The sequence below is a fragment of the Zalophus californianus genome, chromosome X (assembly GCF_009762305.2).
Source record: "Zalophus californianus isolate mZalCal1 chromosome X, mZalCal1.pri.v2, whole genome shotgun sequence".
NCBI classification, from domain to species: Eukaryota; Metazoa; Chordata; class Mammalia; order Carnivora; family Otariidae; genus Zalophus; species Zalophus californianus.
In genome coordinates, this window is record NC_045612.1 from 80,565,073 (window position 1) to 80,637,161 (window position 72,089).

General features: G+C 37.9%; 1 protein-coding gene across 1 annotated transcript; it reads right to left on the reverse strand.

The window, feature by feature from the left end:
- Window positions 1-34,602: 34,602 nt before the first annotated feature.
- UBQLN2 (ubiquilin 2) lies at window positions 34,603-37,963 on the reverse strand. The gene has a single exon (XM_027608153.2). It carries the CDS (start codon window positions 37,670-37,672, stop codon window positions 35,801-35,803), a length of 1,872 nt encoding a protein of 623 aa, XP_027463954.1. The 5' UTR covers window positions 37,673-37,963; the 3' UTR covers window positions 34,603-35,800.
- Between the last annotated feature and the right edge of the window lie 34,126 nt (window positions 37,964-72,089).

Consider the following 72,089-nt stretch of genomic DNA (forward strand, 5'->3'; position numbering starts at 1 on the left):
CTAAAAGAGCAGAATACACATTCTATTCAATTGCACATGGTACATTCTCCAGAATAGATTACATACTGGGTCACAAATCAGGACTCAACTGGTACAAAAAGACTGAGATCATACCATGCATATATTCAGGCCTGAACCCTATGACTGGAAGTCAATCACAAGAAAAAAATAGGAAAGACCAAAGAATGAATGGTTTAACCAACAAATTAAAGTATCTAACTATCTATCTATCTATCATCTATTTATCTATCTATCATCTATTTATCTGGAAGCATATATATCTATATCTAATCTATATCTATATATATGGAAGCAAATGAAAATGAAAAGGCAACAGCCTAAATCTTTGGGATTCAGCAAAGGTGCTCCTAAGAGGGAAGAATATAGAAATACAGTCCTACCTCAAGAACTGAGAAATCTCAAATACACAAATTAACCTTACATCTAATGGAGCTAGAACAGGAACAGCAAATAAAGCAAAATGTCAGGAGAAGAAGGGAGATAATAAAGACTAGATCAGAAGTAAACAATATAGAAAGAAAAAAATCCAGTAGAACAGATCAATGAAACTAAGAGCTGGTTCTTTCAATTACTAAAATTGATAAATCCCTAGCCAGACTTCTCAAAAAGAAAAGAGAAAGGACCAAAATAAATAAATCACAAATGAGAGGGGAGATATAACAACCAACATCACAAAAATACAAACAATTATAAGTGAGTATTATGAAAAACTAAATGCCATCAAACAGGGCAATTTGGAAGAAATGGACAAATTCCTAGAAGCATACAAATCACAAATATGAAAGAGGAAGAAATAGAAAATTGGAACAGAACCATAATAAGGAAAGATATTCAATCAGTAATCAAAAATCTCCCAACAAATAAAACTCCAGGGCCAAATGATTTCCCAGGGGAATTTTCCCAGACATTTAAAGAAGAGTTAATACCTATTCTTCCTAAAGTGTTCAAAAAGATAGAAATGGAAGGAAAACTTCCAAACTTGTTCTGTGAGGTCAGCCAGCATTACTTTAATTCTGAAACCAAAGACCCCACTAAAAGCAGAACTGTAGGCCAATATCCCCGATGAACATACATGCAAAAATTCTCAACAAGATTTTAGCAAATCAAATCCAACAGTACATTAAAGGAATTATTCACCACTATCAAGTGGGATTTCTACCTGGGCTGCAGGGTTGGTTCAATATTCACAAGTCAATCAAGTGGAGACACCACATTAGTGAAAGAAAGGATAAGAACAGCATGATCCTCACAACAGTTGCAGAAAAAGCATCTGACAAAGTGTAGCATCCATTCTTGATAAAAATCCTCAACAAAGTAGGGATAGAGGAAATATACCTAAACATCATTAAAGCCATATATGAAAGACCCACAGCTAATATCATCCTAAATGGGGAAAAACTGAAAACTATTCCTCTGTAGTCAGGAATAAGATACAGATACCTACTCTCACAGTTGTTACTTCACATAGTACCGGAAGTCCTAGCCTCAGCAATCAGAGAACAAAAAGAAATAAAAGGCATCCAAATTGGCAAGGAAGAAGTCAAACTTTCAGTATTTGCAGATGACATAATACTATATGTAGGAGGCGCAGCCTTAGGAGCAAAGTGCCGGCTAAAGCAGGTGTTGGATTGCAGCGCGCTCGCGGAGGCTCAGGGATTGTGTGCAGCCCGGAAGCCTCTCAGAGAGTCTGGCTACTATTCCTCCGCCTCCCTCTCGGACAGCTTCCGAACCCAGCGGGGACGCAAAGAGTGAAAATGGTCCACAATTCAGGCTCGATTCAGTCCTTTAAACAGCAAAAAGTGTGATGCAGGAGATCAAAGAGGAGAGTAGCAACAACTCTCTGAACAGAGAAGCGACCACTTACTGGAAGGTAGGACGTGCGGAGAAGTGAATCCGAGGTGATATTCGGGAGGATAGACGGTGGGGGAGGGGCCTCCACCGGCCGCTTCTGGCAATTGATAGAGCCGCGGAGCACAAAATCGGACCTTTTAGAAGTTGGCTCTGCTGAGGGACGTCACTGCAGTGGCTAAGTGGGGGGTGGAATCCTCCCGGGACAGTGTGGTCTCAGGACCCTCGGGGTCACAGAAAGACCGGGGGTGCCTGAGTGCGCCAGAGCTCCCAGGTATCGGAGCGGGGAAGCCGGCTGCAGAGACGGAGCCGAGGCGTGGGCTCTCAGCTCCGGGTTGCCACAAACTGTGATCCGCGGTCCAGTCGGGTCACTGCTCCTCCAGCAGGGACCCAACAAGCGGCAGAGCTGGGGAGACTCCCCTTTCTCCCGGGGGAGGAGTGGCGCGGGAACGCACCGCAGGGATCTGCTCGGTTTGGAGACTCCACATGGGAACGGGTGCCAGAGATAGCAACGCTCGGTCACAGGCCGGGTGAGCACGGAGTGTGCCGGAGACCAGGGAGACGAGAGTGACTGCTTTTCTCTGGGGGCGCACTGAGGGGGCCCCGAGTTCTCAGCTCCTCCGGGTGGAGATTGGGAGGCCACCATTTTCGCCCCGGTCCTCCAAAGCTGTACCGAGAACTTGCAGGGAACAAAAGCTCCTGAGAGCAAACCCCAGCAGCTTGCTTAGCCCGGACCGACAAGGGCGGGGCAATTCAGCCTCTGGCAAAGAAATTTGGAAACCACAGCAACAGGCCCCTCCCCCAGAAGATCAGCACGAACAGCCAGCAAGCCAAGACCAAGTTTACCGATCAAGGAGAACGGGAGAACTTCAGGGCTAGGGGAATACTGCACATAGAATTCATGGCTTTTTTTTTTTTTACCATGATTCATTAGTTCATCAAAGTTAATTTTTGTTAACTGTTTTTTTTTTATTTTTCTTTTTCCCTTTTTCAACCAACATCTTATCAATCCCTTTTTAAAAATTTTTTTTTATTTTTCATTTTTAGAGTCATATTTTATCCCTTCATAGTAGTTACCCTTATTTTTGGCATATATATATAAGTTGTTCTCTCTTTAAAATTTTGAGATACAGTTTCTTCTAACAGATCAAAATATACCTAAATCACTAGTGTATGGCTTTGTTCTAGTCTCCTGCCTGATCACATTCTCTCCCTTTTTTCTTTTTTTTTGTCTTAAATCTTCTTCTTTCTTTTTTCAAACAACTTATCTTATCAATTCCTTTTATAAAATCTTTTATAATTTTCATCTTTACAGTCATCTTCGATCCCTTCATTGTATCAACCCTTATTCTGTACATATATGTCTTTCTTCCTTTAAAATTTTAGGAGGCACTTTTTTCTAACAGACCAAAATACACCCAAAATCTAGTGTGTGGCACTGATCTATGCACTAGCCTGATCATATTTGATCATATTCTGCTTTTTTTGTATTGTTCTGTTTTTGTTTTTATTTTTTTTTCCTCTTTCTTTTTTCTTTCTTTCCCTTTCTTTTCCCCTGGTTTCAGGTCTTTTCTGATTTGTATACAGTATATTTGCTGGGGACGTTGTAAACCTCTTAGCATTTTGTTCTCTCATTCATCTATTCTCCCATGGACAAAATGACAAGACGAAAAAAATCACCTCAGCAAAAAGAACAAGAGGTAGTACCGTCAGCCAGGGACCTACTCAATTCGGACAATAGTACGATGTCAGACCTAGAGTTCAGAATCATGACTTTAAAGATACTAGCTGGGCTTGAAAAAAGCATGGAAGTTATTAGAGAAACCCTTTCTGGAGAAATAAAAGAACTAAAATCTAACCAAGTCGAAATCAAAAGGCTATTGATGAGGTGCAATCAAAAATGGGGGCACTAACTGCTAGGATAAATGAGGCAGAAGAGAGAATCAGTGATATAGAAGACCAAATGATGGAAAATAGAGGCTGAGAAAAAGAGAGATAAACAACTACAGGATCACGAGGACAGAATTCGAGAGATAAGTGATACGATAAGACAAAACAACATTAGAATAATTGGGATCCCAGAAGAAGAAAGAGAGAGAGGGGTAGAAGGTATATTGGAGCAAATAATAGCAGAGAACTTCCCTAATGTGAGGAAGAAAACAGGCATCAAAATCCAGGAGGCACAGAGAACCCCTCTCAAAATCAATAATAATAGGTCAACACCCCAACATCTAATAGTAAAACTTACGAGTCTCAGAGACAAAGAGAAAATCCTGAAAGCAGCTTGGGAGAAGAGATATGTAACCTACAATGGTAAAAATATTAGATTGGCAACAGACCTATCCACAGAGACCTGGCAGTCCAGAAAGGACTGGCAAGATATCTTCAGAGCACTGAACGAGAAAAATATGCAGCCAAGAATACTATATCCAGCTAGGCTGTCACTGAAAATAGAAGGAGAGATAAAAAGCTTCCAGAAGAAACAAAAACAAAAGGAATTTGCAAACACGAAACCAGCCCTCCAAGAAATATTGAAAGGGGTCCTCTAAGCAAAGAGAGAGCATAAAAGCAGCATAGATTAGAAAGAAACACAGACAATATACAGTAACAATCACCTTACAGGCAATACAATGGCACTAAATTCATACCTTTCAATAGTTACCCTGAATGTAAATGGGCTAAATGCCCCAATCAAAAGACACAGGCTATCAGATTGGATTAAAAAACAAGACCCATCAATATACTGTCTGCAAGAGACTCATTTTAGACCCCAAAACACCCCCAGATTGAAAGTGAGGGGGTGGAAAACCATTTACAATGCTAATGGACACCAAAAGAAAGCTGGGGTGGCAATCCTTATATCAGACAAACTAGATTTTAAAACAAAGACTGTAATAAGAGATGAGGAAGGACAGTATATCCTACTTAAAGGGTCTATCCAACAAGAAGATCTAACAATTGTAAATATCTATGCCCCGAACATGGGAGCAGCCAATTATATAAGGCAATTAATAACAAAAGTGAAGAAACACATTAACAACAATACAATAATAGTGGGGGACTTTAACACCCCCTGACTGAAATGGACAGATCATCTAAGCAAAAGATCAACAAGGAAATAAACACTTTAAATGACACACTGGACCAAATGGACTTCACAGACATATTCAGAAAATTCCAACCCAAAGCAACGGAATACACATTCTTCTCTAGTGCCCATGGAACATTCTCCAGAATAGATCACATCCTAGGTCACAAATCAGGTCTCAACCAGTACCAAAAGATTGGGATCATTCCCTGCATATTTTCAGACCACAATGCTTTGAAATTAAACTCAACCACAAGAGGAAAGTTGGAAAGAACTCAAATACATGGAGGCTAACGAGCATCCTACTAAAGAATGAATGGGTCAACCAAGAAATTAAAGAAGAATTAAAAAAATTCATGGAAACCAATGAAAATGAAAACACAACTGTTCAAAATCTTTGGGATACGGCAAAGGAAGTCCTGAGAGGAAAGTATATAGCATTACAAGCCTTTCTCAAGAAACAAGAAAGGTCTCAAATACACAACCTAACCCTACACCTGTAGCAAATAAAGCCTAAACCCAGCAGGAGAAGAGAAATAATAAAGATCAGAGCAGAAATCAATGAACTAGAAACCAAAAGAATGGTAGAACAGATCAACGAAACTAGGAGCTGGTTCTTTGAAAGAATTAACAAGATTGATAAACCCCTGGCCAGACTGATCAAAAAGAAAAGAAAAATGACCTAAATCAACAAAATCATGAATGAAAGAGGAGAGATCACAACGAACACCAAAGAAATACAATTACAAGAACATATTATGAGCAACTCTAAGCCAGCAAATTAGATAACCTGGAAGAAATGGGTGCATTCCTAGAGATGTATCAACTACCAAAATTGAACCAGGAAGAAATACAAAACCTGAACAGACCTATAACGACTAAGGAAATTGAAGCAGTCATCAAAAATCTCCCAACAAACAAAAGCCCAGGGCCAGATGGCTTCCCAGGGGAATTCTATCAGACATTTAAAGAAGAATTAATACCTATTCTCCTGAAACTGTTCCAAAAAATAGAAATGGAAGGAAAACTTCCAAACTCATTTTATGAGGCCACCATTACCTTGATCTCCAAACCGGACAAAGACCCCATCAAAAAGGAGAATTACAGACCAATATACTTGATGAACATGGATGCGAAGATTCTCACCAAAATACTAGCCAATAGGGTCCAACAGTACATTCAAAGGATTAGTCACCATGACCAAGTGGGATTTATCCCTGGGCTGCAAGGCTGGTTCAACATCCGCAAATCAATCAACGTGATACAATACATTAACAAAAGAAAGAACAAGAATCATATGATCCTCTCAATAGATGCAGAAAAAGCATTTGACAAAGTACAGCATCCTTTCTTGATCAAAACTCTTCAGAGTATAGGGATAGAGGGTACATACCTCAATATCATAAAAGCCATCTATGAAAAACCTACAGGGAATATCATTCTTAATAGGGAAAAGCTGAGAGCTTTTCCCTTAAGGTCAGGAACGCGGCAGGGATGTCCACTCTCACCACTGCTATTCAAGTCCTAGCCACAGCAATCAGACAACAAAAAGAAATCAAAGGCATCCAAATTGGCAAAGAGGAAGTCAAAATCTCACTCTTTGCAGATGATATGATACTGTATGTGGAAAACCCAAAAGACTCCACCCCAAAACTGCTAGAACTCATACAGGAATTCAGTCAGGTAGCAGGCTATAAAATCAGTGCACAGAAATCAGTGGCATTCCTATACACCAACAACAAGACAGAAGAGAGACAAATCAAGGAGTCGATCCCATTTACAATTGCACCCAAAACCATAAGATACCTAGGAATAAATTGAACCAAAGAGGCAAAGGATCTGTACTCAGAAAACTATAAAATACTCATGAAGGAAATTGAAGAAGACAAAGAAATGGAAAAACGTTCCATGCTCATGGATTGGGAGAACCAACATTGTGAAGATGTCAATGGTACCTAGAGCAATGTACACATTCAATGCAATCCCCATCAAAATACCATCCACTTTTTTCAAAGAAATGGAAGAAATAATCCTAAAATTTGTATGGAACCAGAAGAGACCCCGAATAGCCAGAGGAATGTTGAAAAAGAAAAGCAAAGCTGGAGGCATCACTATTCTGGACTTCCAGATCTATTACAAAGCTGTCATCATCAAGGCAGTATGGTACTGGCACAAAAACAGACACATAGATCAATGGAACAGAATCGAGAGCCCAGAAATGGACCCTCAATTCTATGGTCAACTTATCTTTGACAAAGCAGGAAAGAATGTCCAATGGAAAAAAGACAGTCTCTTCAACAAATGGTGTTGGGAAAATTGGACAGCCACATGCAGAAGAATGAAACTGGACAATTTCCTTACACCACACACAAAAATAGACTCCAAATGGTTGAAAGACCTAAACGTGAGACAGGAGTCCATCAAAATCCTAAAGGAGAACACAGGCAGCAACCTCTTCGACCTCAGCCGCAGCAACTTCTTCCTAGCAACATCGCCAAAGGCAAGGGAAGCAAGGGCAAAAATGAACTATTGGGATTTCATCAAGATAAAAAGCTTTTGCACAGCAAAAGAAACAGTACACAAAACCAAAAGACAACCGACAGAATGGGATAAAATATTTGCAAATGACATATCAGATAAAGGGCTAGTATCCAAAATCTATAAAGAACTTATCAAACTCAACACCCAAAGAACAAATAATCCAATCAAGAAATGGGTAGAAGACATGAACAGACATTTTTCCAAAGAAAACATCCAAATGGCCAACAGACACATGAAAAAGTGCTCAACATCGCTCGGCATCAGGGGAATCCAAATCAAAACTTCAATGAGATACCATCTCACACCAGTCAGAATGGCTAAAATTAACAAGTCAGAAAACGACAGATGTTGGCGGGGATGTGGAGAAAGGGGAACCCTCCTACACTGTTGGTGGGAATGCAAGCTGGTGCAACCCCTCTGGAAAACAGTATGGAGGTTCCTCAAACAGTTGAAAATAGAGGTACCATACGATCCAGCAATTGCACTACTGGGTATTTACCCCAAAGATACAAATGTAGGGACCCGAAGGGGTACGTGCACCCCAATGTTTATAGCAGCAATGTCCACAATAGCCAAACTGTGGAAAGAGCCAAGATGTCCATCAACAGATGAATGGATAAAGAAGATGTGGTATATATACACAATGGAATATTATGCAGCCATCAAAAGGAACGAGATCTTTGCAACCACGTGGATGGAACTGGAGGGTGTTATGCTGAGTGAAATAAGTCAATCAGAGAAAGACATGTATCATATGACCTCACTGATATGAGGAATTCTTAGTCTCAGGAAACAAACAGTGTTGCTGGCGTGGTGTGGTGTGGGAGGGATGGGGAGGCTGGGTGATAGACATTGGGTAGGGTATGTGCTACGGTGAGTGCTGTGAATTGTGCAAGACTGTTGAATCACACATCTGTACTTCTGAAACAAATAATGCAACATATTTTAAGAAAAAAGAAAAAGAAGAAGATAGCAGGAGAGGAAGAATGAAGGGGAGTAAGTCAGAGGGGAGACGAACCATTAGAGACGATGGACTCTGAAAAACAAAGTGAGGGTTCTAGAGGGGAGGAGCATAGGGGGATGGGTTAGCCTGGTGATGGGTATTAAAGAGGGCACATTCTGCATGGAGCACCGGGTGTTTTGAACAAACAATGAATCATGGAACACTACATCAAAAACTAATGATGTAATATATGGTGATTAACATAACAAGAAAAAAATAAAAAAAAAGAAATAAAAAATACTATATGTAGGAAATCTGGCAAACACCACCGAAAATTGGAGGAACTAATATAAGAATTCAGTAAAGTCATAGTATATAAAATCAATGTACAGAAATCAGTTGCATTTGTATACACCAATAATGAAGTAGCAGAAAAAGAAATGAAGGAATCAGGTTCATTTACAATTGCACCAAAAACAATAAGATTCCTGGGAATAAACCTAACAAAAGAGGTAAAAGATCTGTACTCTGAAAACTGTAGAACACTTATGAAAGAAATTGAAGAAGACACAAGGAAATGAAAAAGCATTCCATGCTCATGGATTGGAAGAACAAACATTGTTAAAATGTCTATAGTACCGAAAGCATTCTACATATTTAATGCAATCCTTATTAAAATACCAACAGCATTTTTCACAGAGTAGAAGAAAGAATCCTAAAATTTGTATGGAACCCCAAAAGACCCCAAATAGCCAATGAAACCCTGAAAAAGAAAATCAAAGCTGTAGGCATCACGATTTGGGTCTTCAAGCTGTATTACAAAGATGTAACCATCAAGATAATATGGTACTGATGCAAAAACAGACAAATAGATCAAAGAAACAGAATAGAAAAGCCAGAAATTGACCCACAAATATATGGTCAATTAATCTCTGATAAACAGAAAGGAATATCTAATGGAAAAAAGACAGTCTCTTCAAAAAAACTGTTGTGAGGATCATGTTGTTCTTATCCTTTCTTTCATTGGGAAAATTGGAGAGCAACATACAGAAGAATGACACTGGACCACATTCTTATACCATGAGTAAATGCAAAATGGATGGACAACCTAAATGTGAGACAGGAATCCATCAGAATTCTAGACAAGACCACAGGCAGCAACCTCTTTGACCTTGGTTACAGCAACGTCTTGCCAGAAATGCCTCCAAAGGCAAGGGAAGCAAAAGCAAAAATGTACTAGCGGGAACTTCATCAAGATAAAAATCTTCTGTACAGTGAAGGAAACAGTCCACAAAAGTAAAAGACAACTTACAAAATGGGAGAAATATTTGTAAATGACATATCTGATAAAGGGTTAGTATCCAAAATCTATAGAGAACTTATCAAACCCACCACCACTAACATTAATAATAGAGTTAAGAAATGGCAGAAGACATGATTAAACATTTTTCCAAAGACATACGGGTGGCTAAAGACACATGAAAAGATGCTCAACATCACTCATCATCAGGGAAATACAAATGAAAACCATGATCAGATAATACCTCACACCTGTTAAAAGGCGAAATTGAGCAACATAGGAAACAGCAGTTGTTGGCAAGGATATAGAGAGGAGGAGGAGCAAGATGGCGGAGGAGTAGGAGACCGAAATTTCATCCGGTCCCAGGAATTCAGCTAGATAGGTATCAAACCATTCTGAACATCTACAAACTCAAAAGGAGATAGAAGAGAATAGCAGCAACTCTCTGAACAGAAAAGCGACTACTTTCTGGAAGGTAGGATGTGCAGAGAAGTGAAGCCAAGGTGTTATTCGGGAAGATAGACCACAGGGGGAGGGAGCCTCCATCAGCTGGCTACTGGCAAGTGATAGAGCAGTGGAGCACAAAATCGGAACTTTTAGAAGTCTACTCCGCTGAGGGACATCGCTCCAGTGGAGAAGTTGGTGGTGGGACCCCCACTGGGACAGTGTGGTCTCAGGCCACTACTCTTCCAGCAGGGACCTAACAATCGGCAGATCTGGGAGACTCCCCTTCCTTCCCCGGGAGGAGTGGCGCAGAAGCACACTGCAGGAATCTGCTGGGTTTGGAGACTCCAAATGGGGTCCTGTGCCAGAGATAGAAACGCTCCATCACAGTCCAGGTGGCCACGGACTGTGGGTGGAGACTGAGGAGAAAGGACTGATTGACTGCTTTTCTCTGGGGGCTCACTGAGGAGTGGGGCCCGGAGTTTTCGCCTCCTCCGGGGTGGAGATTGGGAGGCCGCCATTTTCATTCTTGTCCTCCAAAGCTGTAATGAAAGATTTCAGGGAATAAAAACTACTGAGAGCAAACCCAAGCACATTACTTAGCCTGGCCCCTGGCAAGGGTGGGGCAATTCCTTCTCGGGCAAATACATTTGAGAATCACTGCATCAGGCCCCTCCCCCAGAAGATCAGCAAGAACAGCCAGCCAAGACCAGGTTTACTGATCAATGAGAATGGCAGAACTCCAGCACTAGGGGAATACAGCACATAGAATTGATGCCATTTTTTCCCATGATTCATTGGTGTTTCTAAGTTAATTTTTAAAATTTTCTGTTTTTCTTTTTCTATTTTTATGAATTTTTATTTTTCCCTTTTTCAACCAACAACTTGTATTATCAACCCCCCTTTTAAAAAATCTTTTTTATTTTTCATTTTAAGAGTCATATGCTATCCCTTCATTGTAGTTAACCTTATTTTTGTATATATATAAGTTGTTCTCTCTAAAAGTTTGGGATACAGTTTCTTCTAACAGACCAACAATTACTCTAAATCTCTAGTGCATGGCTTTGTTCCAGTCTCTTGCTTGATCACATTCTCTCCCTCTTTTTTTAAATTTCTCTTCTTTCTTTTTTCAACCAACTTCTTACCTTATCAATTCCTTTTTAAAATCTTTTTTAATTTTCATCTTTACAGTCATGTTCCATCCCTTCATCATATTTACCCTTATTTTTGTACATATATAAGTTTTTCATTCTTTAAAATTTTGGGAAGCAGTTTCTTCTAACAAATGAAAATACACCCAAAATATAGGGTGTGGCACTGATCTATTCACCACCCTGATCATATTTGAGCATATTCTTTTCTTTTTCTTTCTTTCCCTTTCTTTTCCCTCCGGTTTTATGTCTCTTCTGATTTGTTTAGTGTATAGTTTTTTTAGGGTCGTTGTTGCCCTGTTAGTATTTTGTTCTCACAATCATCTATTCTCCTCTGGATGAAATGACAAGATGGAAAAACTCCCTCAAAAAAAAAAAAATGAACAAGAGGAAGTACAGACTGCCAGGTACCTAATCAATACAGACATTAGTAAGATGTCAGAACTAGAATTCAGAATGACGATTATAAACATACTAGCTGGGCTTGAAAAAAGTATGGAAGATACTAGAGAAACCCTTTCTGGAGAAATAGAAGAGCTAAAATCTAACCAAGTTGAAATAAAAAAAGCTATTAATGAGATGCAATGAAGAATGGAGGCTCTAAGTGCTAGGATAAATGAGGCAGAAGAGAGAATTAGTGATATAGAAGTCCAAATGGTGGAGAATAACGAAGCTGAGAAAAAGAGAGATAAACAACTACTGGATCACGAGGGCAGAATTTGAGAGATAAGTGATATCATAAGACAAAACAATATTAGAATAATTGGGATCCCAGAAGAAGAAGGAAGAGAGAAAGGGGCAGAAGGTATACTGGAGCAAATCATAGCAGAGAACTTCCCTAATTTGGGGAAGGGAACAGGCATCAAAATCCAGGAGGCACAGAGAACCCCCCTCAACATCAATAAAAATAGGTCAACACCCCGACATCTTATAGTAAAAGTTACAAGTCTCAGAGACAAAGAGAAAATCCTGAAAGCATCTTGGGACAAGAGGTCTGTAACCTACAATGGTAGAATCATCAGATTAGCAGCAGACCTATCCACAGAGACCTGGCAGGCCAGAAAGGGCTGGCATGATATATTCAGAGCACTAAACGAGGAAAATAGGCAACCAAGAATACTATATCCAGGGGCGCCTGGGTGGCTCAGTCATTACGCATCTGCCTTCAGCTCGGGTCATGATCCCACGGTCCAGGGATCAAGCCCCGCATCGGGCTCCCTGCTCTGCAGGAAGCCTGCTTGTGTTCTCTCTCTCACTGTATCTCTCTCTGTCAAATAAATAAAATCTTTAAAAAAAAAAAAGTATACTATATCCAGCTAGGCTGTCATTGAAAATGGAAGGAGAGATAAAAAAGCTTCCAGGACAAACAAAACCTAAAAGTATTTGCAAACACCAAAGCAGCCCTACAAGAAATATTGAAAAGGGTCCTCTAAGCAAAGAGAGAGCCTAAAAATAACATAGATCAGAAAGGAATAGAGACAATATATAGTAACAGTCACCTTACAGGCATTACAAAGGCACTAAATTCATATCTTTCAATAGTTACCCTGAATGTAAATGGGCCAAATGCCCCAATCAAAAGACACAGAGTATCAGATTAGAGAAAAAAACAAGACCCATTGATATGTTGTTTGCAAAAGACTCACTTTAGATCCAAAGACACATCCACATTGAACATGAGGAGCTGGAAAACCATTTACCGTGCTAATGGACATCAAAAGAAAGCTGGGGTGGCAATCCTTATATCAGACAAATTAGATTATAAACCAGACTATAATAAGAGATGAAGAAGGACACTATATCTTACTTAAAGGGTCTATCCAACAAGATCTAACAATTGTAAACATCTATGCCCCTAACATGGGAACAGCCAATCATATAAGCCAATTAATAACAAAAGCAAAGAAACACATTGACAACAATACAATAATAGTGGGGGACTTTAACACCCACCTCACTGAAATGGACAGATCATATAAGCAAAAGTTCAACAAGGAAATAAAGGCATTAAATGACACACTGGACCAGATGGACTTCAGAGATATATTTAGAACATTCCATCCCAAAGCAACAGAATACACATTCTTCTCTAGTGCCCATGGAACATTCTCCAGAATAGATCACATCCTAGCTCACAAATTAGGTCTCAACCGGTACCAAAACAGTGGGATCATTCCTTTCGTATTTTTGGACCACAATGCTTTGAAACTAGAACTCAATCACAAGAGGAAAGTCAGAAAGAACTCAAATACATGGAGGCTAAATAGCATCCTACTAAAGAATGAATGAGTCAACCAGGAAATTAAAGAAGAATTTAAAAAATTCATGGAAAGCAATGAAAATAAAGACGCAACTGTTCAACATCTTTGGAATGCAGCAAATGAGGTCCTAGAAAGAAAGTATATAGCAATACAAGCCTTTCTCAAGAAACAAGAAAGGTCTCAAATACACAAACTAACCCTACACCTAACGGAGCTGGAGAAAGAACAGCAAATACAGCCTAAACCCAGCAGGAGAAGAGAAATAATAAAGATCAGAGCAGAAATCAATGAAATAGAAACCAAAAGAACAGTAGAACAGATCAACGAAACTAGGAGCTGATTCTTTGAAAGAATAAGGTTGATAAACCCCTGGCCAGACTTATCAAAAAGAAAAGAGAAATGACCCAAATCAACAAAATCATGAATGAAAGAGGAGAGATCACAACCAACACCAAAGAAATACAAACAATTATAAAAACATATTATGAACAACTCCATGCCAGCAAGTTAGATAATCTGGAAGAAATGGGTGCATTCCTAGAGATGGATAAACTACCAAAAGTGAACCAAGAAGAAATAGAAAACCTGAACAGACCAATAACCAGTAAGGAAATTGAAGCAGTAATCAAAAACTCCCAACAAACAAGATCCCAGGGCCAGATGGCTTCCCAGGGCAATGCTACCAAACATTTAAAGAAGAATCAATAATTATTCTTCTAAAACTGTTCCAAAAAACAGAAATCGAAGGAAAAGGTCCAAACCAATTTTATGTGGCGAGCATTAACTTGATCCAAAAAGCAGATGAAGACCCCATCAAAAAGGAGAACTACAGACCAATATCCCTGATGAACATGGATGCAAAAATTCTCATCAAAATACTAGCCAATAGAATCCAACAGTACAATAAATGGATTATTCACCACAACCAAGTGGACTTATCCCTGGGCTGCAAGTTGGTTCAACATCTGCAAATCAATCAATGTGATACAATACACTAATAAAAGAAAAAACAAGAACCATATGACCCTCTTAATAGATGCAGAAAAAGCATTTTACAAAATACAACATCCTTTCTTGATTACAACTCTTCACAGTGTAGGGATAGAGGGTACATAGCTCAATATCATAAAAGCCATCTATGAAAAACCCACAGCAAATATCATTCCCAAAGGGGAAAAACTAAGAGCTTTTCCCCTAAAGTCAGGAACATGGCAGGGATGTCTACTATCACCACTGCTATTCAGCATAGTACTAGACGTCCTAGCCACAGCAATGAGACAACAGAAAGAAATAAAAGGCATCTGAATCAGTTAAGAAATGGTCAAACTCTCACTCTTTCCAAACGATATGATACTTTATGTGGAAAACCCAAAAGACTCCACAACAAAACTCCTAGAACTCATACAGGAATTCAGTAAAGTGCAGGATATAAAATCAATGCACAGAAATCAGTTGCATTTCTATACACCAACAACAAGACAGAAGAAAGAGAAATTAAGGAGTCAATCCCATTTACAATTGCACCCAAAACCATAAGATACCTAGGAATAAATCTAACCAAAGAGGAAAAGAATCTGTACTCAGAAAACTATAGAATACTCATGAAGGAAATTGAGGAAGACACAAAGAAATGGAAAAATATTCCATGCTCATGGATTGGAAGAACAAATATTGTGAAAATGTCATTGCTACCTAGAGTAATCTACACATTTAATGCAATCCCTATCAAAATACCATCCACTTTTTTCAAAGAAATGGAACAAATTATCCTAAAATTTGTATGGAACCAGAAAAGACTCCGAATAGCCAGAGGAATGTTGAAAAAGAAAACTGAGGCTGGTGGCATCACAATTCCGGACTTCAAGCTCTATTACAAAGCTGTCATCATCAAGACAGTATGGTCCTGGCACAAAAACAGACACATAGATCAATGGAACAGAATAGAGAGCCCAGAAATGGACCCTCAACTCTGTGGTCAACTAATCTTTGACACGGCAGGAAGGAATGTCCAGTGGAAAAAAGACAACCTCTTCAACAAATGGTGTTGGGAGAATTGGACAGCCACATGCAGAAGAATGAAACTGGACCATTTCCTTACACCACACACAAAAATAGACTCAAAATGGATGAAAGACCTAAATGTGAGACAGGAATCCATCAAAATCCTCTCAGAGAATGCAGGCAGCAAACTCTTCGACCTCAGCCACAACAAATTCTTCTTAGAAAGTTCGCCAAAGGCAAGCGAAGCAAGGCAAAAATGAACTATTAGGACTTCATCAAGATAAAAACCTTTTGCACAACAAAGGAAACAGTCAACAAAACCAAAAGACAACTGCGAGAATGGGAGACAATATTTGCAAATGACATATCAGATAAAGGGCTAGCTTCCAAAATCTATAAAGAACTTATCAAACTCAACACCCAAAGAACAAATAATCCAATCAAGAAATGGGCAGAAGACATGAACCGACATTTCTGCAAAGACAGACAAATGGCCAACAGACACATGAAAAAGTGTTCAACATCACTCGGCCCCAGGGAAGTCCAAATCAAAACCTCAATGAGATACCACGTCACACCAGTCAGAATGGCTAAAATTAACAATTCGGGAAATGACAGATGTTGGCGAGGATGTGGAGAAAGGGGAATCCTCCTACACTGTTGATGGGAATGGAAGCTGGTGCAGCCACTCTGGAAAACAGTATGGAAGTTCCTCATAAAGTTGAAAATAGAGCTACACTACGACCCAGCAATTGCACTACTGGGTATTTACCCCAAAGATACAAATGTAGTGATCAGAAGGGGTACATGCACCCCGATGTTTATAGCACCAATGTCCACAATAGCCAAACTATGGAAAGAGCCAAGATGTCCATCAACTGATGAATGGATAAAGAAGATGTGGTGTATATATATAATGGAATATTATGCAGCCATCAGAAAACAACGAAATCTTGCCATTTGCAATAACGTGGATGGAACTAGAGGTTACTATGCTAAGCGAAATAAGTCACTCAGATAAGGACAAGTATCATATGATCTCACTGATATGAGGAATTGTTAATCTCAGGAAACAAACTGAGGGTTTCTGGAGTGGAGGGCAGTGGGAGGGATGGGGTGGCTGGGTGATAGACATTGGGGAGGGCATGTGTTATGTTGAGTGCTGTGTATTGTGTAAGACTGATGAATCACAGACCTGTACCTCTGAAACAAATAATACATTATTTGTTAAAAAAAATAGAAGATAGTAGGAAGGGAAAAATTAAAGGGGGGGAATCGGAAGGGGAGATGAACCATGAGAGACTATGGACTCTGAGAAACAAATTGAGGGTTTTAGAAGGGAGCGAGGTGGGTGGATGTGTTAGCCTGGTGATGGGTATTAAGGAGGGCACATATTGAATGGAGTACTGGATGTTCTACACAAAGAATGAATCATGGAACACTACATCAAAAACTAATGGTTACTAACATGACATTAGAAAATAAAATTAAAAAAATAAAAGTTTACAGAGAAACTAATTCACTTACACTGTTGGTGGGAATGCAAACTGGTGCAGCCACTCTGGAAAACATACTGAGGTTCCTCTAAAAGTTAAAAATAGACCTACCCTATGACCCAGCAATTGCACTACTAGGAGTTTACCCAAAGGGTACAGAAACACAGATTCAAGGGGACACATGCTCCCCAATGTTTATAGCACCAGTACTATGAACAATAGACAAACTATGTAAAGAGCTAAATGTTCATTGACTGATAGTGGATAAAGTTGATGTGGTGTGTGTGTGTGTGTGTGTGTGTGTGTGTGTGTGTGTGTTTGTGTGTATAATGGTATATTACTCAGCCATGAAACAGAATGAAATCTTGCCCTTTGCAATGATGTGGATGGAGCTAGAGTGTATTATGCTAAGCAAATAAGTCAGTCAGAGAAAGACCAATACCATATGATTTCATGCATATGTGTAATTTAAGAAAATAGATAAACATATTGGAAAGAAGAAAAAGATAGAGGGAAGCAGGAGGGTGCAAGATGGTGGCAGAGTAGGGGACCTCGTTTCATTTGGTTCTTTGAATTTAGCTGGATATCTATCAAACCATTCTGAACACACACGAATTCAACCTGAGATATAAGATTTATCTGGATCTCTACAAGCAGAAAAATGACTACTTTTTGCAAGGTGGGAGGTGCAGAACCTTGCATCTTTGTGGGAAATATCAGAAGATAAATGGAGAATGGAGGGAGCCTCCATAACCTGGCCACTGTAAAGTGATATAACACTGGAGCAAAAAATCAGGACCTTTGGAAATCTGCTCCAGTAAGAGACACCCTGTTTTGAAACGGGCAAAGGGGATGAATAGGGCAGAATTCTAGGTGGGTCATTATGGTCTCAGGATCCCAGGAGACAGAAAGTACAGGGGTGCCTGAACTAACAGAGTGCCCAAGCAGTGGAGTGGGGAAACTGGTTATGGTCAGCAAGCCCAGGAAGGATTTTCAGCTCCAGCTGCCATAAGCGGGAGCTGGGCCAACTGGGAGCTGGGCCAGTCGGGAGATCGCTCTTTGCCTGAGCACTCTGAAAAGAACTGGAATTTGTGGGCTGTTTACCATCCCCTGGGAGAGGCAAAATGGCCGCAGAGCAGGGTGTGTGCTCGAGCCCACAACTGCTTGAAGTCACATGATCTCAAGTCCCGGGGACTCGCTCAGGGTGAACTGCAATGGTTAAGAACCACAGGAGTCTGCAGAGTTTGTGGCACACAGAAGTGGAGACTGACCTGGAGGGTTTATCGAAGATAGGGGACTGTGACTGCGATCTTGTGGCTTTGGGCAGGGGATCCGGGCACAGCCATTTTTGCACTGACCTTCTGAAGAGGCATGGAAAGCCTCCAGGGAAAAAAAGCCACACCGACCAGAAGTGTACATTGACCCCATTCCCCTGACAGGGGTGGGCAACTCCACCCAGGCAAAGACACCTGAGAAGTAGCATGGCAGGCCTCTCCCCCAGAAGACTGACTGGAAGAACAAGTGAATGACAAGCTTATGAATCTCACAAGATTTTAAAACTTCGGGGCCAGGGGAAAAATAGTATATTGGCCCCAGGTGTTTCCTCAGCACCCATTTATCCTTCAGTCTAAAATTTTCCATTTATTATTAATTTTTTACCTTTTTCCCATTTCAACTAGATTCTTACTTTACCAAACTATGTTTTTAGAGTTGCTTTTCAACTTTCAGTTTTTTCACATCTACATTTTATGAATATATGTTTCATTTTCATCCTTTCTTCACTCGATTAAATTTTATTTATATATATAATAAATAAATTAGTGGGATGTAGTTTCTTCATCCAAAATTCAATCAGAAACAAGTGGATCACCCTGTTTTGTCCACCCTGTGAGATTATAGTCTCTCTTCCCATCCCTTTTTTATTATTTTGTTTCATTTTGGCTTTGATTGCTTTTCTGTAGTGGCTTCCCAACCACTTTGGATTTTTTCTTGGGTGCATTTTGCTTGGGTCATGGTTGATATTTTGGACTCTGTTCATTCACTCACCCATCCTTCCTTGGGAAGAATGACTACAAAGAGGAATTCACAACAAAGGAAAGAACCAGAGGCAATGTTCTCTGCTACAGAGCTAATCAACATGGATATAAGTAAGAAGTCAGAGATGGAATTCAAAATAACAATTATAAAGTAAATAGCTAGGCTTGAAAACAGCATACATGACAATACACAATTTTTAAGGGCAGAAATGAGATCTAATCAGGCCGAACTTAAAAATGCTATGAATGAGATGCAGTCTAAATGGATGTTCTAACAGCTAGGGTGAATAAGGCATAAGAGAGAAAAAGTGATCTAGAGGACAGGCTGATGAAAAGGAAGGAAGCTGAGAAAAAGGGAGAAAGACAACTAATAGCCCAAAAAGAAAGGCTTCGAGAATTTAATGATGCCTTGAAACAAACCAATGTCAGTAGTATTGGGATCCCGGAGGGGGTGGATAGAGAGAGAGGACAAGAAAGTATATTCGAACAAATCATGGCTGAGAACTTCCCTAATCTGGGGAAGGAAGCAAACATCCCTGTCTAAGAGGTAGAGAGGACCCCTCCCAAAGTCAATAAAAATGATCAACACCCCAACATATAATAGTGAAGCTTGCAAATCTTAGACCAAAAGAAGTTATCCTGAGAGCAGCTAGGGAGAGAAGGTTCCTTAAATATGGAAGAAGGAACATCGGAATAACATCAGACCTATCCACAAAAACCTGGCAAGCCAGAAAGGGCTGGTAAGTTATATTCAGGATACTAAATGAGAAGTACATGCAGCCAAGAATACTTTATCCAGCAAGGCTGTCATTCAAAACAGAAGGAGAGATAAAAAGCTTTCAGGACAGACAGAAACTGAAAGAATATGTGAGTACCAAGCCAGTCACGGAAGAAATGTTAATGGGGATTCTGTAAGTGAAGAGAGAGCCCAAGGGTAACATAGACCAGAAAGTAACAGAGACAATCTACAGAAACAGGGTCTTTACAGGCAATACAATGGCACTAAATTCATATCTTTCAATAGTTACTCTGAATGTAATTGGGCTAAATGCTCCAACCAAAAGACACGGGGTATCAGATTGGATAAAAAAGCAAGACCATCCATACGCTGTCTACAAGAAACGCATTTTAGACCGAAAGACACCCCCAGACTGAAGTGAATAGTTGGAGAACAATTTACCATGCTAATGGACCTCAAAAAAAGCTGGGGTAGCAATCCTCATATCACACAAATTAGATTTTAAACCAAAGACTGTAGTAAGAGAGGTAGAGGGACACTATATCATATTTAAAGGGTTTATCCAACAAAAAGATCTAACAATTGTAAATATATATGTCCCCAATGTGGGAGCAGCCAATTATGTAAACCAATTAATAACCGAGTAAAGAAACACATTGATAATAATACATTAATAGTACGGTCCTTCAACACCCCACTCAAGCAATGGACAGATCAACTAAGCAGAAGACCAACAAAGAAACGAGGCCTTTGAAAGACACACTGGACCAGACAGACTTTGCAGGTATATACAGAACATTCCATCCTAAATCAACAGAATACTCATTCTTCTGGAGTGCATATGGAAATTTCTCCAGAATAGATCACATACTAAGTCAAAAATCAGGACTCAACCGATACCAACAGACTGACATTATTCCCTGTATATTTTCAGACCACAATGCTTTGAAACTGGAACTCAATCACAAGAAGAAAATTGGAAGAAACTCAAACACTTGGAGGTTAAAGAGCATCCTGCTAAAGAATGAATACACATTGGTTTCAAAACCTATGGGATACAGCAAAGGCGTTCTTACGAGGGAAGTACATAGCAATCCAAGTCTCTCTCAAAAAATTAGAAAAATCCCAAACACAAAAGGTAACCCTACACTTAAAGGACCTGGAGATAGAACAGCAAATAAAGCCTAAACCAAGGAAGAGAAGAGAATAAAGATCAGAGCAGAAATCAATGAAATATAAATGAGAAAAACAGTACAACTGATCAATGAAACTCGAGGTTTTGAAAGAAATTAATAAAATCTGAACACCTCTAGCCAGAATTATCATATGAACAGAGAAACGACCCAAATTTATAAAATCATGAATGAAAGGGGACAGATCATGACCAATATCAAGGAAATACAGACAATTGTTAGAACATATTATGAGATACTATATGCCAACAAATTAGGCAATCTGGAAGAAATGGATGCATTCCTGGAAACCTATAAACTACCAAGACTGAAACAGGAAGTAGACAATCTGAACAGACTGATGACCAGCAAGGAAATTGAAGCAGTAATTAAACACCTCCCAAAAAACTAGAGTGTAGGGCCAGAAGGTTTCCCAGGGGAATTCTCCCAAACATTTAAAGAATTAATACCTATTCCACTGAAGCTGTTTCAAAAAATAGAAATGGAAGGAAAACTTCCAACTTGTTCTATGAGGCCAGCATTACCCTGGCCATTACCCTACCCAAAACCAGACAAAGATCCCACCAAAAAGGAGATTTACAGACCAATATCCCTGATGAACATGGATGCCAAAATTCTCACCAAAAAACTAGCCAATAGGATCCAACAGTACATTAAAGGATTATTCACCACAACTAGGTGGGATTTATTCCTGGGATGCAAGAATGGTTCAATATTCAGAAATCAATCAATGTGATACATCACATTAATAAAAGAAAGGACAAGAACCATATGATCCTCTCAACTGATGCAGAAAAAGCATTTGACAAAATACAGCATCCTTTTCTAATTAAAAATCTTCAAAGTCTAGGGATAGAGGGATCATACATCAATATCATAAAAGCCATCTCCAAGAAGCCCACAGCAAATATCATTCTCAATGGGGAAAAGCTGAGAGCTTTTCCCTCAAGGTCAGAAACACGACAGGGATGTCTATTCTCATCACTATTGTTCAAAATAGTACTAGAAGTCCTAGCCTTAGCAGTCAGACAACAAAAAGAAATGAAAGGCATTCAAACTGACAAAGAAGAAGTCTAACTCTATCTTTTCTCAGATGCCATGATACTTTATGTGGAAAACCCAAGAGACTCCACCCCCAAATTACTAGAACTCATACAGCAATTCAGCAACGTGGCAGGATACAAAATCAATGCATAGAAATCAGTGGCATTTCTATACACTAACAATGTGACTGAAGTAAGAAAAATTAAGGAATCAATCCCATTTAAAATTGCACCAAAACCCATAAGATACCTAGGAACAAACCTAACCAAAGAAGTAAAGGATCTGTACTCTAGAATCTACAGAACACTTATGAAAGAAATTGAGGAAGACACAAAGAGATGGGAAAAATATCCCATGCTCATGGATTGGAAGAATAAAAATTGTTAAAATGTCTATGCTGCCCAGAGTATTTGAATCTACACTTCATTGCAATCTCTATCAAAATACCATTGACATTTTTCACAGAGCTGGAACAAACAATCCTAAAATTGTATGGAACCAGAAAAGATCCTGAATCACCAGGGGAATGGTGAAAAAGAAAACGAAAGCTGGGAGCATCATAATGCCGGACTTCAAGCTATTACAAAGCTATAAACATCAAGACAGTATGGTACTGGCACAAAAACAAACACACAGACCAATGGAACAGAATAGAGCCTCCAGAAATGGAGCCTCAACACTATGGTCATCTAACCTTCAACAAAGCAAGAAAGAATATCCAATGGAAAAACGACAGTCTCTTCAATAAATGGTGCTGGGAAATTGGACAGCCACCACATGCAGAAGAACGAGACTGGACCATTCTCTTATACCTTTCACAAAGATAAACTCAAAATGCATGAAAGGCCTCAGTGTGAGACGGGAATCCATCAATATCCTAGAGGAGAACATAGGCAGCAACCTCTTTGACCTAGGTTGCAGCAACTTCTTGCAAGACACATCTCTAAAGGTAAGGGAAACAAAAACAAAAATGAACTTTTGGAACTTTATCGAGATACAAAGTTTTTGCATGGCAAGGGAAACAGTTAACCAAACTAAAAGGCATCCTACAGAATGGCAGAATATTTTGGAAATGACATACCAGATAAAGGGCTAGTATCCAAGATTTATAAAGAATTTATGAAACTCAACAGACAAAAAAACCCAAATAATCTAGTCAAGAAATGGGCAGAAGATGTGAACAGACACTTCTCCAAAGAAGACATACAGATGATCAACAGACACAAGAAAAAGTGCTCCACATCACTTATCATCAGGGAGATTCAAATCAAAACCACAATGAGATACCACCTTACACCAGTTAAAGTGACTAAAATTAACAAGACAGGGAAGAACAAATGTTGGTGAGGATGTGGAGAAAGGGGAACCCTCTTACACTGTTGGGAATGGAAGCTAATACAGCCATTCTGGAAAACAGTACGGAGGTTCCTCAAGAAGTTAAAAATAGAGCTACCCTATGTGCCAGCAATTGCACTACTGGGTATTTACCTCAAAGATACAGATACAGTGAAAAGAATGGGCACAAGCACCCCAATGTTCATAGAAGCAATGTCCACAATAGCCAAACTGAGGAAGGAGCTGTGATGTCGTCATTTAGCAGTTGAATGGATAAAGAAGTTGTGGTTCATATATAAAATGGAATATTACTCAGCCATCAGAAAGGATGAATACCTACTATTTACATCGACATGGGTGGAACTGTAGGGGATTAAGCTAAATGAAATACTGAGAAAGGCAATTATGATATAGTTTCACTCATATGTGGAATATAAGAAGTAGTGTAGAGAATCATAGGGGAAGGGAGGGAAAACTGGGAAGAAATCAGAGAGAGAGACAAACCTTGAGACTCTTGACTCTGGGAAACAAACTGAGGGTTGTTGAAAGGGAGGTGGGTGGGAGGATGGTGTATCTGGGTGATGGACATTAAGGAGGGCACGTTATGTGATGAGCACCAGGTATTATACACAACTAATGAATCATTGAACACTACACCAAAACCAATGATGTAGTATATGTTGGCTAATTGAACTTACATATAAATAAATAAACAAACAAATAGAATGTACTAGTAGATTAAAAAAACAAGAGATATATGCCACTTTTAAAATGTTAAATTGAAAATCTGGGAATAAAACAAAAATGTTAGTGACTAAAAGTTAAATTTAAAAGATTAACCAGGGTGCCTGGCTGGCTCAGTGACTGCCTTTGTCTCAGGTCATGATACCAGGGTCCTGGGATCGAGTCCCACATTGGGCTCCCCCTACTCTGTGGGGAGCCTGCTTCTCCCTCTCCCTGCCAATTCCCCTGCTTGTGCTCTCTCTCTGTCAAATAAATGAATAAATAAATAATCTTTAAAAAAAAAGATTAAACAAACTGTATAGCATATCAAATTTAAATATTGCATATATTAAAAACATATAAACCTGGGTAAAACAATAAAATTATATTGGTTATCTATGGCTATGAAGGATTTTTCTTATTTTCTTCATTATATTTTTCATTTTAAAATTTATTTTATATGTTCCTTTTATAATAATTATTTTTTAAGGCTAAAGGGTAAACATGAATTTGGAAAATGGGAGACCAAATCAAAGAGAATATGTACACATGAATATTTATAGCAAATTTATTCATAATTGCCAACTGGAAGCAACCAGGTATGTCTTTCATTAAGTAAATGGATAAACTGTGGTATACTAATACAATGAAATGTTCTTCAGTGATTAAAAGAAATGAGGTATCAAAAGCCAGAAAATGACATCAACAAATCTTAAATGCAAATTGCTACATGAAAGAAGCCACTCTGAAAAGGCTATATACTGTATGATTCCAATTATATAACTACAGTGATGATAAAATGGTCAGTGGTTACCAGGGTTCAGAGGTTTGAATAGGTAAAGCTCAGAAGATATTTTAGGATTATAAAACTATTCTAAATTTTATTGTAATGGTACATCTTAATGTAAGCAACTTTAAAAAATTATTTAGGAGGTTAGGGGATGCCAGGATGGAATGTAGAATATAACAAAACAATATAACTACATTATAAATGTATGTAACAACTTCACTGAAGGGTATGGGGAGGATGGTGCTGACTTAAATAACTTTGGAAATGAGAGAGTCTCTAAGACTAAAAACAAAATAAACCATATATAAGCACTGTACTTCAGTTGATAATGTTGTTTCCCACAGCAGTAGGGGTTAACAATTCAGATACTCCTGTACATGTATGCTGGAATTGAACGAGTGAATGGATGGCAGGTAATGGGAGCCAAGGTTTTCACTCTTATATTGGGATATTACAGATAAGTAAGGAGAGGAGGCTTGAATTATCAAAACATATGGATTATTAATGGTCCTTTTTGTAATGGATTAGAATTGGAGACATCAAGAAGGCCTCATGTTTAGCATAATTTAGATATAGATGATTATATATATATAAGAAACACTTATAGATATATAGATACATAGATTAGTATGCACACATATTTCCTTGCTCTGTCAGCTGAGAGGGCCTAGAAGCAATATAGTCCCGGGGTAAAAAGCATATCTAGGACCCAGGTCTTGGTTTCTAATACCATTCTCCAGTTAGTGGAACCATGGTCCCCAGGAAAGGAGAGCCAAGAAATATACAATGGACTGGAAGCATTTTGTGCCACAAAGTAAGGAAATTGTCAAAAGTTTCTGAGAGTCAACAAATAGTCAAAGAAATCTTGAAAAAGAAAAGCAAAGCTGGAGGCATCACCATCCCAGACTTCAAGTTATATCACAAAGCTGTAGTAATCAAAAGAGTATGGTACTGGCACAGAAATAGACACATAGGTCAGTGGAACAGAATAGAAAATCCAGAAATGAACCCACAACTATATGGTCAATTAATCTTTGACAAAGCTGGAAAAAATATTCAATGGAAAAAATGCTGTCTTTTCAACAAATGGTGTTGGGAAAATTGGTCAGCTACATGCAAAAGAATGAATCTGGACCACTGTCTTACACCATAAACAAAATAATTCAAAATGGAATGGAGACCTAAAGATAAGACCTGAAAACATACAAATCCTAGACGAGAACACAGGCAGTAACTTCTTTGACATTAGCCATAGCAACTTTTTTATACACAAAAGCAAAAATAAACTATTGGGACTTGAAGTAAAAGCTTCTGCATAGTTCAACAATACTAAAAGGCAACCTACAAAATGGGAGAAGATATTTGCAAATGATGTATCCAATAAAGGGTTACTATCCAAAAATATATAAAGAACTTACAAAACTCAATACCTTAAAAACTAATAAGCCAACTAAAAATCGGCAGAAAACAAGAACAAGTATTTCTCCAAAGACATACAGATGGCCAATAGACTCATGAAAAGATGCTCATCATCAGTTATCATCAGGGAAATGCAAATCAAAACTACAATGAGATGTAAACTTGCACCTGTCAGAATGGCTAAAATCAACAACACAAGAAACCACAGGTTGGTGAGCATGTGGAGAAAAAGGAACACTCCTGCACTGTTGCTAGGAATGCAAAGTAGTACAGCCACTGTGGGAACAGTTTCAAGGTTCCTCAAAAAGTTAAAAATAGAACTACTTTAAAGTCCAGCAATTGCACTAGTGTGTATTTACCCAAAGAACAGAAAAACATTAATTCAAAAGGATACATCCACCCTGATATTTATAGCAGCATTATCTACAATAGCCAAATTATGGAAACAGTCCAAGTGTCCACTGACTGATGAATGGATAAAGATGTATATATACACACACACACAAATGCAATATTATTGTCATAAAAAAGAATCAAATCTTGCCATTTGCTAGGATATGGACAGAGTTAAAGAGTATTATGCTAAGTAAATAAGTCTGTTAGAGAAAGACAAATGCCATATGATTTCACTTATATGTGGAATTTAAGAAACAAAACAAACGAGGGGTGCCTGGGTGGCTCAGTCAGTTAAGTGTCTGCCTTTGTCTCAGGTCATGATACCAGGGTCCTAGAAACAAGCCCCTAGTCAGCTCCCTGCTCAGCGGGGAGTCTGCTTCTCCCTCTCCCTTTGCCCTTCCCTCCCTCCACTTGTGCTCCCTCTTTCTCAAATAAATATATAAAATCTTAAAAAAAAGGAACAAAACAAAGGAGCAAAGGGGGAAAAAGAGAGAGAGGTAAACCAAGAAACAGATTCTGAACTATAGAGAACAAACTGATGGTTACCAAAAGGGAGGTGGGTTGGGGAATGGGTTAAATGGGTGATGGAAATTGAGGAGTTCACTTGTCATGAGCAGTGGGTGATACATGGAACTGCTGAATTACTCTATTGTACACCTGAAACTAACATAACATGTTAACTAACTGGAATTGAATAAAAACCTTTTATTTTTAATTTATTTTTATTTTATTTAAATTCAATTAGCCAAAGTATAGTACATCATTAGTTTTTGATAAAATGTTCAATGATTCATTAGTTGAATATAACACCCAGTGCAAAACTTTTTTAAAAAGTCCTTCGGAGTCAACCTGAAAACACCCAATGGTCAAAACTGAAACAACTGGAGCAACAAATTAAATATAGTACTGAATTATGATCCAAAGTATACAATAAATATCCATGAGTTTATACTGATATAAATATATTAGTAAATGAACAAATGGGGGAGAGACAAATCTCTCATGCAGAAAAATCCCTAATAAATTATGTAGATACTTTACCCTCAAGGAGGTAAAGCATAACTACTCATAAGTGTTGACTGCACACGGTAACTCCATCCAAAGTGTACAGTATTGAAAGGAGGGAAAAAGAGTAACTTTACAACAGATAAAACTGATAGACACTACCTCAAGCTAGGTGAACAAGGTGAAGATCAACAGTAATTAGTCCTGTCAATAATATGTATGCTTGATACTATGTGATGAAAATGCTACTTAATCTCTGCAATCTTCCTCCCCCAAATCCATATCTCCAGTTTAATCATGAGAAAATATCAGATAAATCCCAATTGAGGGACATTCCACAAAATACTTGACCAGTACTCCTCAAATCTATAAAGATTATCAGAAACAAGTAAAGTCTGAGAAACTAACACAGCCAAAAGGAATCTAAGGCAACAAGATGACTATGTAATGTGATATCCTGGATGAGATACTTCAACAGAAGAACGTTAGGTAAAAACTAAGGAAATCTTAACAAAGTATGGACTTAATAATTTGTCAATACTGTTTCATTAATTATAACATATACCACACCAATGTAAGATATGAAAAACGGGGAAAACATGGTATGACATATATGGGAACTCTTTACTGTCTTTGCAATTTTTCTTTAAAATTAGTTTAAAATAAAAAGTTTATTTAAAAATAAGTCAAAGTGGCCCAAGCCATCCGGACATAGGAATACATCCAGAAATGGAAGCAGGGGTGTAACTAAAGCAAGAAGGCTAAGAAAATTTTCCCATGGCATCTGTCACATGATATGTGGTTAACCCAGGTCAAGACCCATGGAAAAGGCAAACATCTATGTGAGGAATGTGTGAGGGCAGTTCGTCAGTATAAGAGTGTGTGAAGGGGATCTTGATTTATCTGGCAAAAGCAAAGTTACACAGACACACACATACACACTTATATACATATTTAGGATTCAATTCACATTCCTGAAATAAATAAATTGATGTGTTTCATCCTGTCCCCAGTACCATGATGCTCTTTTCCAGACACTTTGGAATCCATGGGCAACTTATAAGGAATATAAAACATAATGAATCAAAATCCTATGTTAACAGGCGCCTGGCTGACTTAGTATAGATGCGACTCTTGATCTCAGGGTTGTGAGTTCATGAATTCAAGCCCCAATGTTGGGCCTAGAGCTTACTTTAACAAAAAAAATTCTAAGTTAAATTTTTTGACATAATGAAACCCAAGGTATCATGGAAAGCACAGTACAAACTTCTTTTTTCCTGCTCCAAAAGGATCACTCTAACTAGAGAATTACATATGGAATAAAGAATATGTATGTTTTCTGCCATCACCTCTTATATTCCACTATTACTTTCAGCTTCCTTCCACCACTTTAAATGTCAGAGGGTAGCAAAATACTATCAAGAGAATCAGGTCTGAGTACTCCTGTGATGTTCACCCTCAAACCAGTGTCCTTTGAACTCAGGCATCCCTTATTTCCTCTTTCCAGGCTGTCAGCACTTTGTGACATTGAGTTTAAGATCTTGCAGTTTGAGTCCTTCCCCATGTGTAGCATCCAGAAATAAAGTGAATATTATATTTACTCAGATTTTATATAAACAGAGGTGTGTGTTTTACATCGGAGTTACTGCTTACTAAACTAAGAAATGCAGCATAGTCTGTAACATAACATCATTCTGGAACAATTTTGATCCCAGACCCTGCAACTTTAGTTAGAAGCTTTAAAATCCACTGAGAGAACACAACTTTGGCAGGAATATTGGAGGTCTTCTTATTCAAAGTTCTACCAGATGCATAAAAGCGTTTTGAAGATTTCTGTTAAATGGGCTTCAGTTAAACAGCTCCAGAGAAGAGGGTATTTTCAATGAATGGGTAGAAAGTTCCTAACAGTAAGACAAAATTCTGACTTCTTTTAACATTTGAATTGATCTGCCCTTTGGAGCTACACAAGTAAATGTTACCCTTCTTCTGACAAGGTTTTCAATTATTTGAAGAAAGTATCCACAAACCCCGGTCCTTAGACTAAAACATTCTTGACCTGTTCAATAACTGTTGTATGTCTATAAATGAGTCACCATCTTGATCACTTTCCAGATTGTCCATCTTAATTGTGGCACTCTGAAATGACCCAAATCTCCCAAAATAAGCTATCAAATACAGAATAAAACATTACAAAGGAGTTCTTTGTTCTGGACACCATGCCTCTATTAATGGAACATAAGATTTCATTATATATGTGTGTGTTCACTAGCACCTCACATAGTTGGTGCATGTTGAACTCATGGTAAATTAAAACCACTGAGTCTTTGGCACATATGCTATTTTTAAGCCACATAATCATTTACCTTTGGTAATTGAATTTTTGATACAAGACTTCACATTTGATCCTATTCAATTTAACTCTGCTAAATTTGGCTCTTTTTTCTTCAGCATACTAGGGAGTTTGGGGATCTTGCTAACAACATCCAGTGCATTTATTCTGCTTTCTAATTCTATACTATTTGCAGTGGTATGAGCAAGCTATTTTATGCTTTCATGATAGTCATTGAAAATTAATGTCAATGGAACTGTCAAGAGAACTGAAATTGGAAACTTCTTGTCTACATTGACACATTGTTGAACATAGTCAATTCAAATTACCGATCCATCTACTTGTCCTGTCTTTATCATCTAGCTCATGTTACTTCATTTTATTCTCAAGGACATTTTGAGAAACTGTCAAATGCAGTGGTGAGGTACACAATGTTTATTGCCTTCTGAGGTCTCAGGAGGCAGCTCAATAAAAGACAGGCATCCTCCAGAGCAGCTGAAGCACAAGTGGCCCATATGATTGCCAATTTGGAGACATACCATATGTATTAGGCCACTGTGGACAGAAGGATTATTAAAGGACAGTTTCAAATATTAGCCACAATTCAAAAGTCAGAAAGGCAAAACTCCAAATTCTAATTACTGTGTCAGAGTTGATTCTCACACATGCATTTTTATGTAACCTGCTCCAGAGTGAATAGCAGCAGAGATGTATTCATTTAAAAACAGCTAATGTGTCTCCTCAACAACACCCAGGAGGCCAGCTAGTATTTAATTTATTATAATATCTCTATGATAAATAGACCAGTATAGTTTAATAGTCTCAGGAGAAAGCAGAATAGTGAACTGGTTAAGTACACACTCTGCAATCTCAGAAGTAGGTTCAAATTTTTACTGTCATTTAATAGTAATTGACCCTGTAAAATTACTTAAACTTTTAGCTTTTTTCCTTATCTATAAACTGGGGAAGATTAAATAATAGTACTACCTTATAGGGTTATGAAAATTGAACATTACCATGAATACATTAGCTATTATTGCTATCCCAGTCTGAGAAATTTAGCCTGGTAAGACAATCTTGTGAAATGCATACCAAGGCCAATTAATCTTTTTTTTTCACATTCATCAACTATTCTTTTAATAATGAATTATAGAATCTTTTCTGAAATTATCTTACATGTGCTAATCTACACAGTTACGAAGTTGGATTTTGAAAATTACTCGTAGGAAGCCCAAATCTGTGCTCAGATACCTTAATACAGCTAGAGCTATGTGCCTTAATACATATCCATTTGATGAATGTTGCCCATGTATGTTGGGACAAGCAACTCTTTGAGGGTAGCTTACCCACTTTTGAGTTTGTTGGTTTAGAGTAGCTTTTGCCAAGGTTTTTATCTATCACCAAAGCATCTAAAGCCTAGGTAAGAGTGTACACCATCTTGATGAAGCTGCTTATCTAATGTCTGCCAAATCGTACTTTTCTATTTTTAGATAATTGCTTTTCCCCTAAGTCTCCGAACAGACTTCTGGGAAGATGGTAGCATTAGAATAGGTCCCAAATTCTTGCCCTTCCTCCCACAAATCAACAAAAATTACTCCAGAGAAACAAACACAGAGCAAAACCTGTATAATGCAGGCAGCAGAACTCTCAAGGAATTTCTCTAAGACATGATGCTGATGGGGAAAAATTAAAGAATATCACCAACCTATAGAAGTTCTATTATACGCTAACAAATCAAGAAAATCCTGACAGAAACCCACTAATACCATGTAGTTTAAAAGAGCAACAACTTGGAGGCGGGGGCAAGGGCAGGCAGTGAAAAAGACTGGGATGAAAGCCTCTAGTAAATTGAGGGAAGTCTGAGTAACTTTCCCTTTATTTAAGTCTCCTAGTATCTGTTTAAAATAAAATACCAAATTAGGAATATCAAAATTCCTGCATAGTTTAAAATTTTTACATTTAGTAAATTAAGTTGTATGATGAACATTTTCCATCATTGTCAGTCTGGCTCTGTGGCTGGAGTAATCACTTCATTTGAGGATAATGTAAAAATTCTAAATTTAAGTCCCTTTGTGAGCATGAGACACAGGCCAAATGGCTCTCCTGATACCCTAACCCCAAACCCTAGGCTAGGGTCTGACAGGAATTACTCCATTTGTTGCTATTTTGACACTGTAGATTTGGAGCAGGATAGCCCCTCAAAGGGCAAGGTCAATCTCTGATAATGGTTTCTCAATAAACATAGTGGGCTGGACCTGATGCAAGAGTCCTCTTTAATGAATCAGCAAAGCTTATTTCAATGCTGTGCATCCACTCCCCTGCCCCCACACAAGTAGTAAGAGTATATATGATACAATGTATCTGAAGTAGAGGACAAAGGAGCAAATGTAGAAAGTGGTCTTGAGGTGAACTTTTGCTAGAATTGCCCCTGGCCCTACTTCCCACCCCATTACCTCAACCTTCTGGATCACAGAGCCAGCAATGTACACTTATACCAACCAGCCGCCTGGTATAAACTTAGGGAAGGAGCAACAACCAAGTAAACAGTAAAATCATATAAGAACTGCCCCACTTTTATTGGAGGGAAAAAGACAACACGCCAGGATATACCTTTCTTGATTCAATACTGAATAAGTAGATACTTATATATAAGTATATATATACTTAAAACTGTAAATTAACAGTAGATGAAGAAAACCCAAAACAAAAACAGAACCCATATAAAGAACTTGTAAAATAGTTATTATGACATGTAAGAGATAAAGAACAATTAAAATTAAAAAAGAGTAAATAATGTTATAAACAAAAATTATTGAACTAGAAAGAAGAAAAGTTTAAAGACCTGGATCTTTTCAGGGAGAAAACAAAATGTATTAAAAAATAGATATATCGTTTCTTGGCTTTTTGGTTAAGATCAAATGTAAAAAATAGATAAACATTTTGCAAGGGTAATTAAAGAATTCCGTTCCTCAACTGTTTAAAAGAAATTTACCTGCCAAACTGTCTGAGCCAGGCCTCAGACAACATCTTTTTCCTATGGCTATTGATTTATTGCTATTTTCTATGCCAGTGTCTTGTTCTGGTATTTATTTCCCTATAAAATCATCCATGTCATTAAAATTATTTATTATGGCAGACTTTGTCTTTATAATTATCTCGAACACCCAACATCATATAGCATTGAAATAATAAATCACCATTTCCTAATTTGGTGTTCTGAGGAACACTGATAGGCCAAATATTATTAGGTGTGTTTAAAAGAAAAAAGGTATTTCTTTGGGAAATGTTGAATTAGACAAAGTTAAATAGGTTTACTCTTTTAAATTGAAGAACATACGCCTTTAAAAAAAATACTAGTCAATATTTACTGCAGAATGACTCTCTAAGAGGGGCTATATTATACAGCATTTTGCAAACTTATTTGACCATTCCTACAAGAATGCTTTTTTTAAAAAATGCAATTTAGAATTGCTGCAATCATAGTTAAATGTTTAACTATGGTTAAAATGAGAAATGGAGAATGCCACTGCCACTTTCATTTAGCACTGTTCTAAAAGTGTTTATTAAACCATGCAAACTATTTTATAAATTTTGAAAGGGAGAACATATTATTATAAGTTATAATTGATATGATTGCTTACCAGGAATAACATTATCAAAGGATCAACTGAATAGCTCCAAAATTAATAAACCAGTAAACTAATTTAAACTTAATTTATGAAAATATATTCTTCCCCTATACAGCAAAAATGACCATATAGGTAACACATTGAATAAGAACTCTCAATCACAGTATTGTTTCCTATGTCTGTCCCAGGAATATATTTATCATAAATTATATAGGGCTTAAATACATAAAACTTTCTTGAAGGACATAAAACACTTTTTAAAAATGAGGCAACATATCACATTTCTGGAAAACATTTCAATTATATAGTTCTTACCATCAATTTAAGACAATACCAATCAAATTTTATTTTGGGGGGCTATTAACTGTAAAGTTATTCTGGTATATGTCGGAATCATAGAAAACTGTGAAAAATAAAAATAAAAAAGATGAGTAGGAGACTTACCCAAACAGGTATGAAGTCATATTCCTAACTTAGTAACTATAGGCTGGTGGACTGGGACTACAATATTCAATGGTACTAAAGAGCATTTAAACACAGAAGTGTGTTTGTGTCTGTATACACACACTTATATATGTACATACATATATATGTAAATATATATATACATAAGTATATATATGACATATCAAAGGGGGGGTGGGCAATGAGACAAATATTGGCTAACAAATGACTAACCCTTTGGGGGTAAAAAAAAAGTTTGAATACCTAAACCGATACATCAGAAAAGTTCCAGATAGGGCAAAGGAATTCTTTTAACAAAACTATAAAAATTAGAGAAATACAGGATAAGATTTATATAATCTTGGGGTGGGGCAATCCTGCTAAAAACATGATCCTAGAGCCAGAAGGCAAAAAAGAAAAGCTGTATCCATTTTTAATTTTTTTTATTTTTTTAGTCATTTTTAATGCATTTTTCCCTGTGCACAAGAGAAATAACTGAGTCAAAAGATACAGTTTCCTTTATACATAGCAAGTAAAAGTAATGCAAACATCACATGACACTTTTCAGTGAAAGTTACATTTCCAATTACAGATCAAAATGCTTATTAGGGTCTCTTTATGGGAAAAGCTGAGAAGGAAGTCTTAGGTAAAAAGCACTTTCCTGGCATTACTACACAGATCCTTCAGGCTGCACAAAAATTAAGGTCATATACAGTTAATTTGAAAATGTTGACACAATGTCACACTGTAAGTTTTCTGTACAATTAAATGTATACTTAGAAATACCAGGATAAACATTTCTACTATATTTTAACTGAACTTGCCTAGCCAACATTTTCACTGAGTTTATCAAAGATGCTGTAAGATTCTACAAAACTGTGAGACATACCTAGCTCCAGAAAGATTTCTTACATTCTTTCTAATTTTGGTTACACATATTCTGCTTAGATTCTGTTGTAATAATTCTAGATGTACAGTTCCAATTGTGCTTACTGTACTGTGTACAAACATAGCAAAAAAGAGCAAATAATGGTATAAATCTTACAGCATTTTGCTAGCAAAAATACATGCCAAAGTCACAATAAGCAATATTGTACCACAAATTAGAGCTTCAAATAATTTGCCTGTTTTTAATATTTTCATTCTACATTAAATTACTATCATAGGCTAATGTTTAAAATGCAAATAAATTGGACATCTGTAGGACAAAACTTAGTCACCCAACTGTGAAGGTTGATATCGGTTTCCAAAAATCACAATAAATGCAGAATAAAGAGAAGTGTTTGCATGCAACACCTTTGAGTGAAACAGCATTGATTACGATTACCACCATTCAAAACAGAGAAGGAAGGAAGGAAGGAAGCAAGGAAGGAAGGATAGGTAGGAAGGAAAGGTAGGAAGGAAGGAGGGAGGGGAGGGGAGGGGAAGAAGGGAGGGAGGAAGGATGGGTAGATACAGGAGGGAGGGACAGAGGGATGGACTCCACCTTAAAATGCATATTAGACTTATAACTAGACAGATTTAAAAGAATCAAAATGAAAGTAAAGCACGATTTTTGTGTGTTTAAAGATTTAAGAGCCATTATCAAAAATAAGATACATTTTTTCAAGGTACAGAAATGTAATTACGATGGCTGGGAGCCCAGCAGCCTCTCAATGGCAGCATTGATGTCGCCTCCTGTTGCTATTAGAGCCTGCAAGTTTGCCTCACGGTTTAAGAACCCCATTGCGTTGAGCTGTTCCAGTTGTTGCTGAAATCTGACTTCTGGATTCGGCAGCTGTGGAGGACTTGCCCCAGCCAGAGCCTGCACCATTTGCTGAATGAACTGCTGGTTGGGTCCAGATTCTGATGTTGGGCTAGTGGTTTCACTGGGTGTAGAACTAGAAACAGTGGGCCCAGGGGGGCCACCAGAGCCAGTGGAGCCAGGGCCCGCAGGGCCAGTGGGTCCTATGGGCCCAATGGGGCCTATGGGAGTAAACGGGACTATGGGGCCTATGGGGCCTATGGGTGTGACTGGGCCTACAGGGCCTATAGCGGTTCCCAGCACCCCTACCCCCACACCTGGAGTGAAGCTTGGAATGAGGCCAGGAGCTTCAGTGGCTAATGTCTGTAGCCCCTGCTGGATCTGCATTAAAGCCTGCATTGCTCTTGGGTTTGACATGGCTGACAGTGTGTCTGGATTCTGCATCTGCTGCAGGAAAGCTGGGAGCTGTGGACGCATCTGCTCCTGCAACTGAGGGTTTGCAGTAAACACTGGGCTATTCAGCATCATCTGTGCAGCCAAATCTGGATTCTGGCTCAGTGACTGCATCATGCTTCTCATGTAGGGTGCAGATAGCATATTCTGGATCAGTTGGGGGTTTTCAGTTATCTGTTGCAGCAAGCTCTGCATTCCTGGGGTACTGAAGATGCTGGCGACATAGTTGGCTGCAGCCACGGTGTTCCCGGTAGCACTGCTGGAGCTACTGCCAGACCCACTGCCACTGCTCGTGGTTGTGCTGGTGGTTGCAGAACTCTGGGTAGCCGGTGGTGGTGCCCATGGATTGGGTAGTGGATCTCGATTTTCTGTGCGGGAAGGCTGTGTACCTTCCCCGGAGGTGGAACTGCTCCCCACTGAAGCAAATGGATTACCCCCAAACTGCTCTTGTGCAGCATTCAGCATGGGTTCTTGAATGTCAGTGTACATTCGTCGTAGAGCATTGTAGCCACCTGGGATGCTTTCAAGATTGCTGAGAGCCAGGTCTTGATTTCTCATCATCTCTTGCATCATGGCTGGATTCCTGGCAATTTCGAGGGTCTGCCTCATTATATCTGGGTTGTTGAGCAGGTGACTGATTTCTGGGTTTCTCTGAATCAACTGCTGCATCTGTGGATTGGCCATAATGAGCTGCCTCATTAGATCGGGGTTTGAAAGCATGCTCTGAACAAAGGGATTTTCCATGATTTGGATCATCATCTCAGGGCTGGACAGGAGCTGCTGCTGCATCTGGTTCTGGAGCTCAGAGAAGTTGGTCGAGCTCAAGCCCAGGCTGCTAAGGCCTGCAAGTCCTCCCAAGCTCCCCAGCCCAAACGGGTTGCTATTTGTGGAAATAGATGTGGAGTTACTCCTGGGAGTCGACGCGGAGGTAGTGTTAGTTCCCGCGGCATTACTAGGCTGTGTGGACTGGCCCTGAGGTCGGTTCTGGCTTTTAATTACAAGATGAACAGTCAGTCCATCATGGATGCCATGCTGGATCAAGGTATCTTGATCTTTTAAGATTTTTCCGGCAAAAATCAACACTAGCTGATCGGTTTGGGATTTGAAGCGTTTCGAAATCGCTTCCTTAAACTGCTGGACTGAGCTATTCTCAGGCACCGCGAACTCCTCTTTCTCTTTGGGGGTCTTCACAGTGACTTTGATGATTTTGGGCTCGGCCGGGGCAGAGGCAGGGCCTTGGGCCGCAGCAGGGCCGCGGGAGGGGCGCGGGGGGCCGCTACTCTCGCCGTTCTCAGCCATGGCGGCCGCGGTGACGCAGGCAGACAGGGAAGGCGCGGGCGGGCGAGAAAGAGAGCGAGGGAAGAAGGAAGGAAGGAGGCGCCGCCACAGCAGGCTGGGCCGGGCCAGGCGGGGAGCGCAGAGCACGGTACCTCTGTGATGAAGACTGCGGTTTCCTGGTCCTCCGGTGGGGAGAAGGCTCTGTAGGCCGCGGGAGAAGTGTCTGCGTTCACGTCCCTGGGCCTCCTCCGCCGCCGAGTGATGGCACCGCGCGCACTCCCAGCAACTCCTGCAACGGCTATGCCCGCTCCTCCCCGCCCCGTCCCCTCCCCCAGTTCCGCGCTCGCCTCCCCGCCCCCTCTGCTGACGCGGCGCCAGGCCCAGAATGATAGATTCGACTCGTTCAAAATTAAAAACTTCTGTACTGAAAAAAAAGAGAGGGAGAGATAAAGAGAGAAAAAAACAAAGAGAAAAGAGAAGAGAAAAGAGAGGGAAGGAGGGAGGGAGAGAGAAAAAGAGCCAGCTTCCAAGAAGGACATTAAAAGACCAATGGAGACTATATTAAATATAAAAATATATATGCAGTCTCTTAGGCAAGAAAGGATGAAAGCCTGAATCAAACTTACCCCATGTAAAAGATGAAAAATGAAAAAGAACTCTGACTAAGCAAAAAGGAAAAGATTAACAGCCCCAGTGGGGGAAGGGGAGCAGACTGGGCCAGAGCATGCATTTTACGAAAGAAGCCCAAGGCCAGTGGGCATAAAAATGGATGCTTAAGCTCACTAGTAATCAAAGAAATTCTATTGAAATAATGAGATTGTACTTCTGCCTTATCATATTGTAAAAATGAAAAATAATGATAAACCTTATCATCATCAGAGAGCTAAGAAAATGCACTCTCATGTCAGTCAAAGTGTAAATTATTATATTAGGAAGACAATTTGAAAATATATATCATTCTAAATATTTCCACCTTTATTTAGAAATGTTTTCTTTAGACACCTCCCCTATGAAAATAATTAGATAAGGATGCAAAAATACATGTGTATAAAATGTATATGCACTGCAGCATCTTAAAATTATTTTTAAAGATAATCAGTGTGTTTACACAACATTGGTGAAATATATTATCATACAATAAAATACTATATACTGTGTGTAAAAAAAGAGTGGGTAATTCATCCGACATAAAGTATCTTTAAAGGTGTGCATGAAATAAATAGTAGTTATAGGGAAATCACAGTATTTTCACTTTCAGCTTTGTATATTTCTGTATAGTTAGAAATGATACAAGGATGTATGTTCAATACCAAAAGATACAATAAATATATATTTTATTTTAAATCTATTTTTAAACAGTTTGTATAGGTAAATTCTCTGTAAGTGTATGTGCAAATAGAAATCTGGAACAGTATGAACTGATATATTAATTGTGGATATTAGTGCTGAAATTATGAATACCTATTCCTTTCATTTTAAAAATAAAATTCTAAATTTTCTGATAGCTTTTATAGAATGCAGTGCATTTGTAAGTTTTTAAAAATCAGAAGGTATTTTGGGGGGATACTAAAGGAAGAAATTGGTGAGAACACAATTTTGGTGGCAGATATTAAGATATTTACCTAATTTAATTAAGATTAAGAAAGAGAAATAAATAGACATAGCACTGGACTAATAGAACAAATAATTTCAAATTACTATATAAATTTCTAAGTCTGATTTACACCATACATAAAATACATTTTTCCCTCCAGTATCCAGCCAACATTTAACAGCACTTGAAAGTCATTAGGCTGAAAATACCTTAATAAATCTCAAGATAAGAAAAAGTATACATCTATATGATGTCTATCAATTAGGGAATGGATTTATATAGTATGATTAATTGGATTATTTGGGGTTTTTTTGGTGTTGAGTTTTATAAGTTCTTTATATATTTTGGATACTAATCCTTTATCAGATATATCATTTGTAAATATCTTCTCCCATTCCATAGGTTGCCTTTTAGTTTTGTTGATTGTTTCCTTTGCTGTGCAGAAGTTTTTTATTTTGATGGCGTTCCAATAGCTTACTTTTACTTTTGTTTCCCTTGCCTCAGGAGACCTATCTAGAAAGAAGTTGCTATGGCACATGTCGATGAAGTTACTGCCTGTGTTCTCTTCTAGGATTTTTATGGTTTCAGGTCTCACATTTAGGTCTTTAATCCATTTTGAACAATCCAATTAAAACACCCAGGAAACAGATAATCCAGTTAAGAAATGGGCAGAAGAATAGACATTTTTCCAAAGAAGACATACAGATTGCCAATGGAAACATGAAAAAATTCTGAACTTTTTTAAAAAAAGATTTTATTTATTTATTAGACAGAGAGAGCCAAGCAGGGGGAGCAGGAGGCAGAGGGAAGGGGAGAAGCAGGCTTCCTGTGGAGCAGGGAGCCCAATGTGGGGCTCGATCCCAGGACCCTGGGATCATGACCTGAGCTGAAGGCAGATGCTTAAAGACTGAGCCACCCAGGTGCCCCCCAAAATGCTGAACATTACTGATCATCAGGGAAATACAAATCAAAACTACAATGATATATCACCCCACACCTGCCAGAATGGCTCACATCAACAATACAATAAACAACAGGTATTGGTGAGCATGTGAAAAAAGGTAAACCCTCTTGCACTGTTGGTGGGAATGCAAACTTGTGCAGCCACTGTGGAAAAAGGTATGAAGATTTCTCAAAAAGTTAAAATGGAAAAAAAAAATGGAACTATCCTATGACCCAGCAATCTAACTACTGAGTATTTAACCAAAGAATACAAAAATACTAATTCAAAGGGATACATGCATCCCAATGTTTATGGCAGCACTCTCTACAATAGCCAAACTATGGAAATAGCCCAAGTGTACATTGATAGTTGAATGGATAAAGAAGAAGTGAAAAGAATGAAATCTTGCCATTTGCAGTGATGTGAATGGAGCTAGAGAGATTATGCTAAGCAAAATAAGTCAGTCAGTAAAGGACAAGTGCCATATGATTTCATTCATAGGTGGAGTTTGAGAGACAAATCAAATGAGCAAAAGGGGGAAAAAGAGAGATAGGCAAACCAGGAGACAGACTCTTAACTGTAGAGAACAGGCTGATCCTTGCTGGAGGGGAGGTAGGTGGGTGGGGGGATGGGTGAAATAGGTGATTGAGATTAAGGAGTGTGCTTGCTCAGTGTTGTATGGAAATGCTGAATCACTATATTGTACACCTGAATGTAATATTAACCTGTATGTTAACTAACTGGAATTTAAATAAAAACTTAAATAAATAGAGTATGACTAATAGAATACAGAAGATAAGAGGAACAAACTAGATCTACATATATTAATATGTATAGATCTCAAAAAACTTAACTGGTACAACACTCTATGGTGTTTACAGATGCATTCATATGTATGTGAAACTATTGGAAATATGCTAGAATGATTCCTACCAAACTTACACTCATGAGGAAGACTAAATAGAACACAGAATAGTTATTAAAGGGAAATTGAATTAAATCTATAAATATGTATTTTGCCATTAAAATGGAAGCAAATATGGCAAAATAGTACAGTTAATTATTGGTGGTAGGGATATGAGTATTTATTATAATACTGTTCTATTTTGGGGGGATGACTAATTTTCTTAAAATATAAAGAAAAATTAAGAAAATACCATGGAACACCTGGCTGATTCAGTCAATAGAGCATGCAACTTTTGATTTTGGGGTTATGAGTTCAAGCTCCATGTTAAGCATAGGGCTTACTTAAATATCTATCTATCTATCTATCTATCTATCTATCTACCTATCTATCTATCTATATATGTATCATGGCACCTTCTTTGATCTCAATAGATCAAAATTAGATATTGATGATGGAATCATGAATGAAAAACTCAACCATTTGAAAATTAAAACAAAATTAAACACTTACAGGACAAAGTGCAAATCAAAGTTCTTATTAGAGTGAATTTAGAAAAACAATAATGAGAACATATACATCAATAATTATGGGATATCCCTATGTGCTGTCTGAGGATCTTATCAAAAAAATACAGATTTGTAGGCTTCACTCCAAACCTACCAAAATAACTGGTGCTCAAGAGTACATTCTTATCAAGCTCCAGTTTAATGATTTAAATAACCAGGTACTATGTGAAAGAAGTCAGAGGCAAATTTATACACTCAAACACCTTAAGTACAAAACAATAAAGAGTGAAAATAAATGAGTTAGCCATTCAAATAAAAAAGACAAGAGAAAAGAAAATAGGGAAGCAGAGTACTGGCTACAAAATGGTAAAAGCAAATATTGATGAATTAACAGACAGAAAAATAAAATTTGTTAAGTAAATCTAAGAAATTCTTTGAAGAGTTAACAACACAGGAAACAAGGTATTGGCAAGGATTCAGAGAAAGGGAAACCCTCTTACACTGTTGGTAGGAATGCAAACTGGTGAGCCACTCTGGAAAACAGTATGGAGGTTCCTCAAAAAGTTAAAAATAGAGTTACCCCATGACCCAGCAATTGCACTACTAGGTATTTACACAAAGAATACAAAAATACTGATTCAAATAATCAAAGATTATTTGACCATAGAGTTGAGGTCCATATCTGGGCTCTCTATTCTGTTCCTTTGATCTATATGTCTGTTTTTGTGCCAGTTCCATGCTATCTTGGTGATCACGGCTTTGTAATATAGCTTGAAATTGTGCAACATGATGACCCCAGCTTTGTTTTTCTTTTTCAACATTTCCTTGGAAATTCAGGGTCTTTTCTGATTCCATACAAATTTTAGGATTATTTGTTCCAGCACTTTGAAAAATGTCATTGGAATTTTTTTTAAAGATTTTATGTATTTATTTGAGAGAGAGAGAATGAGAGATAGAGAGCATGAGAGGGAAGAGGGTCAGAGGGAGAAGCAGACACCCTGCCAAGCAGGGAGCCCAATGTGGGACTCGATCCCAGGACTCCAGGATCATGACCTGAGCCGAAGGCAGTCGCTTAACCAACTGAGTCCACCCAGGCGCCCTTGTCATTGGAATTTTTATTGGAATGGCATTGAAAGTATAGATTGCTCTTGGTAATTTAGACATGTTAACAATATTTATTCTTCCAATCCCTGAGCATGGAATATTTTTCCATCTTTTTGTGTCTTCTTCAATTACTTTCACGAGTGTTCTGTAGTTCCTATAGTATAGATCCTTTACCTCTTTGCTTAGGTTTATTCCAAGCTTTCTTATGGTTTTTGGTGCTATTATAAATGGAATTGTATCTCTAATTTCTCTTTCTACAGTTGCATTGTTAGCATATGAGAAAGCAACTGATTTCTCTGCATTGATTTTGTATCCTGCCACATTACTGAATTGCTGTGTGACTTCTAGTAATTTGGAGGTGGAGTCTTTTGGATTTTCCACATAATATATCACGTCATCTGCAAAGAGAGAGCGTTTGACTTCTTTGTTAATTTGAATACTTTTTATTTCTCTTTGTTGTCTGATTGCTGTTGCTAGGACTTCTAGTATTATGTTGAACAATAGTGGCAAAAGTAGACATCCTTGACGTGTTCCTGATCTTAAGGGAAATGCTCTCATCTTTTCCCCATTGAGTATGATATTTGCTGTGGGTTTTTGTAGGTGGATTTTATGATCTTGTGGAATGTTCCCTCTATCCTTGTATGCTGAAGAGTTTTAATCAGGAAAGGATGCTGTTTTTTGTCAAATGCTATTTCTGCATCAATTGAGAGGACCATATGATTCTTCTTTCTCCTCTTATTAATGTGTTCTAACACATTCATTGATTTGCAAATGTTGAACCACCCTGGCATCCCGGAGATAAATCCCACTTGGTCATGGTGGATGACCCTTTTAATGTAATGTTGGATCCAAATAGTAGGATTTTGTTGAGAATTTTGGAATCCATATTCAACAGGCATATCGGTCTGAAATTCTCCTTTTTGATGGGGTCTTTGCCTGGTTTGGGGATTCAGGTAATGCTGGCCTTAGAATGAGTCTGGAAGCTTTCCATCTGTTTCTGTTTTTTGAACAGCTTCAGGAGAATAGGTATTATTTCTTCTTTGAATGTTTGGTAGAATTCCCCAGGGAATCCATCAGGCCCTGGACTCTTGTTTTTGGATCATTGCTTCAATCTCCTTACTGGTTATTGGCCTATTCAGGTTGTCAATTTCTTCCTGTTTCAGTCTTGGCAGTTTATAGGTTTCCAGGAAGGCATCCATTTCTTCCACGTTGCTTAATTGATTGGCATAGAGTTGTTGATAATAATTTCTAATAATTGTTTCTATTTCCTTGGTGTTAGTGAGGATTGCTCCACTTTCATTCATCATTTTATTCATTTGGGTCATTTCTCTTTTCTTTTGGATAAGTCTGGCCAGTGGTTGATCGATCTTATTAATTCTTTCAAGGAACCAGCTTGTAGTTGTGTTGATCTGATCTGCTGTGTTTCTGGTTTCTAATTCATTGATCTTTGCTCTAATCTTAATTTTTTCTCTTTTAATGCATGGCTGAGGCATCATTTCTTGCTTTTTCTCTAGTTCTTTAAGGTATAGAGTTATTTGGTGAATTTAGGATTTTTCTATTCTTTTGAATGAGGCTTGGATGGCTTGGTATTTCCCCCTTAGGACCGTCTTTGCAGTATCCCACAGGTTTTGAACCAATGTACTTTCCTTCTCATTGGTTTCTATGAATTGTTCAAGTTCTTTTTTGATTTCCTGGTTGACCTAAACATTCTTGAGCAGAGTGGTCTTTAGCTTCCAAGTGTTTGAATTTTTGCCAAATTTTTTCTTGTGATTGAGTTCCAGTTTTAAAGCATTGTGGTCTGAGAATATGCAGGGAATAATCTCAATCTTTTGCTATCGGTTGAGACCTGATTTGTGACCCAGTGTGTAGTCTATTCTGGAGTAAGTTCTGTGTGCCCTGGAGAAGAATGAGTATTCTGTAGTTTTAGAGTGGAATGAGGTCCATCTGGTCCAGTGTGTCATTCAAAGCTCTTGTTTCTTTGTTGATTTTCTGCTTAGATGGTCTGTCTATTGCTGAGAGTGGAGTATTGAGGTCTACAATTGTATTGTTATCAATATGACTCTTTATTTTGGTGAACAGTTGGTTTATGTAGATGGTTGCTCCCATGTTGTGGGCATAGATATTTCCACTTGTTAGATTTTCTTGTTGGATAGACCCTTTAAGAATGATATAGTATCCTTCTATGTCTCTAAGTACCATCTTTACCTTAAAATCTAATTTGTCTGATATGAGAATTGCTATCTCAGCCTTATTCTGAGGTTCATTGGAATGGAAGATAGATCTTTATCCCTTCACTTTCAGTCTGGATGTGTCCTTAGGTTCAAAATGAGTCTCTTGTAGACAGCATATGGATGGGTCTTGTCTTTTTATTCAATCTGCAACCCTGTGCCATTTTATGGGAGCATTTAGGCTGTTCACGTTGAGAGTGATTATTGAAAGATATGAATTCATTGTCATCATGTTGCCTGTGAAGTCCTTGTTTCTATAGATTGTCTCTGTAATTTTCTGTTCTATAACACTCTTGGGATCTTTCTTCTTTTATAGAACCCCCCTTAATATTTCTTGGAGGGCCGGCTTAGTGGTCACATATTCTTTCAGTTTCTGTTGGTCTTGGAAGCTCTGCATCTCTCCATCGATTCTAAATGACGCCCTTGCCACATAAAGTATTCTTGGTGGCATGTTCTCGTTAAGTACCCTGTATATGTCTTGCCAGCCTTTTCTGGCTTGCTAGGTCTCTGTGGATAGGTCTGACGTTATTCTGATGTTCCTACCTCTGTACATAAGGAATCTCTTCCCCAACTGTCCTTAAGATGGTTTCCTTGGTTCTAAGATTTGTGAGTTTTACTATTACATGCCGGGGTGTTGGCCTGTTTCCCTTGATCTTGGGAGGGGTCCTCTCTGCCTCTAGACATGAATGTTTGTTTCATTTCCCAGATTAAGGAAGTTCTCAGCTACGATTTGCTCAAATATACATTCTAGTCCTCACTCTCTCTCCACCCCCCAGGGACCCCAATAATTCTGACAATGGAACGTTTCATGGCGTCACTTATTTCTCTAATTCTATTTTCATGGATTTTGAATTGTTTTTCTGTGGCCTCCTCTTTTTCCTTCTTGTCTATCAATTTGTCTTCTAGGTCACTAATTCATTCTTCTGCCTCGCTTACCCTAGCTGTTAGATTATCTAGTTTATTGGATCTCTTTGATTGCATTTTTACGTTCTGCCATTTCAGCTTTCATTTCTACCCTTAGAAACTCTATGTTGCCATTAATTGATTTATCCATTCTAGCTATTGTCTTCACAACTGCTACCCTGAATTCCATTTGCAACATCTTGGTTATATCTGTATCCATTTGTAAATCTCTGGCAGAAGTCACAGTTTCTGAGTCTTTCCTATTTTGGAGGTTCCTCCTTCTAGTCATTGTGTTGAGGGGTGGTTGAGGGAATGTACAGACTCCAAATTATTGACCACAACCCAAGCAAGATGTACCTGTTTTATAAAGACCTTAGGGTTGTCCCCCTCTTGTTCTCCCAGCCTGTCTTCTGTTGGAGGGCCCTGCCTTGCTTTTACTCAGGCAACCTTTTTGGGCAGAGTTGCTCTGCTTTCTGTGGCAGGGGATGGGTTCTGTGAAAGCCAGGTTTGGGGGCTTTTGTTCTCTGGCGGCTTTCCCTGTGGCTTTCCTCATCTCTTCTGACAGTCAGAGTAGAAGAGATAGTTTCCAACCCTCTGTCTCAGAGGGGAGACATGGCTGTCCGTTCTTCAGTGAGATCTCGAGGCCACACTCTCTCCGTTTCTTTGCTACTACAAATTGTAGCCTCCTGGTTTGTACGCCCCTCTGCAGAGCTCCCACGTTGCCTCCAGGTCAGAGCATGTCTGTGCCCTTTGTGCTTCTAAAACTGCCAGGGGTCCCAAGTTCGCATGTGTGGCCCCGCTGCACCTGGTTTCAGTCCAGGGGGGTGCCCCAAATTCTTTCCCCACTGCTACACGTCTGCGGGTCTGTGCCCCATCCGCAGTGCAGAAGGCTCTTGCTCACCAGTGGTATAGCATCCCATGGCTCCCTCCCCCTTCCGTATCTTCCAATATCTGCCTGCAGAATCACAGCTCCCCACTTAATACCTCAAAACCAAGCACGTGCAATATTGTTTTTAGAGATCCAGATATATTTTCTTACATCTCAGGCTGATTTTGTCTGTGTTCAGAGTGGTCTGGTAGATATCCAGCTCAATTCAGGGGAACATTTGGAATAGGGTCCCCTACTCCTCCACCATATTTTCCTATACCCATCATGGACATTCTTGTCTTTTTCCTCTCCTTAGGAGAAAGCTTTCAGTTTTTCACCATTGAGTATCATGTTAGCTGTGGGTTTTTCATATAAAGCCTTTAGTATTTTGAGTTATGCTCCCTCTACTCCAACTTTATTGAAGGTATTTTATCACGAATTGAGTTTGCACTTTGTCAAGTGCTCTTTCTGTATTTACTGAAGTGATCATATAGGTTTTATCCTTTCTCTTGCTGTTGTGATGTATCAAGTCAACTGATTTGTAAATATTAAACTACTCTTGCATCCCAGGGATAAATCCCACCTTATCATGGTGAATGATTTTTTTAATGTATAGTTGGTTTCAATTTATTAGTAGTTTTTGAGGATATTTGAATCTATGTTCCTCAGACGTATTGACCTATAGTTCTTTTTTTTTTAGTGTTTTTATCTGGTTTTGTTGTAATTTCCCTCTTAGAAGAGAAACAGCATTGAATGCCACAGAAAGACAAAGGATTATAACAGCATATTATGAAAAATCACATGCCAATAAATTGGACAAATTAGAAGAAATGGATAAATTCCCAGAAACATATAACCTACTAAAACTAAAACAGGAAGAAATAGAATATTTGAACAGACTGATAACCAGCAATGAAATGGAATTGGTAATCAAAAAATTTCCAACATAAATAATCCAGGGCCAAATGGCTTCACAGGTCAATTCTACTCAGCAATGAAGAATTAATACCTATTCCCCTAAAACTGTTCCAAAATTTAGAAGAGAAAGGGAAGCCTCCAAATACGTTGTATAAGGCCAACATTACTTTGATAACAAAACTGGACAAACATAGTATGGAAAGAAAGACAGTGAAAAGAAAAAGAAAAAAAAACCCCACAATATCCCTAATGAACATTATTCCAAATATTCTCAACCAAATATCAGCAAACCACTTTTAACAATACTTTAACATGATTATTTACCTCTATGATGTTGGATTTATTCTGGGAATTCATATCTGGTAATCAACCCACATGATAAATCATGTTTACAAAATGAAGGGTAAAACATATGATTATCTCAATAAATGCAGAAAAAGCATTTGACAATATTCAATATCCATTCATGATAAAAGCATTTGACAAAGTGTGTTTAGAGGGAACATATCTCACCATGCTAAAGAACATATGTGAGAAAACTGGACAACTACATGTGAGAGAATGAAACTGGAATTTTTTACACCATACACAAAAATAACACTCAAATGAATTAAGTACCTAAATGAGGAATATGAACTAATAAAATTCCTAGAAGAAATTAGGGGCAGTAATTTCTTTGACAACATTGTAGAAAGATTTTTTTCTAGATATATGTCCTTAGGCAAGGGATACAAAAACAAAAATAAACTATTGGGACTTGACCAAAATAAAAGTTTTTGAACAGCAAAGGAAACCTTCAGTATAATGACATGGTAATCTATTGAATGGGAGAAGATATTTGAAATGATATACCTGAGAAAGGGTAATATCAAAAATATATTAAAAAATTATATGAAGCAACACCCCATAACACAAGCAATCTGATTTAAAAATGGGTAGTGGACCTTAGTAGACATCTTTCCCACTGAAGTCATACAAATAGTCAACAGAAATATATAAAGGCTCTCAATATCACTAAGCATCAGGGAAATACAAATTAAAATCACAATGTTTTATTTCCTTACAGTAGTCAGAAAGGTAGCATCAAAAATGATAAGAAATAACAAGAGTTGGTGAGGAAGTAGAGAAAAAGTAACTCATGTACTGTTCCTCAGAACGTAAATTGGTGCAACTATTGTGGAAAACAGTATGGAAGTTCCTCAAAAAATTAAAAATAGAAATAACTTATGATCTAATATTTCCACTTCTGGGTTTATACCTAAAGGAAATAAAAACAAAATATCAAAGAGATGCTCATGTTTTTTGCATCATTATTCCAAGTAGCCAAAATATAGGAACAACTTACATGTCCATCCAAGTATAAATGGATAAAGAACATATGAAATATAAATGAAGTAAAATATTGTTGAGCCATGAGAAAGATGGTCATCTTTTCATTTTCAATAACATGGATGGGCATTGTGCACATTATGGTAAGTAAGATAAGTCAGACAGAGTAAGACATACTGTGTGATATCTCTTGTATGTGGAATTTAAGAAGCCAATAATATGAAACTAATATAACACTGTATGTTAAGTTACTGCAATTAAAATTAAAACTTTTTTTAAAAAGCCAATGATAAAGATGTGAGATATATATTACACATATATATGATATTTCATATATAATGGAATATTATTCAGCCATAAAAGCGAATGGAGCTTTGTCATTTAATACAAAATGAATGGACCTTAGAGGGTGTTAGGCTAAGTGAAATAAATCAGGTAAAGACAAATTGCATATAGTTACATTTATATGTGAAATATGGAAACAAAACAAAATAAAACAGAAACAGACTCATAGATACAGGAAATAAACTGTTGGTTACCAGAGAGGGAAGATTTGAGTGACTGAAGAAATAGTTGAAGGTGATTAAGAGGTACAAATGTCCAGTTATAAAATATATAAATCATAAGTATGTATTATAGAGCATACAGTATATAGTCAATAATATTGTAATAACTTTGTGTGGTTACTGATTTGTCATGGGGGTTATTTTATAATGTATAATAACATCAAAACACAATGATGTACACCTAAAACTAATAATATATCATATATTAATTAATCTTCAATAAAAATATTGACAAATCTTTAGCTAGATATGCCATGAAGTAAAGAGAGTAGACTCAAATGAATTATACACACACACACACACACACACACACACACACACACAAGGTTGCATTCCCACCAACAGTGTAAGAGGGTTCCCCTTTCTCCACATCTTCACCAACATTTCTTGTTTCCTGTTTTGTTAATTTTTGCCATTCTAACTGCTGTAAGTGGTATCGCATTGTGGTTTTGATTTGTATTTCACTGATGGCTAGTGATGTTGAGCATTTTTTCCTGTGTCTGCTAGCCATTTGTATGTCTTCTTTGGAGAAGTGTTTGTTCATGTCTTCTGTCCATTTTTGACTGGATTATTAGTTTTTTGAGTGTTGAGTTTGAGAAGTTCTTTATAGATGTTTACTATCAGCACTTTTTCTGCAATGTCATTTGCAAATATCTTCTCCCATTCTGTGGGCTGCCTCTTAGCTTTGTTGACTATTTCCCTTGATGTGCAGAAGCTTTTTATCTTAATGAAGTCCCAAATGTTCATTTTTGCTTTTGTTTCCCTTCCCTTTGGAGATGTGTCTTGAAAGAAGTTGTTGTGGCTGATGTCAAAGAGGTAACTGCCTAGGTTCTCCTCTAGGATTTTGATAGATTCCTGTCTCGCATTGAGGTCTTTCATCCATTTTGAGTTTATCTTTGTGCATGGTGTTAAATGAATGGTCCAGTTTCATTCTTCTATATGTAGCTGTCCAATTTTCCCAGTACCACTTATTGAAGAGACTGTCTTTTTTCCATTGGATATTTTTTCCTGATTTGTAGAAGATTAGTTGATCGTAGTGTTGAGGGTCCATTTCTGGGGTCTCTATTCTGTTCCATTGGTCTATGTGTTTGTTTTTGTGCCAATACCATGCTGTCTTGTTGATCACAGCTTTGTAATATAGCTTGAAGATAAAGACGATGTGGTAAATATACACAATGGAATGGAATATTATTCAGCCATTAGAAACAATGAATTCCCACCATTCACATCAACATGGATGGAACTGGAGGGGATTATGTTAAGTGAGGTAAGTCAAGCAGAGAAAGACAATTATCATATGTTTTCACTCATAAGTGGAACTTGAGCAATAGCATGGAGGACCATAGGGGAATGGAGGGAAATCTGAAGGGGGAGAAATTAGAGAGGGAGATGAACCATGAGAGACTATGGACCCTAAGATATGATCTGGGGGTTTCAGAGGGGAAGACAGTGGGGGGGGGAGGGAGTAACAGGGTGATGGGTATTGAGGAGAGCATTTTCTGTGATGGGCACTGGGTATTATACTTAACTAATTAATCATTGAACACTACATCAAAAACTAATTATGTAATATACAGTGGCTAACTGAACATAATAAAAAAATTAAAACACCAACAAATACACGTACTTAAAAAAAGTTAAAAATAGAACTACCTTATGACTCAGCAATTGGACTACTAGATATTTACCCAAAGGATACAAAAATAGTGATTCAAAGGGGCCTATGCACCCCAGTGTTTATAGCAGCATTAAATATGAAAGCCTAATGATAGAAAGAGCCCCAATGTCCATCAAGTGATGAATGGATAGAGAAGATGTGGTATACATATACAATGGAATATTACTCTACCATCAAAAAGAATGAAATCTTGCCATTTGCAATGACATGGATAGAACTCGAGGGTATTATGCTAAGTGAAATAAGTCAGTCAATGACAAATGCCATATGATTTCAGTCATATAGGGAATTAAGAAACAAAACAGATGAACTAGGAGAAAGGAAAAAAAAGTGAGGAAAGCAAAGCATAAGAGACTCAACTATAGAGAACACACCGAGGGTTCCCGGAGGGGGGGTGGGCAAAGGATGGGCTAAATGGGTGACGGATATTAAGGAGGGACTTGTGATGAGCACTGGGTGTTATGTGTAAGGGATGAATTACTTCCTGAAACCAATATTACACTATATGTTAATTACTTAGAAATTAAATAAAAACATTTTAAAAATTGGAATATATATATATATATATATATATATATATATATATATATATATGGACATTACAACCAGTACTAGGATCATATAATTCTACTTTTTAAATATTCAGAAGCCTACAAAGTGAATAGCCAAGAAGAAATGGATTTTTTTTTTTTGAAAATATAGCCTACCAGGACTCAATCTTGAAAAATTAGGCACTGGATCAGGAACAACACAAAATATCTACTCTCTTTACTTGTAGTTCACATTGTATTGAAAGTTCTAACCAGAGCAATTACAAAGAAAAGGAAACAAATTCATTCACAATGGAAAGAAAGAAATTAAATTGCTTCAGTTTGCAGGTGTCATGATTTTATATATACAGAACCATAAAGGCAATTTAAAAAACAGTTAAAAATAATAAATTAATGAGCCTGGAAAGATAGCACTGTAGGAGGTTCCTAAGCATACCTTGTCCTGTTAATAAACCTAGATGACAGCCACACCAATGCAATAACCCAGAAAACAACCTAAAAACAGGCAGAAAAGACTCTCCATACTTAATTGTACAAAAGAGGCCACATTGAAAAGGGTAGGAAAAGTGGAGATATAGTCAGAAACCAGATTCCCGGGGGACTAACCACAAACAGATGGACTGCACAAGCATAAAGAAGAGAGAGGATTGAAACCCACATCAGGCATCCCAGACAAGAAGAATCTGCACTGGGAAGAAGTATCCCTATAACTTTGATTTGAAAACAAAGGGCATAACTTTACAGGGTTTTACAATCAGTGGGGCTTAATTCTAGGTACTTTAAAAATCAGTGGCATTAGCTCTCTGAGAGTCAGAGGTCAATAAGTGATGGAGCCCCACCCTTCAAAAGACAACAAACCATGCTGCAGAGATACAGCACTGAAACAGCAGTTTGGAAAAAAAAATTCAGGTATATGGGAAGGAAATTTATTTACTAATCTGAGAGCAAGTGCCAGAGGAACAAGGATCTTTGTACTTCTCCAAGAACAAATGATCTGGTGGGAGCCATTTCTCTCCCCTATAAGACTAGACATCAGACATCTGTGGGAACAAGAGAAAACACCTCCCACCTAGCTTGCTAATAAGGCATGCATGCCCTGCTCTTATGTTCCTTTGCAGAGTTGCTCCATCCAACCCACCCAACTAGAGAGGAATTCCTATAAAGCAGCTCCACACATAGCTCATTCTGCACACAGCTACAACAGCAATCAATGCCGTTCCAAAATGGCTCTGGCCTTGAGGAGAAGTGTACACAATCAGACACACCAGTTTGAGTGCAGCCCCAGGACGGGCCACACCCAACAACAAAAGCATTTCAGGGGCAAATAGAAAGACTGCCTGCAGGTTGTTACGACCACAGCTCTGGCAAACAGGCTGAGAGCAAACATCTGCTCTGATCTGACTACAATTTCAAGGTGGCCCCACAATGGCTCCTTAACAGCAACATCCCAGCCCACAGCAGGCAAAGTGGAACTTCGCAGCTGACTGAACAAAGAAGGCAAACATGGCTCAAACTCAACATTAGGGCACACACAATATACATAGGAGATGGCCCTGAAGGGCTTGATTCTCGCAAACAGAGAACATTGCCCTGCATAGCACTAGAAGGCCTCTTCTCATAAGGCTACTACTTTCAAGCTCAGGAGATGTAGCAGACTTTCCTAATAGATAGAAAAAAACCCACAAAGAATTAGACAAAGTGAGGAGACAGAAAAATATGCCCCAAATGAAAGAACAGGACAAAATTACAGCAAAAAAGATAAATGAAACAGAGATAAGCAATATGCTTGACAGAGAGTTCAAAATGATGGTCATAAAGATACTAACTGGACTTGAGAAATAAGGGGAGGATTTCAGTGAGACCTTCAACAGAGAAGGAAAATATAAAAAAAAGAATCAATTAGAGATGAAGAATTCAATAACTAAAATAAAAAATACACTAGATGGAATTATTAGTAAATTAGAGAAAGCATAATAATATATTAGTGATCTGGAAGACAGAGTAATGAATAGCTTTCAGGTTGAAGACAAACAAAAAGTCTTAAAAAATGAGACTATTTAAAGGGAACTCATTGACATTATCAAACATAATAACATACACATTGTAGTGATCCTTGAACAAGATGAGAGTGAAAGGGGGATAGAATATTTATTTTAAGTAATAATAGCTGATAACTTCCCTAATCTCAGGAGTAAAACAAACATCTAGTTCCAAGAGGCAGAGACTCTACAGAAACATCACCCAAAGGAGGTACACACCAAGACACATAAAAATGGCAAATGTCATGATAAAGAGAAAAATTTTAAAGTAGCAAGAAAGAAGAAAACAATTACATACAAGGAAAATCCCATCAGGCTATCAGCTTGAATTTTCAGCAGACAGTTTGTAGTTTGTAGGAGAAGGGAGTGGTATAATATACACAAAGTTCTGAAAGGATAAAAAACAAAAAACAAAAAACCTTGCAACCAAGAATACTCTATACAGCAAGGCTATGATTCAGAGTAGGAGAGATTAAGAGTCTCCCAGGTAAACAAAAGTTAAAGGAATTTATCCCCACTGAACTAGACTTACAATAAATGTTCAAGGAACTCATCTGTGTGCAAATAAAAAGCAATAATGAGGAGTAAAAAAATTAGGAAAGGAAAATACTTCATAGGTAAATACAAACATTATAAAAATAATATGGATATGACTAGGTAACACTCACATCACAGCATACAACCCAGAACAGGACCCAAATAATGACTGAACAAACTCCACAACTTAATGTAGAGAAAAAGTCACATTGAAGAGGGTAAGAAGGGCAAGGACTCAGTGGGAAACTAATCCCCCCACCCCACACAAGTCTGACTGCCAGAGGGAGGGAGCTGCATGTGTGGGTAGGGGTGAGAAAGAGATTAGTACACCTGGGAGACTACAAGGGGAAGAGAAATCCCCACAGCATTTGACTTTGATAATCAGAGGGGCCAAATTTCATGACTGCTTGCAACTAGCGGGACTTAAATCTTAGAACTTTAAAAATCAGAAGGCTTGGCTCTGAGAGATCCTGGAGGGAGAAAGGAAGCTGAATCCCTGCCTTTAAGAGACAGCACAGAAAAGAGCCCAGAGAGAGTTTGGAAACAGCAGTTTGAAAAGTCCCTGGGGATTACAGAATATGGGAGTTAGTTACTAATCTTAGAGATCCCTGAGTGACTTTCTAGGAACAAGGGAGCTGGCAGGCACCATTTCCTGCCCTGACCCCTCATCATAAACACACAGTCACCTGTGGGATCAAGCACAGCACTCACATTCATTCAGTACCTAACTTACACCAAGCTCTGTCCCCTTCAGCCAGGCCTGCCTTAGACCTGGTGCTGTGGATCCCCTCCCCAGAACTCCTGCACAAATCCTGCCAACACTGCATCTTCCTCCCACAGAAGGGGCTCTTACCTTGATAAAACTGCACCCACTGCGAGCATGTGCATTGTGGAGCAGTCCCACTGAAACCAGTATCTGTGGTGGCTATGTGCCCACAGTGGATGAGGAAGGGAGTGCACAACTTGAGGAACCATGGCCCACCTATCCCATGCACTTTGCAAAGTGGTCCCTACCATCCTGGTCTTGTACATTCCATGTGGAGGAGGACCTGTAATATCTAGTTAAAAGTGCATCTACCACCCATGACTTTTAACAGCAAGAGATATAGCTGACTTTCCTAACATACAGAAACATACACAGAGAGTTAGGAAAAATGATGACACAGAGGAATATGTCACAAATGAAAGAACAGGACAAAACCACAGCAAGAGACCTAAGCAAAATGGATATAAGTAACATGCCTCATAGAGAATTTGAAGTAATGGTCATAACGATACTCACTGGACTTAAGAAAAGAGTGGAAGATATCAGTAAGATCTTTAAGAAAGAGATAGAAAACACAAAAAGAATGACTCAGAGAGGAAGAACACAAACGAAATTATGAATACAATGATGGAATCATTAGCACACTGAAAGAAAGAGAGTAACAAATTAATGACATAGGAAACAGAGTAAATGAAAGGAATCAAACTTTAAAATTAAGGAAAAAAAAGAATCATGCAGAGTGAGAATAAACTGAGGGAAATCAGTGACTCCATCATCTGTAATAACATTTGCATTATATGGATTCAGAAGGGAAAGAGAAAGAAAAGGGGACAGAAAATTTATTTGAAGAAATAATAGCAGAAAACATCGTTAATCTACAGAAGGAAACAGATATCTGGATCCAGGAGGCAGGGATCCCTCAAAAAAATGAACCTAAGGATGTCCACACCAAGACATATAGTAATTAAAATGGCAAAAAGTTCTGATAAAGAACGTATTTTAAAAGCAGCAAGAGAAAAGAAGACAGTTACATACAAAGAAAATCCCATGATGCTATCAGCTGATTTTTCAGCAGAAACTTTGCAAGCCATAAAAAGGTGGTAAAATATATTCAAAGTGCTTAAAGGAAAAAAAATCTACAGTCAAGAGTACTCTATGCAACAGGCCTATCATTCAGAATAGAAGGAAAGTTAAAGACTTTCTCAAACAAAAACTAAAGCAATTCGTGACTACTAAACCAGCACTACAGACAATTAAAGTGGAAAGGAAAGACCATAAGTGAGATTATGAAAAGTAGGAAAACAAGAGCAGTAAAAATAACTATTTCTGTAAAAAAGTTAGTCAAGGGATTAAAAAAAATAAAGGCTGTTCCATTTATCTATATGTCTGTTTTTGTGTGAGGTACCATACTGTCTTGATAATTACAGCTCAGAGTAGAGAACCCAGAAATGGACTCTTAATTCTATGGTCAACTAATCTTCGACAAAGCAGGAAAGACTATCCAGTGGAAAAAAAGACAGTCTCTTCAACAAATGGTACTTGAAAAATTGGACAGACTCAGGTAGAAGAATGAAACTGGACCATTTCCTTATACCATACATAAAAGTAACCTCAAACTGGATGAAAGACCTCAATGTGAAACAGGAATCCATCAAAATCTTATAAGGGAGCACAGGCAGCAACCTCTTAGACCTCAGTCACAGCAACTTCTGGCCAGACAAGTCTCCAAAGACAAGGGAAACAAAAGAAAAATGAACTTTTGGGACTTGATCAAGATAAAAAGCTTCTGCACAGCAAAGGAAACATTCGACAAAATCAAAAGGCAACCTACAGAAATGGAGAAGATATTTGCAAATGTTTTATCAGATAAAGGACTAGTATCCAAGTTCTATAAAGAACTTATGAAACTCAACATCCTGAAAACATATAATCCAGTCAAGAAGTGGGCAGAAGACATGAACAGACATTTCTCCAAAGAAGACTGGAGAATGGCTAACAATCACATGAAAAAATGTTCAACAACACTCAGCATCAGGGAATTATAAATCAAAACCACAAAGAGATACCCCCTCACACCAGTCAGAACAGCTAAAATTAACAAGTCAGAAAACAATAGATGTTGGAGAGGATGTGGAGAAAAGGGAACCCTCTTACACTCCTGGTGGGAATGCAACTGGTACAGTCACTCTGTAAAACAGTATGGAGGTTCCACAAGAAGATAAAAATATAGCTACCCTATGACTCAACAATTGCAATACTAGGTATTTATCCAAAGGATAGACCCATAAAGATTCAATGGGGCACATGCATCGACAATGTTTATAGCAGCAAAATCCACAATAGCCAAACTATGGAAAGAGCCCAGATGTCCACTGACAGATGAATGGATAAAGAAGAGGTGGTATATATATAATGAAATATTACTCAGCCATCAGAAAAATGGAATCTTAGCATTTGCAATGACATGGATGGGACTAGAAGGCTTTATGCTAAGCGAAATAAGTTGATCATAGAAAGACAATTATCATATTATTTCACTCATATGTGGAATTTAAGAAACAAAACAAAGGATCATAGGGGAGGGAGGGAAAACTAAAATAAGATGAAATCAGAGAGGGAAACAAACTATAAGAGACTCTTAAATATAAGAAGCAAACTCAGGGTTGCTGGAGAGGAGGTAGGTGGGGGATGGGTAACTGGGTGATGGGCATTAAGGAGGGCATGTGATGTAATGAGCACTGGGTGTTATATGTAGCTGATGAATCTCTAAACTCTACCTCTGAAACTAATAATACACCATATGTTAATTAATTGAATTTAAATAAAGTAAACTATTTTTAAAAACGCTGTAAAATATGACAACATATACCTAAAATGTTGGGATAGAGGAGTGAGGATGGATTTGAACTTAAGCAATCATCAACTTAATATAGATTGGCATATGCAGGAGACATCATATACAAACCTAATGGTTACCATTAATAAATAAAAAAACACTAATAGATATATAAAGAATAAATAAACCCCAATATATCACTAAAGGAAGGTAAAAACCATGAAAAAGAGGAAGATAAAAAAGGATAAGAGAAAAACAGAAACAACCACAAAACATATTAATAAATTACATATCTATCAATAACTACTTTGGTTTTTTTTTTAAGATTCTATTTATTTATTAGAGAGAGCACAAACTGGTGGAGTGGCAGGCAGAGGGAGAGGGAGAAGCAGACCTCCCACTGAGCAGAGAGCGCGAAGACATGTGGCTTGATCCCAGGGTCCCTGGATCATGACCTGAGCCAAAGGCAGGTGCTTAACTGAGCCATACAGGCACACTTAACAATAACTACGTTGGTGCAAATAGACTAAACGCTCCAATTAAAAGATGTAAGGTGAAAGAGTGGATAAAACAACAACAACAACAACAAGAGCCATCTATATACTGCCTACAAGAGACTCATTTCAGACCTAAAGACAAAAGTGAAGAGACAGAGAAATATTTATCAGGCAAGTGTATGTCAAAAGAAAGCCAGAGTAGGAATACTTATATTAGACAAAACAGACTTTGAACAGAGAGTGTAAAAATTCACAAACAGGAACACTATATTATAATATAGTATATAATATATATAGTATATATATTATATACTATATAATATATATACTTATATTTTTATATTTATATATATAATTATATATAAATTATATATAAATATAAATATATATGTATATATTTTATTTATTAAAATATTATATATTATATATATAAATATATATAAATTATAAATTATATTTATAGATATAATTATATAATACTATATAATATATATAATATAGTATATAGTATAGTATATATATTATATAGTGTATATATATTATATACTATATGTAGTATATAATATATATATTATATATATAATATGTTATATATAATAATATAATATATATAATAACTATATAATAATAACATGGACAATCCAAGAAGATCTAACAAATGTAAATATTTATGCACCCAACATGGGAGGACCAAAGTACATAAAACAATAACACATGCAGACAGAAAAATAGATGGCAGAGGAGTAGAGGACCCTATTCCACCTGGTCCCCAGAATTGAGCTAGATATCCACCAGACCACTCTGAACACCCACGAAATCAGCCTGAGATGTAAGAAGATAGATCTGGATCTCTACAAACGGAATATTGCAGGCGGTTGGTTTGAAGTATGAAGTGGGGAGCCATGATTTCTCAGGCAGATATCAGAGGATAAATGGACGGGGAGGGAGCCGAGCCTTGGGGATCCTACACCGCCTCTGAGTGATAGCCTCCTTCACTGGGGACCAGTCACAGACTTGCAGACCAGTAGCAATGGGGAAAGAACTGTATGGCAGCCCCCGGGACTGAAATCGGAGCTGTGGGGCCCCCAGTGCAAACTTGGGGCGGCTGCCAGTTTTAGAAGCACAAAGGGCAGAGGTATGCCCAAGACCTGGAGGCGAGGACTGGGAATGCTGCCTAGGGGTGCACAACCCAGGGTGCTGCAGTTCATAGCAGCACAGACAGAAACGGAGATAGTATGGCCTGGAGAGCTCACTGAAGAACAGACTGCGATCTCTCTGCTGAGGCAGAGGGTTGGAAACGATCTCTTCTGATTAGACTCTTGAAGAGACATGGAAAGCCGACAGTGAAAGCCGCCAGAAAACAAAAGCCCGAAAAAACCGGTTTTCACTGAGCCCATCTACCCGCCACAGGGGGCAGGGCAATTCTGCCCAAACAGGGTTGTCTGAGTAACAGCGGGGCAGGCCCCTCCCCCAGAAGACAGGCTGGGAAAACAAGAGGCCAGCAACCCTAAGGTCCCTATAAAACAGGTGTATCTTGCTTGGGTTGTGGTCAATAATTTGGACTCTGTATATTCCCTCAACCACCCCTCAACACAATGACTAGGAAGAGGAACCCCCAAAACAGGAAAGATTCAGAGACTCTGACTTCTGCCACAGATTTACAAATGGTTACAGATATGACCAAGATGTTGGAGATGGAATTCAGGCTAACAATTGTGAAGACAATAGGTAGAATGGAGAAATCAATTAATGGCAACATAGAGTCTCTAAGGGCAGAAATGAAATCTAATCTGGCAGAACTGAAAAATGCTATCAATGAGCTCCAATCTAATCTAGATAATCTAACAGCAAGGGTAAGCGAGGCAGAAGAATGAATTAGTGATCTAGAAGATCAATTGAAAGACAAGAAGGAAAAAGAGGAATCCTGGGAAAAACAGCTCAGAATCCATGAAAATAGAATCAGAGAAATAAGTGATGCCATGAAACGTTCCAATGTCAGAATTATTGGGATCCCTGAGGGGGTGGAGAGAGACAGAGAGGACCACAAGATATATTTGAGCAAATAGTAGCTGAGAACTTCCTTAATCTAGGGAATGAAACAACCATTCTTGTCCTAGAGGTGGAGAGGGCCCCTCCCAAGATAAAGGAAAACAGGCCAACACCCTGGCAAATCTTAGAACCAAGGAAACCATCTCAAGGGCAGTTGGGGGGAAGAGATTCCTTACGCACAGGGGGAGGAACATCAGAATAACGTCAGACCTATCCACAGAGACCTGGCAAGCCAGAAAGGGCTGGCAAGACATATTCAGGAAACTAAACGAGAAGAACATGCAGCCAAGAATACTTTATCTGGCAAGGTTGTCATTTAGAATGGATGGAGAGAGGGGCGCCTGGGTGGCTCAGTCATTAAGCGTCTGCCTTCAGCTTAGGTCATGATCCTGGGATCCTGGGATTGAGCCCTGCATTAGGCTCCCTGCTCAGCGGGAAGCCTGTTTCTCCCTCTGCCTGCCACCCCCCTGCTTCTGCTCTCTCTCTCCGACAAAAAAATAAAATCTTAAAAAAAAATGGATGGAGAGATGTAGAGCTTCCAAGACTAGCAGAAACTGAAAGAATATGTGACCAATAAGCCGGCCCGGCAAGATATATTAAGGGGGGTTCTATAAAAGGAGAAAGACCCCAAGAGTGATATACAACAGAAATTTTCAGAGATAATCTATAAAAACAAGGACTTCACAGGCAACAGGGTGACAATAAATTCATATCTTTCAATAATTACTGTCAATGTGAATGGTCTAAATGCTCCCATAAAATGGCACAAGGTTGCAGATTGGATTAAAACGTAGGACCCATCCATATTTTGTCTACAGGAGACTCATTTTGAACCTAAAGATACATCCATACTGAAAGTAAAGGAATGGAGATCCATCTTCCACGCCACTGTACTTCAAAAGAAAAATGGGGTAGCAATTCTCATACCAGACAAATTAGATTTTAATCTAAAGACTGTACTTAGAGACACAGAAGGACACTATATCATTCTTAAAAGGTCTATCCAACAAGAAGGCCTAACAATTGTAAATATCTATCCCCCCAACATGGGAACAGGCATCTACATAAGCCAACTCTTAATCAAAATAAAGAGTCATATTGATAACAATACGTTAATAGTAGGAGACCTCAATACTCCACTCTCAGCAATACACAGATCATCTAAGCAGAAAATAAACAATGAAACAAGAACTTTGAATGACACACTGGACCAGATGGACCTCATAGATATATATAGATTATTCCACCCTAAAACAACAGAATACTCATTCTTCTCGAGTGTACATGGAACTTTCTCCAGAATAGACCACATACTGGGTCACAAATCAGGTCTCCACGAATACCAAAAGACTGAAATTATTCCCTGCATATTCTCTGACCATAATGTTTTAAAACTGGAACTCCGTCACAAGAAAAAATTTGGCAGAAATTCAAACACTTGGAAGCTAAAGACCACTCTGCTCAAGAATGTTTGGATCAACCAGGAAATCAAAGAAGAACTTAATCAATTCATGGAAACCAATAAGAATGAAAAGACATCGGTCCAAAACCTATGGGATACTGCAAAGTCAGTACTAAGGGGGAAATACATAGGCATCCAAGCCTCACTCAAAAAAATAGAAAAATCCAAATTCACCAACTAACTCTACACCTTAAAGAACTAGAGAGAAAGCAAGAAACGATGCCTAAGCCATGCATTAGAAGAAAAATAATTAAAATTAGAGCAGAGATCAATGAATTAGAAACCAGAAACACAGTAGATCAGATCAACACAACTAGAAGTTGGTTCTTTGAAAGAATTAATAAGATCAATAAACCCCTGGCCAGACCTATTCAAAAGAAAAGAGAAAGGACCCAAACTAATAAAATGATGAATGAAAGGGGAGAGATAATCACTAACACCAAGGAAATAGAAACAATTATTAGAAATTATTATCAACAACTATATGCCAATAAGCTGAGCAACCTGGATGAAACGGATTCCTGCCTGGAAACGTATAAACTGCCATGACTGAAACAGGAAGAAACTGACAACCTGAACAGGACAATAACCATTGAGGAAATTGAAGCAGTGATCCAAAACCTCCCAAAAATCAAGAGTCCAGGGCTTGATGGACTCCCTGGGGAATTCTACCAAACATTTAAAGAAGAAATAATACCTATTCTACTGAAGCTGTTTCAAAAAAGAGAAACAGAAAGAAAGCTTCCAGACTCATTTTATGAGGCCAACATTACCTTAATCACCAAACCAGGTAAAGACCCCATGAAAAGGAGAATTTCACACTGATATCCCTGATGAATAGGCATTCCAAGATACTCACCAAAATTCTAGCTAATAGGATCCTACAATACTTGAAAAGGATCATCCACCACGAAGAAATGGGATTCATCCCCGGGATGCAAGGGTGGCTCAACATTCGCATATCAATCAATGTGATAGAACACATTAATAAGAGGAGAGAGAAGAATCATATGGTCCTCTCAATTGATGCAGAAAAAGCATGTGACAAAATACAGCATCTTTTCCTGATTAAAACTCTTCAGAGTATAGGGATAGAGGGAACATTCCTCAAGTTCATAAAATTGATCTATGAAAACCCCACAGCGAATATCATCCTCAATGGGGAAAAACTGAGAGACTTTCCCTTAAGATCAAGAACACGAAAAAAAAAAAAAAGAACATGACAAGGATGCCCACTCTCACCACTATTGTTCAACATAGTACTAGATCTCTTAGCAACAGCAATCAGACAACAAAAAGAAGTAAAATTATTCAAATTGGCAAAGAAGAACCCAATTCTCTCTCTTTGCAGATGACATGATCCTTTATGTGGAAAATCCAAAAGACTCCGCCCCCAAATTACTAGAACTCATACAGCAATTCAGTAATGTGGCAAAATACAAAATCAATGCACAGAAATCAGTTGCTTTCTTATACAGTGACAATGCAACTGTAGAAAGGAAATTAGAGAAACGATTCCATTTACAATAGTACCAAAAATCATACGATACCTCTGAATAAACCTAACCAAAGAGGTAAAGGATCTATACTCTAGGAACTACAGAACCCTCTTGAAAGAAATTGAAGAAGACACAAAAAGATGGAAAAACATTCCATGCTCATGGATCAGAAGAATAAACATTGTTACAATGTCTATGCTACCCCGAGCAAGCTATACCTTCAATGCCATCTTGATCAAAATTCCAATGGCATTTTTTAAAGTGCCACAACAACCAATCCTAAAATTTGTATGGAATCTGAAAAGACTCCAAATCGCCAAGGAAATGTTGAAAAAGAAAAACAAAGCTTGGGGCATCACGTTGCCTGATTTCAAGCTATATTTCAAAGCTATGATCACCAAGACAGCACGGTACTGGCATAAAAACAGACATATAGACCAATGGAACAAACTAGAGAGCCCTGATATGGACCCTCAACTCTAAGGTCAAATAATCTTCGACAAAGCAGGAAAAAATATGCAATGGAAAAAAAAAGGAAGAATGTCTCTCCAATAAATGGTGCTGGGAAAATTGGACAGCTATATACGGAAAATTAAATTTGCCCATTCTCTAACACCATACACAAAGATAAACTCAAAATGGATGAAGAACCTCGATGTGAGATAGGAATCCATCAAAATCCTAGAGGAGAACATAGGCAGTATCCTCTTTGACATCGGCCACAGCAACTTCTTTCAAGATACATTTCCAGAAGCTAGTGAAACAAAAGCAAAAATGAACTTTTGGGACTTCATCAAGAGAAAAGCTTCTGCACAGCAAAGGAAATAGTCAACACAACAATGAGGCACCCCACAGAATGGGAGAAGATATTTGCTAATGACACTACAGATAAAGGGCTGGTATCCAAGCTCTATAAGGAACTTCTCAAACTCAACACCCAAAAAACAAATAATCAAGTTAAAAAATGGACAGAAGACATGAACAGACACTTCTCCAAAGAATACATATAAATGGGTAACAGACACATGAAAAATGTTCATCATCATCAGCCATCAGGGAAATTCAATTCAAAACCACATTGATATACCACCTTACACCAGTTAGAATGGGAAAAAGTGACAAGTCAAGAAACAACAAATGTTGGAGAGTTTGTGGAGAAAGGGGAACCCTCTTACACTTTTGTTGGGAATGCAAGTTGGTAGAGCCACTTTAGAAAACAGTGTGGAGGTGACTCAAAAAAATCAAAAGTAGAGCCTCCGTATGACCTAGCAATTGCACTACTGGGTATTTACCCCAAATACACATATGTAGCGAAAAAAAGGCCATATGTACCCCAATGTTCATAGCAGTAATGTACACAATAGTCAAACTGTGGAACGAGCTGAGATGCCCTTCAACAGATGAATGGATAAAGAAGATGTGGTCCATATATACAGTGGAATATTACTCAGCCATCAGAAAGGATGAATACCCAACTTTTATATCAACATGGTTGCAGCTGGAGGAGATTATGCTAAGTGAAATATGTCAAGCAGAGAAAGTCAATTATCATATGGTTTCACTTCTTTGTTGAACATAAGGAATAGCATGGAGGACAGTAGGAGAATGAAGGGAAAAAAGGAAGGTGGGGGATATCGGAGGGAGAGATGAACCATGAGGGACTATGGACTCTGAGAAACTAACAGGGGATTTTATAAGGGAGGGGTTGGGGGAATGGGTTAGCCTGGTGATGGGTATTGAGGAGGGCAGGTACTGCATGGAGCACTGGGTGTTACATGAAAACAATAACTCGTGGATCCCTACATCAAAAACTAATGATGTGTTGTATGCTGACTAATATAATAAAATAAAATTAAAAAAATAAATAAATTCTAATAGTTAACATACAGTACAATATTGGTTTCAGCAGTAGAATTCAGTGATTCATCACTTACATAGAACACCCAGTGCTCATCACGAGTGCCCTCCTTAATACTTGTCTCACATTTAGCACATCCCCCCCACCTCCCTCCGTCTCTCAACTCCTAGTTTGTTCCTGTAATTAAGAGTCTCTTATGGTAAACAAACTGAGGGTTGCTGCAGTGGAGGGGGTGGGAAGAATGGGGTGGCTGGGTGATGGACATTGTGGTAGGTATATGCTATGGTGAGTAGTGTGAAGAGTAAGAGTGATGAATCAGGGACCTGCACCCCTGAAACAAATAATACATTATATGTTCATAAGAATAAATTAATTAATAATAAGCAAAAAAACCAATAATAAATCTAAAGGAATTAACCAATAGTAATACGATAATAGTAGGAGATTTTAATACCCCGCTTACATCGCTGGACAGATTATTTAAACAAAAACCAAGAAGGAAAAGTTTGCTTTGAATGACACACTGGACTAGAAGGATTTAACAGATACATTGAGAACATTCTATCTCTAAAACAGCATCATACACATACTTCTCAAGTGCACATGGAACATTCTCCAGAATAGATCACATATTAGGTCATAATCTCAACAAATTCAAAAGATTGAAGTCATACCATGCATCTTTTCTGACCACAACAGTATGAAACTAGAAATCAACCACAAGTAAAAACTGGAGAGCACACAAATATATGGAGGTTAAATAACATGCTACAAAAAATGAATAGATCAAACAGGAAATGAAAGAAAAATCAAAAAGTACATGGAAACAAAAGAAAATGAAAACACAGTAGTCCAAAACCTTTGGCTGCAGGAAAAATGGTTCTAAGAGGGCAGTTTATAGCAATACAGGTCTTCCTCACGAAACAAGTAAATCTAAATAAATAATTTAATCTCACACCTAAGGGAGTGAGAGTAAGAACAAACAAAATCCAAAACCAGTATCGTGAAGGAAATAATAAAGATTACAGCAGAAATAAATAATATAGACACTAACACTGCCCCCCCCCACACACACCACAACATTGGAACAGATCAAGGAGCTCAGGAGCTGGTTCTTGGTTCAACAAAATCGGTAAACCTCTAGCCAGAATCATCATAGAAGGATAATGAACTCAAATAAACAAAATCACAAATGAGAGGGTAGAAATAAACAACGCCAAAGAAATACAAATATAAGATAATATTATGTAACAGGGTATATCACCAAAATAGACAAACTAGAAAAAAATGGAGAAATTACTAGAAACATATAACATACAAAAACTGTAGTAGGAAGAAATACAAATTTGAAGAGGTTGATTACCAGTAAGGAGATGGAATCAGTAATCGAAATAAAACGAAAGCCCAGGACCAAATGACTTCACAGGCAACTTCTATGAAATATTTAAAGAACAGTTAATACCTATTCTTCTCAAACTACTCTAAAAAATACAAAAAAGAAGGAAGACTTTCAAATTTATTCTGTGAGGCCAGTATGACCCTGATACCAAATCCAGATAAAAACACCACAAAAAAAGGAGACCAACGCCAGTATGTCTGATGAACATAGTTACAAAACTCTTCAACAACATCCTGGGAAATAGAATACAACAGTACATTAAAAAAATAATTCACCATGCTCAAATGGGATTTATTCTCAGGATGCAATTGTGGTTCAATACTTCTAAATCAATCAAAGTGATATCTCACATCAGTAAGAGAAACAATAGGGAAAGGGGAAGATGGTGAAGGAGTAAGAGGAACTGAGGCTCACCTCATCCCATGAACACAACAAGATAACTATTAGATCATCCTAAATATCCCAGATAAAGACCTGAAGACATACAGAAGAAATTCCACAACTAAAGAGAGAGAAGTAGGCACACTGAATAAAGTAGGAAGTGCAGTATTCACTAAGACATCTCTCTGGGAACAAAGGATTTGGCCTGTGCCACTTCACTCCCCCACTCCATTATAAACACACAGCCACCTGTGGTAAGCACCAGAAGAACAAACTGGTTGCCTAACTCTCATACATCTAACCCCAACTTCCTGTACTCAGGTGGAACTGCCCTTCCCAGTCATGCTAGCCTCAGGCCCAGCATGACAGGCCTGTCCCCCAGAAGACCAGCAAAAACTCCTGCCCACACCATATCTCCAGACCAGAGAGTTCTGCAGGGCCTCAGTTCTGGTGGAGGTGGTGACAGATCTCATTTCCAAAACAGATAAGAGTACACCGAGTTAACACTCATCACCTTCAGGCCAGGGACTAAACACTGCCTACAGCAGGTGAGGAGAATCTTGCAGATGACTGGCCCGAAGGATAGTGCAGCCAAAAGACAACAGCAAGCACATGCAACACACACCAGTGGATACTCCCTGAAGTGCCAGGCCCTGGACATTACATGGCCTCTTCATAATAAGTCCATTACTTTCAGTAACAGGAAACAAAACTGGCTTTTCTAACACAAAAAAGAAGGCAGAGACTTAGACAAAATGACAAAACAGGAATTTATCCCAAATGAAAAAACAAGATAAGGTCATGGCCAGAGATCTAAGCAAAACAGATAAAAATAACATGACTGATGGAGAATTTAAAGCAATGATCATAAGTATATTTAATGGGCTTGAGAAAAGAAGACCTCACTAAGACCCTTACCACAGAGATAAAAGAATCAATCAGAGATGAAATGTACAATAAACCAGATTAGAAACAAGCTTGATGTAATGAACAGCAGGCTGGAAGGAGATAAATGAATTATTCATCTAAAAGGCAAAATAATGAAGCTGAACAAAAGAGAGAAAGAAGAATTTTGCAACACAGGAATAGACATAGGGAAATCAGTGACTCCATCAAATGTAATGACATTCATATTATAGGAGTTCCAGAGAAGAGAGAAAAGAGGGCAGAAAATTTATTTGAGGAAATGATAGCTGAACAATTCCCTAATCTGGAGAAGGAGACACACATCCAGATCCAGTAAGCACAGAGAACTCCAATCAAAATCAACAAAAGGAGGCCAACACCAAGACATATTGTAATTAAATTTGCAAAACACAGTGAATAAAATCTTAATAGCAGCAAGGCAATAGAAGGCCTTCACATACAAGAGAAATCTTGCAGCTGAAGATTTCGCAACAGAAACTTTGTGAAGCAGAAGAGAGTGGCATGATATATTCACAGTGCTGCATGGGAAAAATCTGTAGCCAACAACATCATCCATAGATACAATTATATCAGAAAAGAAGGAGAGAGAGTTTTCCAGATGATCAAAAACTAAGGGAGTTTGGGAACACTCATCTAGCCCTGAAACAAGTATTAAAGAGGACACTTGGAGTGGAAAGGAGGCACCAAAAGTGACAAAGATCAGAGAAAATTTTCATAAATTACAACAAAACAAGTAATAAAATGGCAATTAATACATATCAACCAATAATTACGTTGTATGCAAATGGACTAAAAGCTCCAATCAAAAGATGCATGCTGTCAGAATAGATAAAACAACAAGACCCATCTATACGCTGTTTATAAGAGACTCATCTTAGACCTAAAGACACCTGCAGACTCAAAGTGAGGGGATGGAGTAACATTTATCAAAGAAATTGATGTCAAAAGAAGTCGGAGTAGCAGTGCTTATATCGGAGAAAGTAGAGTGTTTTATTTTTAAGACTATAAGAAAAGGTAAAGAAGGGCACTGTGTAATTATAAAGGGGACAACCCAGCAAGAAGATGTAAAATTTTAAATATTTATGCAGCCAACCTGAGACCACCCAAATATATAAAACTATTAGTAATAATAAAATAGTAGGGGACTTTCACACCCCAGTCATATCAATAGACAGGTCATCTAAACAGAAAATCAATACAAAAATGGTATCTTGAATGATGCACTGGACCAGATGGACTTATCAGGTATATTCAGAACATTCTATTCTAGAAAGGCCAAAAATAATGGAAGTTAAGTAACATATTAAAAAAGTAATTATTGTATAAACCAGGAAATGAAAGAAGAAATAAGAAACACATGCAAACAAATGAAAATGAAAACACTACAGTATAAAACCTTTGGGATGCAGCAAAAGGGTTCTAAGAGGAAGTGTATAGTAGTACACACTTACACCAAGAAGCAGGAAAAACGTCAACCACCCCCCCAAAGCCACAACAACTCTAACCTTAAACCTAAAGGAGTTAGAAAAAGAAAAACAAATAAAAACTATGGCCAATGGAAGGAGAGAAATAATAAAGATTAGAACAGAAATAAATGATAGAGAAAATTAAAAAAATGAATAGAACAGATTAATGAAACCAGGAGATAGTTCTTTGAAAAAATTAACAAAATTGTTAAATCCTTAGCCAGATTTTTCAAGAGAAAAGAGAAAGGACCCAAATAAAATTGCAAACAAGAGAGGGGAAATAACAACTGACACCATAGAAATACAAACAATTATAAAAGAATATTATGAAAAACTCTATGCCAAAAAATTGGACCACCTGGAAGAAAAGGATGAATTCCTGGAAACATAAACTTCCAGAACTGAAACAGTAAGAAATAGAAAAGTTGAACAGACAGATAACCAACAATGAAATTGAATTGGTAATCAGAAAGCTCCCAACAAACAAAAGTTCAGGGCCAGATGTCTCCACACATGAATTTTACAAAACATTTAAAGAAGAGTAAATGCCTATTCTTATCAAAATATTCCAAAAAATATAATCAGGAGGAAAATTTCCAAATTCATTCTATGAGGCTCACATTATGCTGATACCAAAACCAGAAAAAGACACACCATAAAAGAGCACTACAGGCCAATATCCCTGATGAACATGAATGCAAAAATTCTCAACAAAATCCTAGCTAATAGGATCCAACAGTACATTAAAAGAATCATTCACCACAATCAAGCGGGATTTATTCCTGTGCTGCAAGTGTAGTTCAATATTCACAAATCAATCAATGTGATACCCCGCATTAATAAAAATAAGGATAAGAATCATATGATCCTTTCAATGGATGCAGAAAAAGCATTTGACAAAGTACAACATCCATTCATTATAAAAACCATCAACAAAGGAGGGTTAGAGGGAACATGACTGAACATAATAAAGGCTGTGTATAAAAATCTCACAGCTAATATTATCCTCAATGGGAAAAAAAAAAACTGAAATGTTTTCCTCTATGGTCAGGAACAATACAGAGATGTACACTCTCACACTTTTATTTAACGTAATACCAGAAGTCCTAGCCACAGCAATTAGACAAAACAAAGAAATTGGCATGGAAGAAGTCAAACATTCCTTATTTGCAGATGACATGATACTCTTTATAGAAAACCCAAAAGACTCTGCCAAAAAAATTACTAGAACTTATATGTGAGTTCGGTAAAGTCCCAGGATACAAACTCAATGTACAGAAATCTGCTGCATTTCTATACACAAATAATGAAGTAGCAGAAAGAGAAATCAAAGAATTGATCCTATGTACAACTGCACCAAAAACCATAGGATACCTAGGAATAAAACTAACCAAAAAGGTAAAAGATCTGTACTCTCTAAACTACAAAATACTGATGAAAGAAATTAAAGTTGACACAAAGAAATGGAAAAGTATTCCACACTCATGGATTGGAGAACAAATATTTTTAAAATGTTTATATTACCCAAAACAATCTACACGTTTAATGAAACCCCTATCAAAACACCACCCCATTTTTCAGAGATACAACAAAAAATCCTCAAATTTGTATAGAACCTCAAAAGACGTTGAATAGCCAAAGCAACCTAGAAAGAGAAAAGCAAAACTGGAGGCATCACAGTTATCTGAAGTGATCAAGACAGTAGGGTACTGGCACAAAAATGGACCCGTAGATCAACAAAACACAGTAGAAAACCAAGAAATGAATCCACAACTATAAAGTCATTTAATCTTTGACAAAGCAGGAAAGAATATTCAATGAAAAGATAGCAGTGTCTTCAACAAATGGTTTTGGGAAAAATGGACAGCAACGTGCAGAAGAATGAAACTGGATCACTTTGTTACACCATACACAAAAATAAATTCAAAATGGATTAAAGACCTAAATATGAGACAGGAAACCATCAAATTCCTTGAGGAGAACACAGGCAGTAACTTCTTTGATATCAGCCATAAAAACTTCTTTCTAGGTAGGTCTCCTGAGGCAAGGGCAACAAAAGCAAAAAAAGGACTATTTGGAGTACATCAAAATAAAAATTTCTGCATAGTGAAGGAAACAATCAACAAAACTAAAAGGTAACCTATGGAATGGGAGAAAATATTTGCAAATGATATATCTGATAAAGGGTTAGTATCCAAAATATATAAAGAACTTCTTAAAACTCAATACCCACAAAATGAATAATCCAGTTAATAAATGCATCAAAGACATGAATAGACATTTTTCCAAAGAAGACATACAGATGACCAAAATATACACGAAAAGAGGCTCAACATCACTCATCATCAGGGAAATACAAATCAAAACTTCAATGCAATATCACCTCATACCATTGAAAATGGCTAAAATTAACAACACAAGAAACAACTGGTTTTGGCAAGGATGTGGAGAAAAAGGAACATTCTTACACTTTTGGTGGTTTGGAAAATAGTGTAGCCACTCTGATAAACAATATGGAGGGGATGCCTGGGTGGCTCAGTCAGTTAAACGTCTGCCTTTGGCTCAGGTCATGATCCCAGTGTCCCAGAACTGAGTCCCACATCGTGTTCCTTGCTCAGCGGGGAGCC

Bases quoted from the DNA above. Each gene is read 5' to 3' on its own strand.
- UBQLN2 (XM_027608153.2), bottom strand. From the start codon at position 37,672: ATGGCTGAGAACGGCGAGAGTAGCGGCCCCCCGCGCCCCTCCCGCGGC.